This window comes from Typopeltis vanoorti, chromosome 15 (genome assembly GCF_054136105.1).
Source record: "Typopeltis vanoorti isolate ZY-2024b chromosome 15, IOZ_Tvanoo_1.0, whole genome shotgun sequence".
Lineage (NCBI taxonomy): Eukaryota > Metazoa > Arthropoda > Arachnida > Uropygi > Thelyphonidae > Typopeltis > Typopeltis vanoorti.
Window position 1 is genome coordinate 9805837 of NC_143563.1, and position 72089 is coordinate 9877925.

At 34.6% G+C, this 72089-nt stretch overlaps 2 protein-coding genes and 1 long non-coding RNA gene across 5 annotated transcripts; 2 read left to right on the plus strand and 1 right to left on the minus strand.

The window, feature by feature from the left end:
- Positions 1-781: 781 nt before the first annotated feature.
- LOC150098363 (uncharacterized) lies at positions 782-23387 on the minus strand. Of its 3 annotated transcripts, XM_090404867.1 has the most exons (4): positions 23111-23343; positions 10017-10208; positions 4775-5085; positions 782-1028 (listed from the first exon to the last, which is right to left on the minus strand). In XM_090404867.1, exons 2-4 carry the CDS (start codon positions 10055-10057, stop codon positions 1006-1008), a joined length of 375 nt encoding a protein of 124 aa, XP_090260993.1. In that variant the 5' UTR covers positions 10058-10208; positions 23111-23343; the 3' UTR covers positions 782-1005. The 3 variants fall into 3 exon arrangements, 1 of the variants encoding a protein (XP_090260993.1); XR_016549482.1 differs by lacking the exon at positions 10017-10208 and having other exon boundaries at positions 782-5085; positions 23111-23387; XR_016549481.1 differs by lacking the exon at positions 10017-10208 and having other exon boundaries at positions 782-5689; positions 23111-23241.
- Positions 5678-18967, plus strand: LOC150098364 (venom protease-like). The gene is made up of 8 exons (XM_090404866.1): positions 5678-8051; positions 8965-9062; positions 12818-12892; positions 15853-15929; positions 16034-16146; positions 16237-16493; positions 16583-16749; positions 18533-18967. The coding sequence occupies exons 2-8, from the start codon at positions 8999-9001 to the stop codon at positions 18713-18715; spliced, it is 936 nt and encodes a 311-aa protein (XP_090260992.1). The 5' UTR covers positions 5678-8051; positions 8965-8998; the 3' UTR covers positions 18716-18967.
- Positions 23388-23584: 197 nt separating the features above from the next.
- LOC150098365 (uncharacterized) lies at positions 23585-29713 on the plus strand. Its single transcript, XR_016549483.1, has 3 exons — positions 23585-23714; positions 23818-24274; positions 28489-29713. It is a non-coding gene; the product is annotated as an uncharacterized LOC150098365 (long non-coding RNA).
- Positions 29714-72089: the final 42376 nt, after the last annotated feature.

Sequence of the window (72089 nt, forward strand, 5' to 3'; positions counted from 1 at the left end):
TTCTCAGTCACTGAGGGCAATCGAACCGAGGTTTTTCCGATTAAAGAGATGCGTCTATACCGACTAAGCTACGGAGGCTCTAGCTCTGTTATTAGAAATTCATTTGTTACTTCATTTCATTGCAATTACACTGTGCTATTTTTCCTTTTAAATGTGTCTAAAAATTAAACAAGAAACGAAACTAACAGTTAAAAGCTTCAATGAAATTTATCTGAAACTGATTTGCCTGACACTCTAAAGGCCATGTATTTAAATCTTGACTGTTGTATCCATGATATTTTTCAGCCCTTCACCTTTCATTCTAATAGCAGTTCTGTGCGTTTGTGATATGTTTACCATAAGTGCTATTTTCCTGATTTTAACTGGTACTGATTTATATCTTGCGTGGGTTATACGGATTGTTTTATCTAAGTTGCAGGGTTGTAAACTGGACCTCGTTTTCTAATGGAAACCCAACTGTGTACCAAAGATCAACAAAAAAATAAATAAATAAATAAATAAAAGATAACAAAGTCTCCAAAGAAAATAGGACTAGTAATTGATTATTAGGTTGCCTAGCGTCACGGAAATTACCAAGAGCTAAAAATAGCACCTGTTGTTATTATTATTATTTGTTTGTTTTCATTTTTTAAATACAAGCAATTTCTTAAGGAAACCATCAGACAATTATTTGTTAGTCTAATGTACATTAAAGTAATATTAAGTGGCTCATGGTTCTGAGTGGAACGAAAGAAAAGTTTTAATAAAACAAAAGTTTTAATAACTGATTAATTTATAGAGATTATAACTGATTAATTCTTTATTTTTTACCAAACTTTGTTTACAAGAATTTAGATTTTGATTCAACAATTCGTGCAATACAATAAATGAAACTTCTCAAGAGAAGATATAGACATAAATTCAAATTATAATTCCATCCCTATCATATCCAGATGTTCAATTTAACGTGATTATTTTTTCAGTCTTCCGTTTATGAAAAACTTCCAACACACGCTTCTTAACTCTTTAAACTCTTCTTATTCTTCCAGCTGGAACGAAAGAAAAAATCGATTCTATTAGTGAACAAGTTTTTTTGATAACAGTTGGGTTCCTCAGGGAACGGCACAAGTGAGTATTTGAGTTAGGAAAAAAGTTGGACTGTTGATACTTTGGGAACTGATGAAGCGGGAAATTTCCAAGGAACTTTTCATCAACAAACGCCAATTAATAGAGCGTTTGATTGATGTGTGGCAGAGGAATGAATCTATAAAATTAAACTGCGTGAAAAGCATAGAAAGTGTGCCCAAAAGAATCGAAGCACGAATTGCAGCAAAAGGCGACGTTATCAAATATTGACTTCATAATTATTTCTATATACATTTTTCTTTAATTACATAAGAATAGTTTACTTTTTTAAGTATATCATTACAGGACTAATTTTAATAAAAACAATTTGATGTAAAAACATTGACAATGTGGTTTCATTTTTATCCGAAACTCACAAAATACCTTTTTCGCACTGTGGCTCTAATAATTTGATCACCCACTGTAGTAAACCTCAATCTAGTCAAATCTAAACCTTCCGGACTCGCTTCATAAACACACTCAATGCTAATCTTAACTTCAGCGAATTAACTACCAGTCCATCTTCTCTTCCTTCTAACACGGGTTTAGTCTCCTCTGGAGCAGGATCTTCTAGTCCTCTATTCCTTGCTGTTCGAAAAAAGTTCCTTATATGTTTATTGTTCTGCATCCCGAAATGTTCTTTATTAATTTCAGCCAGGTAATTCTTGGTCTTCCTGGTCTTCTTTTTTTTTTTCAGTTGGAAAAGTTGATTAAGACGTTAGGAAGTCTGTCTGCGTCCATGCGTACAGTGTGGTCAAACCATCTTAGTTGTTGTTTTCTAATTTCTTCTGTTATTATCTTTTTATACAATCATTCTTGTCTGATTGTACCGTTTGTTTTCTTTTCTATCCAACTTGTTCTATTTATTTTTCTTAAGCATTTCATTTCAAATGCCAGCAGTTTTTTCTCCTCTCTTTTCTTAATTCTCCAAGCTTCTGCTCCATAGATGACTGTTGTTATAATTACTGATTCATATAATTTGATTTTGGTTTGCTTACATATCTTGTTTTTATTTTTCCATGGTGCTCCATCCTATCGCTATTCTATGTTTGATTGCTTTGAGTTCATCTATTGTTTCTCTTAGTTTTGATCCAAGGTATATGAAGTTGTCTACTTGTTCTATTTGTTCTCCGTTTAGGGTGGCTGAGATGGTAGTTCTCTTCCTCCCTATTTTCATATCTTTTGTATATTTATTGATATGTCATATATTTTACAGGTTTCGTTTAGCTTGTTTATCAACGTATGTAATTCATTTAGGGTTCTTGCAATAAGGACGAGATCACCCGCATATTTGATATTATTTTTGTTCAAACCATTGGCATTGATTCCAGGCTCATTGGCTATTGCATTCTTTAAAACTTCGTCTAGATATATGTTGAATAGGCATGGGGATAATGGGCATCCTTGCATTACTCCTTTTTGGATCTCTATAGGTTCTGTTGTGAGTGTGTCCTTTTTAATTATTGCATTTGTCTGAGAGTAATATTTTATCAGGAATTGTATTGTGCAATTTCTCTATTGCTTTTTCTAGTAGAACTTTGAGAAGGATTTCTCTGTCAATGCTATCGAAAGCTTGTTTAAAGTCCACAAAACAACAATATAGTTCTTTATGGTCTTCCCAGCTGAGTTCTGCTAGTTGGTGCAATGTGAAAATTTGGTCTATTGTTGAATAGTTTCCTCGGAAACCAGCTTGTTCTATGCCTATCAGTTCTTCATGGGTGTTTTTAATCTATTTTGTAAAATTCTTACGAATATTTTATAAGTGTGGTAGAGTAAATTGATTGATCTGTAATTTCTGCAGTCTCTTGTCTTATTTCTTGTATATTGGGATGATCTTTCCAGTTCTCCAGTCATCTGGGATCTCTCCTGTTTGTACTTTATTGAATAGGGTTGTTAAATATTCTATTGATATGCTGCCTCCATATGACCACAGTTCAGTAGGGATAGTATCAATGCCTGGTAAGTTATTGTTTATCATCTGTTTTGTTGCGTATCTAACTTCTTCTTGTAAACGTTTTCGGTGGTCGTTATTTTCTTCTGTTGTTGGCATTGTAGTTTTGTTTCCTTGGTGAAAGTTAGTCTTAAAATGGTTTGACCCGATTTTTCTTATATCTTTAATATTCCCAGTTTCAGTCATCTTGTTGTTTATCATTGTTACTGCTTTTGCTGAGAATTCCTTTGTAATTTCTCTTATAGTGTCATGGAAGACTTTTAGGTTGTTTTGTTGGTATGCTTCTTGGCATTTCTTAGCTTTTTCTTCTAACCATTTTACTTTGGCTTTTTTGAATAGGTTATCAACTTTAGTTTTCAGTGCTCTGTATTTTTCTCTATTCTCTTCATTGTTTTCTTGATTTCCAAGTATCTTAGTCTCTCTTTTCTCTTCTGTTGTAGCTACGATTTCTTGGGATATCCACTATTTGGAACACGTTCAAAGAATGAAAATAGACGGATTACTAAAACAAGCCTTAAAGAACAAGCCATTAGGATAACGAAAACCAGGACGTCTCTTAAACGATTCAACGATGACTTCTAAGGCCGGAACAGGCCACTCTAGGCCTAAATATCCTTGATATGCATGATGATGATGATGATGATCCACTGTTTGATTATTTTGGGTTTGGTACCTAGAGTGTCTTTTGCAATTGATAATACTGCTTCTTTTCCTTCTTTCCTGTATTTTCCGCTGTTCTGGAAGATGGAGTGTTTTAATTTCAAGCACATCTGTTCAAAAAATCGACTTCTTCTTGAGCCATCTTTTAGTTTTAATAGGTTGATGTTTTCTTTTTTTCTGATATTGTTTATCCTTTTGAATTTTATCTTCACTTCGATAGTTAATATTTCTTAGTGAGTGTCGAAATAAAAGCTTCTTAATGTTCGTACATTATTTACTGATCTTTTCCATGGTTTGTTTATAATGATATAGTCTATGCAGTTCTTTATATTACCATCTAGGGATGCCCATGTATATTAATTATTAGGGCGTTAAAAGAACAATGCGTTTCCAATCATTAGATCATTTGCTTTACAGAAGTGGAGTAATTATTCTCCTCTGTCGTTTAGCTCTCCGTATCCAAATTTCCTCATCACATCTATTTTTATTCTGTTGTCCATAACTCCTCTTTTTGATACTGTTGGATAAAAATCTATCGCTCCTTCTATCAAATTAATTTGATGTTTCCATTACTCTCGTAATACCTCCACACATTCTGATTTTTAAAATATTTTTTTTCTTGAAATGTTGTTGTCTACCATTACCTTGCTTGGAGATTTTAGGGTTCGCAAACGCCCACTGGCTTTTCTTTTCCAGATCGTTTTTCGTTTGTTTTTTGTTCATTCATTTATTCAATCATGGCTTCTACCTTATACTGTTGTCTTTTGGAATAATCTCTTACCGCACTTTATGTGTTCCGTAATCAGTACCCTCAATTACTCTTCAAATGCAATGTTAATTCACGTCAAACTTCCCTCCAGTCACTCTACTACAGATTCATCAGTTTATCAAGCGAAGGATAATAGAAAAATTGTATATTTTATTGAGAAATCATCTTTCCTTCCAAAATTGAGAATTTTGGACAAGGTTAGCGTATACATGTTGAATTTGACCGAGAGTGTCATTTAGTCCCATTAAAAAACAGAAAAATGAAAAAATGATCAGTAAATGCACACTTACCAGCAGCTCTTAGGTTTTCTGACTTAGGGATAAGTTTTGCATTCCTCTTGGTCATCCGACGATCTTCTGGACAGTATATGTAAGGCACGACTCCATCCCAATCGCAAGGCTTCTCATTGAAGAAATCCGTCGCTTCCTTGCAGTCATAAACACTCACGCAGAACCCATCTTCTCCATGTGAAAGGGTCTTGCATTTATCGAACTTTTTAATTTCTTCATCTTCAGGATAACGAACTTGTCTTACGGTTGTGCCACCACATAATATAACTGTTGTGAGTAAGAGAACGAACAGCACGCAAACTGCATCGTTTCTGTTAGACACACAAAAAAGTAAGAAGTCAACAGAAACACATGCTATTTACATTTTAAAATAAATGAATAAATTCCGTGCGATGATACAGCATTCCCCTTTTTTACGGGAGTTCAGGGTACCATCTAGTCCCCCCAAATTTTATCCGGGCTCCGGAACCCGCATAGGCTGACGAATCAGACCTATGGCTGGGTCAGTATTCCTGACTGTAATCCGTGTGTGTCCTCGAACCGGTTTGCGGGATGAAAAACACCAGATAAACTGGCAGGAGAGTGTCACTTAGTTCCATTAAAAAACAGAAAAATGAAAAAATGATCAGTAAATGCACACTTACCAGCCGCTCTTAGGTTGCCTATAGCAGATACTTGAGCTTTTCACGTCGTTGACGGGAATCGAACCTAGGACACTCCTTCCCCAGACATGTGGTTGCGAAGCGCAAAGCCACTAGGCTAACCGGGCGGACATTTATATTATGATGTGTCCGGACAATTCATCGCCGACAGTTCATCGCGGGGACTATTCATCGCGGGGAAAATTCATCGCCGAGACAATTGATCGCGGGGAAAATTCTTTCCAGAGAAATTCATCGCGCGAACTATTGATCGCTGAAAAAAAGCTGAAAATGTTATTCACTAGAAAATTGAAATGATATTGTATTGATACCGATATATGAAAACTAAATGCAGTGCAAGATAAATTTCACAAAATACAATTTTATTATGTGTCTGTGTATTAGTCCGCGCAGTTAGCCCAGTGGCTGGTTGCTTCACAACCATATGCCTGGGAAAGGAGTGTTCTGGGTTCGATTTCCGTCACTGACTTGAGGAATGTAGGATCTTTCTCAGACATAGCCAAGTTAGCCGGTCTTGGGCGAGGAGTGCAGGTTTTTCTCCCCAGTTTATATGGGATTTTTCCTCCCGCAAGCAGACAAACTGGCCTTGAAAATGTCACGCTTCTACAGACATAGGATACACTGGGAGGCATTGGCCAACCACCTCATCCTCGTATAACGGTTGGGGTTATAAGGAATAAAACCCTCGACTCCGTAAAGGTAAAAGAAGGTTAGATGTATGTATTATTTATTTAGATTTTCATAATATATTTTATTCTTATACAGTGAAAGTAATATTTTATTGATTGGTGAGTTTCCTAGTTTCTGTTTCGTCTTAAAATGCTATAAATACTCTTTCTTACTCTGATACTAAATTCTGTTGATGGAATATTAATATCTACAAAATTATAATCAAAAGTTCGCGCGATGAATTTTTCTGTGATGATTTTTCCTTGCGATAAATTTTCCTCGCGATGAATTGTCCCCGCGATGAAATTTTTTCCGCGATGACTTGTCCGTGAACCATATTATGATGCAAATCTTCAACTGATACTTCAAATGATAGTGATTCATTAACCCAAGTACGGACTTGGCTTAATGAATATGTTTTCAGTAACAGTATGAACTCTGCAGATTTCTAACACACACACACACACACACACACACACACACACACACACACACACACACACACACACACACACACACACACACACACACACACACACACACACACACACACACACACACACAATGATCTCCTACTGAGACAGAGTCATCAACTTCTTCAAGTAAAAAAAGGGTCTTCAGGTAACAAAAAAAGTGTGTGTGTGTGTGAGCCGCGAATGCAGAACAGCAAAATTCCAGGAAATAGTAACAGAGCAGCTATTAATTTTTTATGTTATTTTGTTCTGGTTACTAAGTTAATTCAAGGATAAGTAACACAAAAGTGGTCCGATCTTACAGCAAGTTCCTTCTGCGATGAATTAAAATCTTTCCTAAAAGGGGAAGTTTGTCAGTGCTAAAAAAAGAAACTAAATGAGTCTCCAGTGTACCTAAAGCCGTGCATCAAGAGAGAGAGTGTTGAATTAGCAAACTTAGTACTGTTTATTATCGTTCTTTTCTTTTAAATGTTCCTCCAAGGTATCCAATTTCATATTTTGTTTTAATGCTGTGCAAATAAATATGCTTAAATATGCATTCAGGGTGGCTTTTCAGATTTACCACAAGTCGTGTTTTATTTTAATAGTAGTCGTAATAACAAGAGCTTCTCAATCGGAATATTCTATCCTAAATTTACCTATTAAAAGTTTGCTGGAAGTACAAATCAGATTTTTAAACTCAACCTTTTTATGTACGTGTTGATCGGATTGCAACTCAGAATGTACTAAGTTATAATGTACTCAGAAGCATTATAATTCCTGTGAAACTTCCACTTTCTGGCAGAGTCAAAAGGGGCCTTTAAAGCCAATTTTACATCAAATTTATTTAGTGAAGTTAAAGATTAAAGGTTTAGACATATAAAGCTCTTCATATTATTTCGGTGAAATGAGGTAGTTGAAAGAGAAGTAGCTCAATATCGGATCTTCGTCTATTATGAACATCTCCTCCAGTTATTCTTACAGTAAAATCAATCTGGTAATAAGATGCTTACTTCAAGAACTCTCGTAGCTGAGCGATTCGCGTTCGTGACTACGCAATGTATCCAGTTGTATTTCATTCTTTGGATACAGTTGATATGTCTGTGCTAGTATATTTATTTTGAAATTTAAATTAGTACAAAAGTGATTCTGTCTGTCAAAAGACGTTGTTTTCACATTATAATTTATAATAATTGAAACTTAAAATCCGAGTTATGTGTACTGTCCTACGAAAGGCTCATTCTTGACGAACTTTGACTTGGATGCGTTCTTGGTAGCGGTATTAAGTTGCCTTTAATAACTGGAAACACTCGAAGTGGTTCAGGTCGGATAAATTTCTCTCACTCGTGTGTATAGTGTTTCTGTAACGATGGCTGAATAATAATCAGAATGTGTTGCTTTAACAGACGTTGAAAGTAAAGCAAGCAATTCTTCAAACGGGTTTCAGTTGGAATTTTTTTCGTCTAACTTCGTTCCAGAATGGTTCCCTAAAAGGTACGGTGCCTTTAGCAATTTAATCATCATTATACCCGTCATTGTTATTACTTTTTTTAATTTTCACTCATTATATTTTTTATATTTCACTTTTTATATTTTATATACTTTTTTATATTTCACTCATTACGAGTGAAATATAAATTACACTTCAGTGAGAATTCACATTTGCACGCGTGATATTGTATCACGTTTAATAGTTTGAATTTTTTCTTTTTTATATTAGAATAAAGTATCTTTATTATCAAAAAAAAAAAAAATAACGATAACAAGTATAAAACCTTTTGACTCATTTAATTAAAACGATCCACATGTGTTAACATATTTAATGCTTTTATATATAAAAAAGTAATTTTTAAACAACAATTGATACACCTACTAATAACGAATAGGAAATTCTACAAACATCGCAGATAATAAATATCGTGGTTAAGGCCTAGAAATATAATTATATCGATTACTATTAGAACGGCACATCAGTAACAAAGAATCCCTGGTTTATAGGAATTGTAGTCTCGATTCGAATTCAAGTAGCTTAAAATTGTATTCGAACAATTCGTCACTGCCTTGAAAAGTAAACTTAGAAAACATTTTTTCTCCTAAGACATAAATATATTTAAGCTCTGCCGATCAAATCGATTATTAATTAAAAACAAAAGGTTTATTTATTTTTTTCTTGCTACGGTCTTGATACGGTTAACGAAGCTCATTACGCTCAGCATATTTCGAATGTTTACACGTATACAAGGATACTGAAATATTTATTTTTAGGAAATTAGCTTCTGCAGTTAGTTCAGCTTTAATTATGTCATCAGAACTGTGAGTATGAATTACCGAAATGTAAAAGATAGGTCACGCGTTTAGAAGTTTACTCAAATCACAATTTACTTAGAGTAGCGTATTCATTTTGCAGGCCAGAAAAAAAGTATTGTACGCAATTCGTAGCAATGGTACTCTTAGAAATTTTGGTAATGGTCTTTGCTGTTTCTCTTGCGACATCGTCAAATGCAAGTAAGTATTTTGATTTTTTTATTTGTGTTGTAAGACCCTGAAATAGCAACAAATGCATTTGCAATGAATAATAATACAGCATTTGAAAAAAAAACTTTTTTTTTCTGATGGAAATGCAAAGTATTATATTTGTATGTTATCGATTAGTATTTTGTGTAATAGTGACTTAAGTTGTAACAACTAAGAAATATTCTAAATAACTCAATTTTTTTTTTATCCTGGTTCGTTTTCTTTTTGTGTGTGTGTGTGTGTGTGGCTCCACCACCCACGAAAGTTTTATTCGTAAACTTACAGTACATTCGTAGCGTTGGCTGGTTAAGGAATTTGTTTTTCAATATTTTTTTATATTTTCAAAAAATTCAGACAGCCTGCTCCAGTGGCCAAACATGGAACCTTTTTGAGCCCCTTGAAGCTTCCAATAAGCGGAAAGAGGGTGGGCTTCTATTACGCTAATCATTCGGCCAACTCCCCGTCAAGCCTACTGATTATGTCAAAATATCAAAATTTTTATTTTTTATGAATACGTTTCACTTGCTATATCCTAGTATATGTAAGAAAATTGTTGAACGCCTCCATTTATTATTATTACTGGACTTCTACCAGGGAACAATTAAGCCCGTGGTGAAGGCTAACGCATAAGTTCCAAGAATAACCGAAATTCATATTTTTTTTTTCTTTACAATACATGCAGGTATTATTAAACGTGTTGAAGGTCAGTTTTATGTATTTATACTTGGATGATCAGAGAGATACATTCCTCTCTTTAGTATAATCACGTGCATAGAAGGAGAATATTAGAGTTTATATATCTGGCTCGATTATTTAAGTAAGTAACTATTCGCTCACATTTTCACATTATAGCTGCAATGATTATGAAAGCAATGGATGCAATAGGAAGCTAATAATATTATTAAAAATCAGAGAATGCTTTATATATAAGAATATCAATCCTACTTCTTGTGTGGAAATATTTTTATTAACATGATGGGAATCATCTCAGGCTTGAATAATACCGCTGTTTCAAGTAGCTAAAATGTATTTAGTCGCATTAGTATTCTGCCAAACGGAGGGTGGAGATCCATACTATTTCAATTTTCATGGTTATGCATTGTTTCTCAGGAGAACGCATTAAATCATCGCAGTATTCTGAAATATATATATATATAACTTTTTTAATATCAATGTCGGATACGAGAGACTGAAAATCAGACTAAAACTAAAACAGGATTGAAAAACAAACCTGTTTTAAGATTTGCTTTAAAACAGGTTTGCTTTAAGAAGACAGAAGAAGAAGAAGAAAGCTGCTGATATCCACCCATGAACCAAATTACCTCTCTCTCTCTCTCTCTTTGTCCCATTCTATGGTATGGTTTGTCCTGGAGAAATGAAGTGCTAACCCCGAATTGTCTTCTCTGTTGTTGTTTACATCTCCTACGTGTTCTTGTTTTCTTATTTCCAAACTTCTAGAGGTCTGACCAATATAGTTTAATCCGCATGAACAGGGGATGTTATACACACCGGCATATTTGAAGAAGGCATGACTGTCTTTCGGAGATCTTAAAAATTGGCGGATAGTCTTTAAAGGTTTAAAAGTCACTCGTATTTCATGTGGCTTGAGGATTGTAGCAATCTTTTTTAGAAACTGTCTCAGCTTAAGGAATGGCGATGGTGGGTTTATAACGTATTTCTTCAGATTGTTGTTGTTGTGGCGTCACGGAAAAGTATCTTATGGATCAATTTTTTGGGATAACCATTGTCTATGAGTTTTTTGATATGTGGGATAGTTTATCTTTGAGATCTTTATCTTCTGTAGTGATACGAGTGGTCCTATTTTTTTTCAAGCATGTGTACGACGCTTAGTTTCTGAGAAATGTGGTGTGAAGAAGTGAAGTGCAAGTATCGACCTGTGTTGGTTGGTTTGCGATAAACTGTAAGGCTGATGCGTCCATCCATTTGTTTCTTAATTAAAGTTTCCAGGAATGGTAATTGTTTATCCTTCTCAAGTTCTAAGGTAAATTTTATTTTGTGATGGAAGGAGTTGATAATCTTGGTAAGAAAATCAAAAAGATCTTTTCTCGGTGTTTTTCCATTCAATAAAAATGTCATCCATATACCTCCACCACACTGTGGGTTTAGGGTGTAATTGAGACAAAATTTCATTCTCCAGTTTCTCCATAAAAAGATCTGCACAAGGGGGTGGCGGGGAGAGGGCCGCCCATTGCGAGGCCTGTTAACTGTTCGTAAATCGCTCCATTCCATAAGAAAAAAATTAGATTTTAGGCAATGATGGAACAGAGAAGTAATATCTTGAGGGAAGAGATTTCTCAAAATGCTGATTACTTCGTCTACTGGATGTAACATCAAAGGATGTTACATCCAGGCTTGCAAGAATGTCTGTTTCGGAGATCAAGATGTTCCTCAATTTATCCACGAAATGTTGTGATTTTTTATGTAGGTATCCGAATTACGGATGTGTGCCTTAAGAAGACCTGCTAGGTGTTTCGATAATAAGTATGTTGGAGAATTATTTCCATCTACTATAGGGTGAAGTGGTATCCCATTTTTATGCACTTTGGGAGAGCCATATAATCGCAGCGTTAGTGGATGCAACGACTTTAATCTTCGTTTTAAGTGTGTCAACTGTCCTTATTATGCAACAAGTTGTTTGTTTTATTGTGATTTTTTCCCTGTGGGGTCTGAATCTAAAACACGATAGGTAGATGTGTCAGAAAATAAGTCTGTGATCTTTTCTTGTAATCTATGGTGTTTAAGACAACTGTAGAGTTTCCTTTATCTGCTTTTAGGATGATAATTTCTCTATTTTTCTTCAAACTAAACATAGCTCTTTTTACTAAAGGCGTGATGTTTTGGTTTGGAGCTCTTGAAGATGAGAGAATGATGGCGCTTTTCAGTCTGAGATCATTTGCTATGGGTTCCGGTAATGATGAAATTGCCTTTTCTATGTTACATATTATGTCTACTTTAGGAATTTGGTCTGGGGCAATAGAAAGTTGAACCCTTTCTTAAGTATACTAACTTCCGGTTTTGTTAAAACGTGATCGGAGAAATTGATGATTATTGTGCTATCTGGCAGATTAGGTCTTGGCTAGACCTCTAGATGTTTGGAAATCTGACAAAAAGAACACGTAGGGGATGTAAACAACAACAACAGAGAAGACAAATCGGGGTTAGCACTTCATTTCTCCAGGACAAACCATACCATAGAATGGGACAAAAGCTCCATGCCCTATTTAGAGGAAGATTTCCGCTCCCGAATCATAAAAGAAGCCATAACAGTTATCCATTCTAAATACAACCTCAACAGAAACCAAGGATTAATTCTGGCAGATATTTGGAAGGCCCTCATAAGATCTTTAAGCATGCCAGAGTTAAATCTCGCTGCTAATTAGAGAACGTTCCTACATAACAACAGTTGATTGCATACACGCTCCATGCGTGTGATGTACGCGTTCTTCTGTATTTGTAAAAAATACAGTTGTATTCAGTTCTTCCCTTAATGAACAGTTTTAGTGTGTCACTTGTTTTGTATCTATTTTATTCACCCTGAAGAAGCCAAACAGTTAAGTTGGCGAAACTTGTCGGTATTTGTTACTTAGTAACAAATAAATTACTTTGACTAATATATACCCAGTTGATGTCTTTTTCCATAGTTCATATGGTTAAAAATAACATAAAATCATCAGTTAGTTTCTGTTGTTTTATGTGTTATAAATTTGATCATTTTATTATTTCAGCTTGCGGAATTAGAACGAAACAACTGGAAGACCTGTTTGGAACACCTTCCAAAGAGAGATCGCCACGTAGAGATGGTAAGTATCTCTCTCTCTCTCTCTCTCTCTCTCTCTCTCTCTCTCTCTCTCTCTCTCTCTCTCTCTCTCTCTCTCTTTCGTACAAGAAGATAATTTCTACCATGTCTTATGATGCAGGCAGCACGGAAAGAGATTGCCAGGCAAAGAGCACCTTCAAAATAAGCTAAATTATTTCTGTCAGTCTTCTGTGTTTAAGTGGTTTTTTTTTTTCCTTAGTTCAGTGCCCGTTACACTTAGGTCCTTTTTCAACATTCGTGACTATTGATAGAATATTTCGTGATCATTTTAAAATTCAGTTTATCCTATGAGGAATTGTGTGTTGCACAAATTTCATAAATTCAGTTTCCACTCACTGCATTGCACTTTTTATGGCAGTTCGGTGATAAATATGTTTTCCTGGTGCCATTAAGTAGGAAAATTTATATCAGGAACATTTGTATATTTTCCTAAGAAATTATACTAATTTATTAGTATAATTTCTTAGGAAATTAGTAATAAATATATTATACTAATGATACGATATCAGAATGTGTCCCGAGAGTTCGAGGAATAAATAGACTAGCAGTCGAATGGTGTAATCGTATTAAGCAAGAGACTCGTAAGAAAAGGACGATGTGCAAGGAATACCGTTTGTATAAGGATGACGTCCGTTATGAACGTTGTAAGCAGCGGGCTAGAACAGTCAAAATGCTACGGAAAGGAAAGTCTGAGTATAAAAGGAAACTGGTTCTGCGTGCTAAAGACAACCCATAAGAATTCCATCGAAATGCTGCAAGTAAAAAAAAAAGGGTTACAGATGCAGAAGAGGTTGTTCATTTAATGGGTGCCTATTTTGTTAAAAGCTATCAACCTAGTGAACGCAACATTGAGCTCACTGTTACCTCTTCACAAGATGAAGAAACGCAGGTGTGTGAGACTTATAGTAAATATCAGCACGTATGCTAAAAGAGTGGCCATTCTTTGACAAGATGTTTACTATAAGTCTCAGAACAGGAAAGATTCCTCAGGGATGGGAAAAAATGTATGGTAATTCCATTGCGGAAGGGTGGTGCAAAGACCGACGTATCCAATTATCGACCAATTAGTATCTCAGGAGTGGTGGTGGTGGTGAAGATTTTGGAAAAGAATGGTCAGGGTTCGCATTCAGAAATGGGTTGACAGCGAATCTCTACTTTACAATGAACAATATGGGTTTACTAAGTGAAGGTCATGTTTTAGCAACTTGCTCACATTCTATAACAATGTTGCCATTGAACTAGACAAGGGGAATGGATACACCATGATATGTTTGGATTTTGTTAAGGTTTTTGACAGAATACAACATGACAAACTGCTGCTTAAATTGGAGAAAATTAGTTTCAGTTATATGATGTTAACATTGAACAGAGGATGGCTGACCAGCAGATATCAAAAAGTGGTATACTGAAGATTTGAGTCTGCAAGGTTTAAGGTAACGAGTGGTATACCACAAGGATTAGCTTGGTCTACTGTTATTCAATCTGTACGTTAAAGATATTGGGAAGGATTTGACAAGCGACATACGGCTATTTGCTGAGGATGCAAAGATAGGTAGAGTAATCAGGAATGTTGCAGATATGCAGTACTTGCAGAATGATTTGAATAGGCTGGAATTGTGGGCATGGAAAAACGGGTGTCCGTTCAATGTCATTAAATGTAAAGTCATTCACTTCGGCATGATTAGATATACAATGTCGTATTATATTGGTGGGATTAGGCTAGGGATCTTGGAGTGTTAATAGATGGGAAGTTGAAGTTCAGGTGCCACGTAGCAAAGTTTGCAAATACAACTCAAAAGATAATTGCAATGCTGAAACGAACGTCCACATGTAAAGATAAGGATTTTTTTTTGCCTCTTTACAAAGCCTTGATAAGACCTCACTTGAACTATCGTGCGCAGATCTGGTATCCTGGGTTACGTTGTGATTCTGATATATTGGAGGAGAGAGTACAAAAGAGAATGTTATCATCATATTATCATAAAAATGTTACCAGGCTTATGGAATACTGATTATGAAGACAGATCATGAATTTGTAGACTGCAGACATTAGCAAACAGGAGAAAGAGGGGAGATATGATTGAGACTTACAAACTTCTGAATCATAATGGATTTCAATTGATGGAATTTTTCAATTTATGGAGGGTGGAGAAAGGACAAGAGGACATCCTTTGTAGCTGAGAATGAATTCCTCCAAGAAGGGGTGAGGGCTAGATCTTTCTCTTAGAGGGTGGTGCGTGATTGGAATGGATTGCCTTTGGATGTTGCAAATGCAAGCAGTGTTTATTCAAAATACATACAGATACAGATAATTATGCTCACGTTATTATGTTGTTTGATTACTTCTAGTAAAAGCTTTATAAAACTACTTAAAAACAAATGCTTCATTCTTTATGTTTCCCTTTATTTACTATTCTCCTTACTACTCTCCACATCTAAGACTGAGAAAAATAAACCGGTACTTCACCTTAGACACCAAATTTAAAGCACACTTACTCATTCCAACTGAAATGTCTGAGGGATAATCCTGGATACCGGTGAATGGCAAATGTGTTAATTACGTAAGTGTCACGAATTTGTGTTTTTATGATGAACACAATAAAAAGCAAAATTGCCCGAAAAGAGAGCGAACAAACCGGAGAGCCGGGATTTGGCCAACATAGCTAAACAACAAAATGCAAAAGTATACTCCGTATACTTTGGTAGGCACAAAGCTTTCAAATGTGTTCTGTACACAGTGTTTTAGATTTTATTAACCTTTAAATTTCACCCTAGATCTGATCCCTGTTATTCGATGTTAGTAACATGAAGTTCTGCAGGTTATTCACTGTATTACTTTAGAAAATTCACATTAAATGGAAGATTCTTGGCAGCAAAAGTAACTTGAAAAACGTATCGTGAAAAATAAAAGGATTTGACAATATCTGTATTATTCTTCCGTAGGTAAAGTAAGGACATTTCCTGGAATTCGACTGGATATTGGTGGAAAGAAAGCAGATCCTCACAGTTGGCCATGGATGGTAAGTACTGGAACTCAGCGATTAATACATCCTGGATATTGTTGCTTTTTCTCTAATGTGTGTAATTTCTCAGAGCATTTCATTTCCCTCTGCATGCATTTTAGGCTGCAATTTTTGGTGTTAACTCCAGGAAGCGCATTTTTCGATGTGGCGGTACTCTTATTAGCAGCAAACATGTCTTGAGTGCTGCCCATTGTTTTACTCATCGACTTTTGCCGTAAGTATCTTTATAATGTGCTTATTTTAACAGAACTTATTTCACTACTACCCGTTTTTCTGCAGGATTTTATTCATTTTTTCTTTTCAGGGGTGATTTTAAGTTCGTTGTTTATTTGGGATCAAACTCAGTCTTAGATGGAATCGGACACCAGGTACAGAGTGTGGCGATCCACACAAATTACACCAATAAACACTTCTACCACGATATCGCTTTGGTGGAACTGTCATCGGAGGCTACTCTCAGCATTAAGGTTTTTCCGATCTGCCTTCCTACATCAGCCATGCAAGGCTCTTCTTCCGTGAACAAAAACGTTACTGTCATAGGATGGGGGCTAACCGCTTATCGTAGGTCCCGCAATATATATTTTATTTCTTCACTATATTTTGATCATTATTTATTCTTATTTCTCATATAATGTTTTGATATTTTTCAGCAAGGGGAAACGCTGCCAAGAAACTTCATGAAGGGCAAATCACCACAGTGTCAAATGACAAGTGCAATGAATCCTATTCTAAGATCCAGAGCTCATTTTTTCCACAAGGCATAACAATACACATGCTTTGTGCTGTAGAAACTTTAGAGGGAACAAATACATGTAAGGTGAGAAAAAAACACTTAACTGCTATTTGAATTTAGTAGAGCACAAGAGATCCAATAAAATGATAATATTTTAGTCATCAGTGTTTGTTTGTATTCCAGATTAAACTGTAAAGTATGTAATTAAGATATTTCAACTGTTAATAACTGCTTGTATTCTGTGTTCAATAATATTCTTGACCTAATTGACTGAATATTGTTTTATTATAAACCAGGTTTCAATTTTAAATATTTATGTAAACAACTGGACTGTGTTGTGAATTATATGGTAATTGAAATCTTTATTAATGAGAATCAGTTAATAATTATTGCAAGTATTTATCATCAGTAAAATGGATTGCGAAAAGAAGTACTGAGAGAGTTGAGTGTGTATTTATATGTATATTAACAACAGAACTCACGCAACTTTCAGACTTCGAGGGAGGCCTCATAGTATGCCATACATCCCATTTGTTCATGACACGAACAATAGATTGCATCATTCAAAATCAAACTTAAGTAGTATTAGGTGATGAAAATGCTAAGGTGTTAATTAGGTATTAATTGCACACATAGAAAAAAGTAAGCCAATAACTGCAGACAAAAAGGGGATCGGAAGTGTGCTTTAAGGAAATCTGGATAGTCCAATTGAAAAACGATCAACCAAGGATTGACATCATCTACACTGGTTCAAGTTGAATAAGTCGTGAACCACTTAAACCAACTGCACTGAATATACTGGTCTGAAAATGTAGATAGAGCAGGTGTAATGTACAGGCAAGCTGGTTTCAGAATACCTCATACCTTTTCACAAAATGCTCTACGATGTAATTAGGATAGAGAAACGTGTGAATGGGAACCGAAAGTTTAGTGTACCCGTTATAGAACATTTTCATAATGCTAGTTTAGATTTTCAAGAGAATTTCTTAACGTCGATGAAAATGCGCCAAAATATTTCAAGGCAAAAAAATTCTTATGCATGCAAGACCTCAACTGAAAAATCCCAGCTTGACATGCAGGTTATACTAATGTCCATAACAACTTTAAAAAATCTGCATCAAATCCGAAACAGAATTTACGGTGAAGTAAATTCAAAGCGCTGGTCTCCTCTTCAAATGATTTTCTGGGTCTGTCAAGAAGACTGTTGGGTGCAACATCTGCTTTTCTGCGTTTCCACATCTTTCAAGTTCTGATAGTCCAATGATAAGATCACCAAAATAATAAGGCAGACTTCTTGGCATCAGTAATTAATACTGGCTCTGGTTTATACGACTTGAGGATGCTTCCTCTGCTCTTTCTCCAAAAACGGCATCGAAGAAATACTCATATTCTTGATACTAGGTAAGTGGTCCCTTGGTTTAGATGTTATTCATTCAGCTGTACTGAAACGTGCTTCATAATTAACACCAACCAGCTAAAATACTTAACCTACGGAACAGTATGGAAGCAAAGTTATTATCTACGCTGTTAATAAAAATGGAGATACATGTCAGCAATTAAACTATGGTACCATTAGCCTCCGTACTCTCTAAAATAACCGAAAAGGTCATTAACGGTCAATTATGCAATACTTGGAGACAGGCCCAGTTGTTACCACCAATATGGATTTTACGATTTAACACAAACCATGGTTTGTGTTAAATCGTAATTTAGCACAAACCATCCTAATGATTGCTAATTTTTAAACACGTTTCAATGCAAGAGAAAAACACTGTGACCAGATTTCATTGACACTTATTTTTAAATATGCATTGTATTTCTGATTTAAGGCGACACAACTAAACGGTACGATTTGTTTTAATTTCAGGGTGATTCTGGAGGACCTTTAGTGATGATAGAGAACAACACTTGGTATGTGATTGGGATACTTTCGTCAAGCCATAAATGTGGAGATCCAGTTTTTCCAGCCTTATACACTCGGATAACGTCCTATCTAGATTGGATTAGCAGCTCTATGAAGCTTGATAAAAATGACACGTTTCGTGCCTGAATAGTGGTACGTTTTGCTTTGGCACTTGCATCATATCATCTGGGATCACTGCTGATGCCACCATTTCTCCATTTTTGTAGGATTCAAGCCCCCCCCCCTTAATTTCATAGAAGTGTGGTTCAGTATAATCTCATTATTTTGTTTTGTGTTATGATAAATAGAATTCCTCTATTTATCATAATAGAGGAATTCTATTTATAATCTGAGTGAAACTATCAAAGATCCTAATGAAATAAACGATTTAAAGGCTCATATTAACGTCATTCTTTAGAATATTCTCATTGTTATTAAGTTATAATTACTGAAGCTTTTAGTATTTCATTTCTTTGTTGATAATAAAGATTCATTTAAAATATATTTAGAAAAAAATATTTATAATTAAAGGTAAGAAACCTTTCTGAATATAATGTATCTGACAATCTAGATACATTTCCACTAAAATATCCATGTATACATGGATATTGAATATAATACTGTTGCTGCTGCTCCACCTCCTCCTCCTCCTACTACTAATAATAATCCTTACCAATAACTCCTCCGGATATGTAGTGAATGTAATGAGCCCCCGAGTGATCATCTCCTCTCCCATGCAAAAACGCTTACACAGTCACTCCCACACAAAAGTAGTTTGGCATCATAACAGTGCCAATTGGGACAGTCTCCGAGACTACTATGCATTATTCCCATGGTTATATTATTGTTTCCGGTCTTCCGGTCCAAACATATTCACCGAATGCATCAACAAAGTAATCCTCACCAGTATGGGGAACGTATGTTTTCATGCTGGTGAGGATTACTTTGTTATGTGCCAAGGCTGTACAAATGAAAAATCTGGCATACCACAAATGACTCAAATCAAGAACCCCATCCTCCTTCCATGCCTATACTGAAGCCCGAAACAGATGCAAGAAAATTATAAATGCTTCTAAAACAGAATTTGAAAGGGCAAAAAAGCAGGAAACTTGTAGCCTGTCCAAATGGCACCACTCCTTTTGGTCTCTCGCCAAGACAATTGATCGTAACTTTTGCCCTAAACTATTCCCACCCCTATCATACCAGATGTCTAAATTGCAACATCAGCCACAGAAAAAAAAGCTAACCTCCTGGCTTCACACTTTGCTTTTAATGCACACACAACTGACAATGGCAAATGCCCTCTAGTGTTTCCAACTGCCCAACATACAATGCCTCCAGTATCTTCTTGTCAAAAAAGGGATCATAAACTTGTTGTCTTTGTTGTAAGCAAAAAAGTCTCCTAGCCCTAATGGAATTCCTCCAATTATCCTGAAGGTCTGTGCACCAGAACCGACTCCTATCCTATGCCGTCTGTACATAACTCTTACTCCACTGGTGTATATCCCAAAGCCTGGAAACTGGCCTATATTCAAACCAATCCTAAAAAAGGTGACAACTCATCTAATTACCACCTTATCTCACTCACTTCAGTGCTATACAAAGTGATGGAGAAAACCATCAACTCTCAGCTCCTATTTCACCTTGAAGGTACCCAATTATTAAGCGACCACCAGTACGGATTCTCGATGCTGATCAACAGGAGATCTACTCTCATACATCACCCATCGCTAGAGAAATGCCATAGAGAAATTTGTTGAATCCAAAGTAGTTGCACTTGATAACTCTATAAGCATATCAGGTAAGCATATCAGATATAAAATTGTTTTTAGTTCGTTATACAATCCAATTCATTTGATCTTCAATCATAAAAATATTCTTCCGATTAAAAAATAATCAGTAAGTTATAAAGAAACAATGCAAGGAAGAATTCTTTTGCAAATCCCCCCCTTGCATCTTTTGTCAAGTGGAAGTTTTCATTAACTCCATTCATAGTACGAAATAACATTTTAAATTACGATGGTAAATGACCACGAGGCGGCGAGCTAAAGACCGCTGTCAACATTCCGTGATAACAATTGAATTCATCGTCGAGGTCAAAATGTGAAGAAGATGAAACAGAAGAATAAAGATCCCTGAATATATAGAATAAGACCCGATGTGTATAAAATTTTGAAACATTTAAATACAGATACTAGAGAAAGTGTAAAATTAACACTGAATTGAAATTAGAGGAATTTTTAAATTTCTATAATGGAAAGATAAATATTTAAAAAAACGTAACTGGAAAACATTCAATGAAAATGAAACGCAAATAACTAAAGAAGAATTAGAAATCAGCTTGAAAGCAAAAAGAAACGACAATTCAGATGGAGAAGATAAGTTAGGTTCAGAATTATATAAATATGCAGGAATGAGGTTCAAAGAAAGACTTATTATTTTTAAATAAAATCTATTTAACAAGTAAACCCCAATAGAATGGAAAAAAGCAATAGTGTTCCCTATTTTTAAAAAGCGTAATACAGATTACCGTAAAAGCTATAGAGGTATTCTACATTCCTGTTATAAAATATATAGCAGAAGTTTAAGTACAAACTAATAAAATATCTCGAAGGCTTTATTTTAGAAGTACAAAATCAATTTAGAAAAGGGCGATAATGCATGGATCCAGCCTTTTGCCTAAAACCCAGAAAAGTAGAGAATATAATTTAAAAACAAATATTATTTATTGACATTGAAAAAGAATTTGATAAAGTTAAAAGTCCACGCGGTTAGCCTTGCGGCTGCTTGCTTCGCAACCACATGCTTAGGGAAGGAGTGTCCATGGTACGATTCTCGTCGTTGACGTGAGGAGCTTAGGATCTTTCTCGGACATAGCCAAGTTAGCTGGTCTTGGGTGAGGACTGCAGGGTTTTTCTCCTAAGTTTATCTGGAGTTTTTTCTCCCGCAAGCAGGCAAACCGCCTTGAGAATATAACGCTTCTAGAGACATGGGATGCACTGGGAGGCATTGGGCCAACCACCTTATCCTCGTATAACGGTTGCGGTTATAAGGAACAGAAACCGTCGAAACCATAAAGGTAAAAGATGGAAAGATCTATGTAATATTTATTTAGATTTTAATTAGATTTTCATAATATTTGCCTACCTGGTTGGCCGAGTGGTCAGCGTATCCACTCTCCAGCCAAAAGGCTGTGGGTGCGAGTCCTGCTGGGAGCATGGATGTTTGTGATTGTCTGTGAAAATACTAGTGTTGAAAATGAACGGTAGATGTCGTTTGTGTAGATGATGATGGTAGTTGCGGTTCATTGTAGTTGGTGGTTTGAGTGTTAGCCACAGAGTGGTAGAGTAGGTGCCCTCCCTCGATGAGTCTTTGAACTCCCAGGAGGTTTCGCATAATAATAATAATAATAATAATAATAATAATAATAATAATAATAATAATAATAATAATAATAATAAGTATTTTATTTTAACATATTAAAAGAAAGACAAATACCAAATAATATTCTAAAAGCCATCATAAGTGTATATGAATATAATCAAATACAAATAAGATTAAATTATGAACTATCATATCTGAGACACATAAACAAATGAGTCCGACAGGGATGTCCCACTTCAGCAACTGTATTTATTTAAATGAAATTATAATAAAATAGAATAAATTTTCTTCTACTTTGAACGTAAACACTCTCCTTTTTAGTGATGAACAAATATTAATTACTATTTCTGAAGAAAACATACAGAATGATATTTTAAATTTAAATGAAATAGCAAAAGATTATGGAATGATAATATCAACAAAGAAATAAAAAACGATGGCCTTTAAAGGACAAGATCCAATAAGAACTAAAATATTAATAGATAACAAGATTTTAGAACTGGTGAATTCGTTTAACTATCAAAAATGTGTGATTACACATGAAAATGAAAAAGATATAAACCTAAAACTTGCGAAATATTTAAAAGTAACAAGTGTAATTAACTCCATGTTTAAATTTAACCTGGTTCAAAAACAAATCACACTGAAAATATACAATACATTAGCCCTAACAGTACTATTGTATGGAAGTGAAAGCTGTACAACAAAAAGATTAACAAGATTAATAACAGTTAAAATGAGGTTTATGAGAAAAACTGCAAAGTATACTCTATTTGATTACAAAAGAAACGAAGAAATTATGAAAGAACTAAACCAACAGTCAGTAATAGAATAAATAAAGAATTATAAACGTAAATGGATGGAACACATTAAAAGAATGAAAAAAGAAATATTACCAAAACCAGCCTTAAATTACAAACCATAAAAAGAAAACCAGGACGTCCTGCAATGAGGCTCCACGATGACTTCTAAGGAACAGTAAACTGTAAGCCTAAATCCACGAAAATTATGATATTCATAATCATCTTATTTTACTTGTTTATTATTTTTTTTATTCACTCGGTTATCATTCTGAAAATGCTAATTGCATATTAATGTAATTGTGTAAAGACTCCATCGTGAAATATAACACATAAATATAAAAGCACCAATACTCACTATGTTTCCTTCTTTCAAAGCAGTACGTTGATTATACTATTTTTAAAGTTATGCTTCGGACAAATATCCACCAGTCTGTGAATATACGTAAGCTATAAGAGATGTATTTATATCTCCAAAGGTGGTTCGCGTTTGTGTTTTATGCTGTATTGGAATTACTCTGCATTCAAGTGATCATGTTTATATCATTACATCACTAAAGGAGTCCCAGAATCATGCTGGAATAAAAAATAAAAAAGTATTCGATCACGCGGGCTTCCTCAAGAGCAGTTGCATAAACTACTGGAGAACGTTGTGCTTATAGTTTGTATCAAGGAAGGACAATTGGTAAGTGTTTATTATTATTTTTTTTGTTTATGTTCTATATTATGTTTTGCAAAGAATTCGAACAGACTGTGATATATTTCAAAATAAATACAAATAAAAGTTAAATGTTCTAATGTTAATAAATAAAAGGTAAAGGTTAAATAAAAGGTAATATCTTTTTAGTAAGACTCGTTTATTTGGCTTCGTAGACTTTTAATGTTTATGACTGTACTTTCACAAAAAGAAAGAACATTATGGAGTTTATTCCAGTCACCTGAAAAGTGGTGGATGCAGAATTGTAGGCTGAGTTATGGATTTATGGGTTTGGTATTGATTCAATTAAAATTTTAAAAAAATACATTTCATGTATAAATGCTTATTTTGTTTTTGCTTATTTATAGATCCAATCAGAAAAGCTTTCTCTGTGGTGGATCCCTGATTAACAGAAGATTTGTCCTTACTGCTGTCCACTGCTTTCTCCCAGTTCTTAAACAAATCGATCCCATGTCAGTATAAGAATTTCTTCCTGTTGAGTGCTTAGCCAATCACAGAGAGGTCTGGTTTTCCAACAGACATTTTAATTTCTTTTTCTTGTTGCGGGAATGCTTCCATTTTCGTTGTTTATTTGGGATCAAGTGAGGCCAATGACGGAACCGCATACGATACATGGAGTGAGTGTGGTGTTTCACGAGAAATACGGTGGCAAACTCCTCTATGATATCGCCCTGATGGAACTATCAGAAAAGGCCACTCTGAGCAGCAAGGTTTTCCCCATCTGTCTCCCTTCGATCTCCATGAGTGGACCCTCGTACTTCGGTAGAAAAGTCATGGTCATTGGATGGAATAGAGCCAAATTTGGTGAGTTACGGAGAGAACAGTCCACTTTTTATGAATGAGACACTTCTCCCTTCATTTCTTCATTAATTAGATTTTTCCACTAGAGAGAGAGAAAAAATAGTTAACGAGTTAACAGCAAAATAGTAAACGAGGCAGAAATCACCACCCTGTCAGATTCGCAGTGCGATCAGTCATATTCAAGACTACTCAGGCGAGTTTCTTCAAACAACATTAATGACGTGTCGGACCTTTTGTGTGCAGAAGCAAATCTTTGGAAAACGGAGGAATGTAAGGTGAGAAATCTGAAATTTCTGATGGATATCCCCTTCAGTGACAACCAAGAGTAGCGGAATGCAGAATTAAATAAGGAAATAAAGTTATCTAAACTATAATTACTTTTTATTATTTATTTATTTATTTCACTTTTTGTTTTTAAATATTTTATTTAAATTTTTTTTTTACTTTTCCTGGCAGATGATTTATGCAATTCAAAATTACAATTTTTATTTTATTTTTTAAACATTTTTTAATAATTTAATGAATAGGGTTAATTAGATATTACTAAATTTTTAAATAAGTAAATTGAAATGAAAACAATTAAAGATCTGTTGACGACGTGTGCTGCTTTTATCTCATTTGTGATTGAGTATTTTTTATTTCAGGATGATTCTGTGACTCTTTAGTGATAAAAGAGAACCTCGTTGGATATCTTCTGGGTATTGTTTCGAATGGCTATCGAAACAATACTCAGAAACAATACTGAAGTCTCTTTCTATCTGGATTGGATCGGAAACTACGCAAATCCAAGTTGACTCTGCACTCGTGTTTGGATTTTCTACAGACTGCTTCTGAAATAAAAACACAGTTAACTCTTTTCATCTAAGCTCGTTTTCAAAGATATTTCTTTGTATCTGCATTGTCAGAAACAAAGAAACTTTTACCAAATAAAAAGATTCTAAAGGTTCAATAACGAGCCAAGAGGCTATTTTACCGGCGACATAAGTTAAGTTTAAGGGAGATGGTAAATCCCGTATTATTCTACAGCCGCGTACGAAACTCGTATCGAAATCCATCGAAGTCGTAGAGTTTCATGCCGAAAAACTATCGGCGAGCCCAAGTGTAAGTAATCACTTGGGCAGTACAACACCAGGGCAACTCGGAGCAAAGGTGGAGCAAGTTCCGTCACTATCCTTAATATTCTCTCATAATGTAAAACGCAGCTCCTAATAGATGTATTATTGTTTTACATTATGAGAAGAGGTCACTACCCAGACCAGTTTCAGCCCTTATTGAGGTCTCATCAGTGAGTAGGTAGACCTAGAATATTAAGGATAGTGCTGGAGCTTGCTACACCTTTGCTCCGAGTTGCCCTGGTGTTGAACTACCAAAGTGATGACTTACACTTGGGCTCGCCGATAGTTTTTCGGCATGAAACTCTACGACTTCGATGGATTTCGATACGAGTTTCGTACGCGGCTGTAGAATAATAAAGGATTTACCATCTCCCTTTAACTTATTCTAAAGGTTCGTTTTCCCTTCATATTTTAAGCAATTAAGCACTAGAAATCTGAACCCAAAAGAGGATGAATATCAGGAGGAATTATTAGGAACCTTACGTAGGAATATGTTTCAGTGAGGACAAAGAATAAGTTGGAAGAAGACTGGAACGTTCTAGAAAAAAAATAGCACATCGGAATAAATAAATTATTTACTCTGTCAGTGGTCAAACAACAAGGACATCCTACACTATGATGTCTAACAGAAAACCAAGGATTATTCAGCAGAGCACATACAATAAGGATTAAGACTAGCAGAAGAGAGTTGGTGATATCCACAGCTTTCAGTACTCAAGAGAAACAAAGGTATATTACTGCCGTTCATTTGAAAAATCCGAAATGTGTATTCTTTTCCCAGTGAGAATTGTTATTAATGACGTCACCGCTAGAAGCAACTGATTTAATAGGAGGAGGTGTTTTACGTAAAACATTGCTGTTAATTTATTCTATAAGCTTTGTGGTTACGAACAAGCTAAACATTAAAAATCACACACACACACACACACACACACACACACACACACACACACACACACACACACACACACACACACACACACACACACACACACACACACACACACACACACACACACACACACACACACACACAGAGAGAGAGAGAGAGGTTAAAATACATGATAAAGGTGTGATATTGTTTGCTTACTTAAAATTGTATTTCTCTGTTATTCACTTCGTCTCACTCAAGAGAGAGTAATTTCGTTTCTTTTTTAAATAAAGTAATTATTAGATAATCACACTTGAAATATTTAAGCGATAATTCTACATATGGTTAAGACCAATTTTCACTTTTTTTTTCACACATTTATCTATGTAGTTTAAAAACGAAACTGTCATTCATTAAATGTATGTCATAACACTTCACTCCAGACCGATATCATGCTTATGTACTACACCCTCTGTCCAAAACGAAACCGAACTTTTCGAAAATAGAAGAAACTAGTGGCGCCATCTGTTGTATCTTTTTGTTGTCGAAAGCCGCAACGTTCATTAGTGTTGTGTCAACTGTTTATGACATTAGTTTCATTACAAGCCGAGTTATAGTGCCAAGAGGGACAGTGTGTTTTGACGAACGGTCGGATAATGAGTTTCAAACAGACAGCTGCGATTCGCTTTTGTGTTAAACTTGGCAAAAGTTTTACCGAAACGCATCAGATGCTTCAAAAAGCATACGGTGATGAATGCTTATCCCGGTACTCAAGTTTACGATTGATTTCAAAGTGGTCGTGAGACGCTTGAGCACGACGAAAAGCCGAACCGTTCAAAAACTGGACTGAGAGAAGTTGACATCCAAAAAGTGCGTGATTTCAAAGGAAACCCGAAATCGTCCGTGAGATTGACTGAAGATGAATTGGGGATTCCAAAATCAACTGTGCACAACATTTTGACCGAGCTTTGAGTTTGGGCTTTCGTAAATTGAATTCGCGAACTGTCACCCACAAGTTGACCGACGACCAAAAATGTAACGAATTGAACACTGCAAGAATCTTATTAAAACCATCGCAAGGACTCAAATTTCCTTGAAACGATCGTTAGTGGTGACGAAACGTGGTGTTTTGAGTATGAGCCCGAAACAAAGCCAGAGTGCTGAATGGAGACCACCAGAAGAAGGGCATTCGAAAAAAAAAGTCGCTTGGAGACGTCAAAAGTAATGACAATACTGATTTATTTCTACGATTCGAAGGGCATTATCCACAAAGAATTCGTTCCGCCTGGCCAAACGGTCAATGGTGAGAATTATCTCAAAGTTTTGAAAAGGTTGATAGCGAAAATTCGTCGCGTACGGCATGAATATCGTGAGGACTGACCTCACGATATTCATGCCGTCAAAACATACTGTCACTCTTGTCACTATAACTCGGTTTGTATTAAAAACTAATGTCATAAACAGTTCAAACTATTCTAATGAAGGTTGCCGCTTTCGACAACGAAAAGATACAACAGGTGGCGCCACTAGTTTCTTCTATTTTCGAAACGTTCGGGTTCTTTTTTGACAGAGGGTGCATAACATTTATTCAATATTTTGTAATAAAATCGAGATAACATCATCAAATAATAATACTACAATATGTAACAGTTATAAAAAGGGTATCGAAAGTCAAATAAAACAAGCAACAAACGAAGCAACAAATAATATATCTGCCAATGTATCACCGTCAACAATTCCAACGAACTTGACTATAAAATAAATATAAAATAAATAATATCACAAATCCAGACTTCTATTTAAAAAGGTTCAATTTTTAAATTTTATGTTCATTTAAATACATAGAATTAACTATTTTATCCAAATTACAACTTCCTTGTTGACCATTAATCCCACGGAGTCATGCGCACCTACAGGATGAATGAATGAAACAAAAGGACACATCCTTTATAACGGGGGGGGGGGGGGATCAACACTACGACACTCACGTTCAGTAAAAAAAAAAAAAAGGTCAATTACTATTGGTTATAATATTAAAATAAATAAATAAATAAATAATAACGGGAACAGTCGAGCAACTTAATAATTCCTCGCAGATTTTCTACTAGAAATTTGCTTTTACTGCAAGTATTGTTGGTTTTTATTTTATTACTAAATAAAGAAAGTTATTAAAAGAATTATTTCTATAAAAAGAAACTCCAATTGTTTTTTTTTAATTACCCTATGTTTAGATGAGGTAGCATATTCTTCAAGACCAGGCCGCTCAGTTTCATGAAACTTGAAGTAAGTTTTATGTTCTTCGCAACCAGCAGAAGCAAATCTTCCGAACTGCCCAAAGTCTGATAGAAAAGCAAGAAATCTGGCACACTTCTTTGACTTAAGCGATGAAAAGCAGCGACTTGCATTCTGAGAAAGAAAGGAGGTCATGACCAGCATCTACCCACCGCCGTATTGAAAAAGGACTCGACGAATTGATGAGTTAAGAACGTTGACTTTTAATACGTTGTAGTTTCTGATTCATGAGCTTGAACCAGCTGAACGTATGACATTGGACTTTCTTCAACCACGATCTGACTTTGTCAACTTTTAAAATTTTGCACGCAAAAGTGATCATTGTACGCAAAAATTTTGTACGCAAAAGTGTTGTTTGCTAAAGATGTTTCATATTTTGTTCGGGATTCGATTTTAAAAAGTCTGATTCCTCCTAGACTTGGCAAGTAAGAAGAGCCATTGGTTTGCTTTACAATTATTTAAAGTAAACCAATAAAAAGTGAATCGCTTTAATATTTTATTTATTATTCTGTTGAAATACAGTATTGAGTTCGTAGTCGGAACCTAATCTAGATTTATAATGAGACCGCACTTTGGGTACAGTTCTATAGTAAAATATTATTTGTTATATTATCCGAGACTTACTTTGGAACAACACAAAAGCATAAAACTCAGTGCTGTATGTACGTGACTTCGTAATATAAAGATATTAAAATACCTTAAGAATGCTGAAGTTCCTGTATTTTAATATTCTTTTAGCTTACAGAAATAGTTTTCCACTTTGAGTTATTACTAACATGATTTTGGCCAATTAACAGACGTCTGTTTTAGCAGATGTTACCTAATATGAACTGATAGTTTACTAAAATATTCGTTGGTATTTTAGACATAATGTACTTACATTTCTTTTCATGCTTATTTCCTTTCTTGGGATATGAAAATTCCTCTGTAAGATGTTGAACAAGTTTAATTAATGTACTGATTGAACAAGCCTAATTAATAAATTTAGTTTAACTTGCTCCACCTTTGCAACGAGTTTCCCGGTGTTGTACCACCTTACCTCAGTCCTGGAGATACTTTCAGGCGCAAACTTTGCTGACACTTGGATAAAGGATTAAACTAAATTTATTATAGTCTAACTAAGTGAAAAATAAACTTTCAACAAGTTTAATTAATGTACTGATTCTGTTTATGTTGCATCATAAACACTGCATCATATGTTGCATCACATTTGCAGTTGTCGTTTGTATAAAACACGGAACATTAGAATCCCTTTTGAAATAAACAGAACTCACAATTAAATAAATCTAAGTTTTATTGAAGTGGAAGAGGTATAAGAATGATGTCCAAAATCTCATTTTGGATTTGTTCACATATTTTGAAGTATATATTTACAAAAAAAATTAAAATAAATAATAAATAAAAATAAATAAATTAATTAATAACAAGATTGATTTTACCAGTTCAGTTCAAACGTTACAGTTATAATTATTCGCAACTTATCGTTACGTTGAATAATGTTCCATGAAATTCATCTAAAAAAATAATAATAAAAAAAAAAAAAAAAAAAAAATATATATATATATATATATATATATATATATGTGTGTGTGTGTGTGTGTGTGTGTGTGTGTGTGTGTGTGTGAATAGTTTCTTACCTTGGGGATAATATATATTAAGGATACCAAGTAATTTTATAAACTTGATTTTTTTTTACTCCTTCTCTCAAGTAAGCAAAACAGTTAAGTTCGCCTGAACGTAGTTCAAGTCTAAAGGTAGACTTTAACAGCTCAAGTCTAAAGATAGACTGGAAAAAAAAAAAATTTATAAAATTACTTGGTATCCTTAATACATATTATTCCCAAGGTAAAAAACTTTTCCCATTTTTATCTCATCCAGAATTTCTTATTTAAAGTAAAAGCACCTTGTAGCAACTTGTATAGGTAAAGTTGATAAGGCTCTATATGCATCTTTACCTTGAATGATTATCCATGGAACTCATCGAAAAAATAATAATATATATCACATTTCCCTCATCCAATACTTCTCTTGAACGTATCGATGTAGCTAAAACCACACGCCATTACTCTTGCTGTTAAAGAGCGTAACAACCTGTTGTTTCACTCTTGAACTATTGAAGTGCGAATGGAGATATCCATTTCTAGTTATTAATATTAATATCTAGCATCAATAAATAATACATTTTATAAATAAACATAAAAATAAGAAAATTTAAAACAAATAGGGAAAGTCTTCTTTTTGGTGATATTAAATAGATAGAAATAAGGGATATTAAAGTTCCATCCTTATTTCATAGTCGAAGGGAAAAAATATAAGCTTTTTTGAATTTCCGAAAATTGAACCGAGTACTCATGAGAATAGAGTCATCTGCATAGGAGCTGCCTTAGCTCGCACTACTTAAAAGCTGCCTGTGTTTCCTTATTGTTGCCTTTTATTAGTGTTTTTGATAAAGGTCTCACTGGACTGACAGCTATTTCGAACTAGTTGGTTCTCATCAGAGAACAGGTAGACATTTTGAAGGACAAGAACTCTCTATCAATGCCAAAGTAATCATGGTCAGAAATTTGTATTTTTGATGGATCAACGGTTGGTAAGTAATTAAAATAAAATAAAATAAAATAATTAAATAAAAAATATATATATCTTTCGACCTATTTAATATTGCAGAAATGAAGCCTTTTACTCTCTTCCTATTTTTATAATTTACGCAATGATTTTTGCTTATTGCCACCCACAGATCCTTGTTTTGTTAATAATATGGTCTATCTGATGTTTAAAAAATGAATTATAATTTACCAGAATAAAGTTGTTCTCTGATTTTACACAAAAAAGCCGAGATTTTTATAATTTCTTGTCAAGTATACTTTACTATTCTTACAGTCATCAGAAACACAAATTATTGTTTAAATTGTTTTTATTTTATTATCAGTATTGCTATAGTTATAGGTATTATTAAAATTAAGCAAGTACTATAGCAGCTGAAATTATTCCCAGGAACACGGTATAATTCTTTTAACTTCTGAGGTGCAGACAGATGAGGTGCTTTTGTGCAATGTTGCATTGGCTTGTGTTGTAAAGCTGAGCAGATCTTCTCTCAGCTTTACAGCCAATCACTGAGCGTTTTTGCAGCGGGATTTCGTCAAAGTCTTTAGATAGTAGAAGATTTTTTTAGGGTTTTCCCCATCGGGAATATGACCAGCAACATCCTATAAAGAAGAGCAGTGAAAATTATTGCATCGTGTATGTGATTTCAGAAAACATGTAAATCAAGATGGCGTCTTCCTAAGTGATGAATAACAAGCAAGTTTTAAAAACTACGAATATTATCTCATTCATAAATGACTGGAAAACAAAATCAACTATTTATTCTTATTCAAAATCCCCCCCCCCCACCCACACACACACATAAGGCGATAACATATTTACCATAGTTTGTAATAATACGATTTCTTAAATATTTTTTCCTATCATATTATATACCCAATATATTCCTTAATCCAGTAGGAATGGGGATATCCGTTTCGTACTGGATTTCAGTGATTCAAATAGAGGGATTAACCTTTCTAATGCGATCCACAATAAAATACACATTTTACTTTTCGACAAGGCGCACACTGTATCTTCATTCCGTAGAGCAGATATCTACCAAATATTTTCAAATGTCTACGTAGAGTAGATATTTGAAAATATTCCTCACTGAAATCTTTCACTCACTCCTTGATTGAAACTTTGCTTTCGACTATGTAAGAGAAGCACCCGTACAATTTTTTATATTGTCTATCCAGTTTATTCTAGGTCTGTCTCTTTTTTGAGTTCCTGAAACAAGTACTGCTTGAACTTGCATTGGAAGGCCATTTGATCTGCTGACATGAGCAAGCCACTAAGTTCTTTCCTTCAGATCTTAGTCATGATGTTTTCTCATGCAATTAAAATTTGATATGTGAACAGTGTGCGGTATCTTTAAGATATCTTTAAGATGTAAAGGGTGTCCCAAAATTCATGCAAGATTTAAATTTAGCGCCATTTGTGCGGTAAAGAGTTGCCAACGAGAAAACAAAAAGACAGCGTGACAGCTGACAGTTCGGAGTTATTAAAAATGGAGTGCTACACGAAAGAACAACGCATTTTCATTGTTGAGCAATATTTTAAAAATAACGAACGTTTGGCAGCTACAGTTCGCAATTTCGTACAAAATATGGTCCGAATAGTGATTTAACTTCATCAACTGTGAAAAGGTAAATTAAAAAATTCAAGGAAACTGGATCAATTAGTGATCTTATACACTCTGGCCGTCCTTCAACAAGTCGTTCAACAGAAAACATCGAAGCAGTTCGTCAGAATGTTGCTGAGAGTCCAGGAACATCAATTCGGCACCGTGGTCTTGAATTAAGCATTTCGAGAAGCTCTCTACAGCGTATTCTCACGAAAGATTTGCATCTTTATGCTTACAAAGTTCAACTGACTCAAGAACTGAAGCCTACTGACCAAATACAGCGAAGAGAGTTCGTTGAATGGATTATGGAACAACAACAAGTGGATGCTTATTTTTCGAACAAAATCATCTTCAGCGATGAGGCTCGTTTTCATCTTGATGGCTTCGTAAATCGACAAAATTGTCACATTTGGGGTTCAGAAAATCCACGAGTGATTGTTGAGAAACAAATGCATTCACAACGTGTCACTGTTGGTGCGGAGTTTGCGCTGGAGGCATCATCGGTCCATTCTTCTTCGAAAATGTGGCTGGTAAGGCAATAACAGTTAATGGTGCTCGCTATCGCGACATGATAATCCAGATTTTTTGTATCTAAATTGCAAGATATGGATGTGGACGACATGTGTGGTTTCAACAAGACGGTGCCACATGCCATACAGCCCGAGAAAGAATTCAATTACTGCATGAGTCATTTCGTGTAATTTCCCGTTTTGGTGATCAGAATTGGCCGCCCAGATCATTGACTTAACGCCGTTGGACTTTTTTATTTGGGGTTTTTTGAAGTCTGAGGTTTATGCTAACAAGTCCACGACCACCCACGCCTTGAAGGAGGAAATTGAGCTCTGTATCAACGAAATTCAGCCACATTTATGCAAAACGGTCATGGAAAATTTCGACAAAAGAGTGCGTATGTGCCAGCAAAGCCGTGGAGGCCATTTACCCGATATGCTATTCCATACATAACCCTATACTGTATACTTTATGAATCAATAAGTAATTACAATTTTTAATTAAAAACCTGTGTTTTCTATCAAAATTACTTCTTGCGTGAATTTTGGGACACCCTGTATTAGCCATATTGAAATTAATACCAATTGAATATGGCTAATGCATTTCATATGATTAGTAAAGTATTTTCGACATTCATAAGACAATAAAAGGAATATTTGGAAATTTAATTAGCAAATAAATTCAGTTCGTTTATGAATTTCTCTGTATTAACTGCGAAAAATTGAGTTTGAAGATTTTACGATATAACAACAAGACGGAATCCCCACAGTTTCAGATTAAGTGTGCACCGAGTCTCATAAGTACATGTGGGATGTTAAATATGTTTCTTAAAGAGAATAATTGAGACCTTAATCTGCAGGAGAAATTGAGGAGAAGCAAAATGGCTTTACGCATAGTAAGGAGGTTATCAAATCAAACCAACTGAAAGACTGCAGTAAATAAATTATTAGGACAATCATAAATTATTAAAATGTAAATATTATTGAAAGTTTAAACATTTTAAAATCTTATTTTTAAACGTATTTTTCCTCATTTAATCATTGTTTTCTTTTTACAATTTGAAAATTCCTATCAAAATAATTTTTATTTTCTTTCTCTCTCTCTCCAGACTCGGGTGGTAGCCATATGGAGTAAAGTGAAGGTAGCGTTCGCCTCTTCATGTCACATGAGTTTGCTTTATTTAGCATTTCCTTATTTAGTGCACTAATACCTAATAAAGTTCCATACAGATATTCGTATTTTATTTTTAAATCTTCGCATTTAATTTTGATTGGATTCTCTAATTAAAATGTAATTGTAATGAGGTAAAGATTTTAACCAATTATCGTTTAAGCATAATTAGGCCACATCCTTTGAATTTTTCAAACAACTCCAGTAATGTTAAACTTCCGGTTATATTATTATTATTATTATTATTATTATTATTATTATTAATCAGCACTTCGTGAGCTCTGTCCAAAAGCTACAACAAACAACCTTTCCTCACACAAACGAACATTCTCCAGTAGGTCCACGAGCAACCCAGTCGATGTGGTTCCCAACAGTAACAAAAGAAGAACTATCACTGGCAATTCAACAAATTAACCCTAACAAAGGACCGGGGATAGACGGAATCAGACCAAAAGGCATCAAGAGACACTCAACCGACCTACTTCCAGTTATACAAAAACTGTTAAATAAAATCTTCGAAACGGGACACATACCTGAAACACTGAAGACTGCATTAATCACACCCATACACAAACAGGGAAAAAGAAACATTACAAGTAATTACAGACCCATCGCCACGCTGTCTGTAATCAACCAAATCATGGAGCGCATCGTGCATCAGAAACTCTCCACATACGTTGAAAAATTTCAAATCATACCCAAAACACAATATGGCTTTCAAAAACATAAAGGAACGGCAACACTCCTGGAAGATTTCACAGATCTAATAAACGCTGCATTGGATAAAAACAGAATAACATTAGTGGTATTCATTGACCTAACAAAAGTATTTGACACACTAACACACAAAACCTTGTTAACGAAACTAACCCATATAGGAATTGGAGGTCGTCTACTCCAGTGGTTTAAAGCATACATGAAAAACAGAAAGCACACCACACGTATAGGATCAGCATACAGCAAAGAGGTGCATGTAACCTGTGGAGTACCACAAGGAGCTGTTCTATCTCCCATTCTATTTAACATATACACACACGACATAAGCCAACTCCCCCTAAAAAAGTAAAATCATCCAGTACGCAGACGACACGGCCATAATATCCATTCACAACAATGCAAATATCGCTTACACAAATATGCAACACGACATCAATCAAATCACTAACTGGTTAACTGAAAACGGCATATATATAAACCCAGGGAAAACAAAGCTAATGATATTCAAAAACCCCCAAACCCTGCCCATAGAAACTAAATATCTCACTATCCAACATTCTTCCTCCTATACACAAAGCGTAGAACCTAAAATCACAACTATCACACAGGTGAAAACAACACGCTATCTTGGACTTCACTTCTATGCTGATCAAAGTTGGAATAGCCATACAAACTACCTACATACCAAGCTTAGGATAATAGCAAGCAAACTATACAGATTAAAAGACATTGCCCCAACCCACATAAAAATACTAATCTATAAAGCATTATGTGAAAACATTTTAAGATATGCAATCACATCATACGCATTCTGCGCAGACTACAGACTTAACAGGCTACAATGGTTGTAAGATAAAATGGTAAAACTGATATTCTGGGAACAACCCACTCTTATGCAGGAAGCACGGACAAAACACAAAATATTTAAGGTAAAACATTTATGCCACTACACAGTCATGTTAAAACACTACTACACCCAACATATAGAGTAACAACATATCAAATAACAAGACCAGAGTCAACAAACTACATAACATATAAGTACAACAATCACAACAGCAAAGCCACCTGAAACTTCTACGTACCTGACACGATAAACAAACTGCCGTTCGACAACAGAAACATAGGAACATAAAGAGAGCTAAAACAGGCGCTGTATAAATATTATAGCGAGAATGAAAATTAGAGCAATTCCTGTTTCTCTCCCCCCCCCACATGCGCACACACAGAAACCTATGACAAACCCCCCCTCCAAAAAATCATCACTACAAGAACACACCATGTCTAAATCCAACCCTATTTGCACAAAAAAGAAGAAGAAAAAAAGTTAAACTGTAATAGCAGTTGAAGTCTTCCAAGCACGTACCATCAGACAGTAAAATCAATACCTGGTTTGTGACCATTACAGGAACATAACCATGAAACCACCACCCTCTATCATCTACTATCTTCCTCAGATAAGCTCTGCTAAGCTTCGAGGAAGAAAAGTATTAACTTGCAAGTATCTGTTATTCACAATTGTAATGCGTTATAAATATTATATACAGGGTGTTCGGGATAAATTTGACATATTTATAATTAATTATATTTTTCCGTAAGTTACATGTATTAACACACACTTCTCTTCATTTAAAAGTTTGGACCCTTCTTCATTCATATACAAGATGTCAGAAAGGATGGATAGCTGGAACCCACCTGAATCATGGAAGAGAATAACTCATATCATGATGATTCGTGCCCGCCATCAAAATAAGGATATTACGACTGCTGCCCAATGCTCCCTGAATACAGTAAAAACAATCAGGCATGAACTAGAGACTTGCAATGGTGACTACGAGGATGTAGCAAGAAGAAAGATCCCTAGCAGACGATCTGATTGCGTTCGTACAGCAGAATTCCTCGCAAATCTGCAGGAACAGGTGTTGAAGAACCCTGGCATTGGAATTCGGGCTTTGTTCGTGGAGTTGCTAACTGTAGTCAAGCCCTGGATAACAAGGGTAGCCAATGGTAGGCCGTATGTATAGCAGCAGGATTCGGCCCCTTGCCACACCTCTGGGAAAAGTCAAAAATGGTTGTCTGAAAATTTCTACGACTTCACCAGTCCAAATGTTTGGCCTCCAAACTCTCCAGACCTTAACCCCATGGATTATTTTGTATGGGGCGCAGTTGAAAAAGACACCAATCGCACTTCCAGTAATACAAAAGCCCAGTTAATGGATAAAATTAAAACAGTTTTTGCGGCCCTTCCCAGGGAGACTGTAGCATCAGCTTGTTCGAGGTTCCGAAGCAGAATTGAAGCTGTGATCGATGCTAATGGTGGTTATTTTGAGTAAATCTTGTTGATAGTATTGTAATTAACTCTGCCTGTAATGTTTTTTTGTCAATTCATTAAATTTAATAGATACAAAGAAGATTTTCTTTTTCCTTACGAAACTGTCAAATTTATCCCGAACACCCTGTATATATAATTATTACAGCATCTATGTATGCAATTTATCTGAGACATAAAAAAAATAATAATAAAATAATAATAATAATAATAAATTATTATTATTATTATTATTATGCAAGAATTATTTTAAATATATATTATAAATATATAACCATCCAACATCCACTCTCCAACATGAAAAATCACACAGAATAGTAAAACCACTACAATCACTCAGATTGAAACAATACGATACCTTGGAATTTACTTCGATGCATATACGAACTGGAATAGCCACATAAACTATCTAAAAAACAAACTTCGAACAATAACTATCAAACTCTACAGGTTAAAAGACATTTCCCGCACGCCCAAAAACACTAATATGCAAAACACTTTGCCAAAATATACTAAGAAACGCTAAAACAACATATGCTTTCTGTGCACCACACAAACTAAATAGATTAATGTCGCTACAGTACAAAATGACAAAACTGATCTTTTGGGAACAAAGAGAAAATCACGACCTTATAAACATTGCAATGTCAAAACACAAAATGCTGACAGCAAAACATTTATGTCACTATGCAGCTTTGCTAAAACATTATTTCGATGCCAACTACAGGACAGTCAGAAATATACACCGTATAACAAGACCTCAGACAAATAATTATATCACATATAAATACAATAATCACTACGGAAAGGCCGCGCGAAACTTCTACATCCCAGACATGGTAAACAAATTACCTTTTGAATACAGAAACCTTACAAACTACAATAGCCGTTAAAGAACCCTATGGACATTATATGAACAAGAAACACACCTTACTAACTAATGCAACGCAATGTATTAGTTCAGGCTTCCAGATCAGTGATGCATCAAAACATTCCAAGTTATCGTGCGTGTGTGTCTGTGTGTGCGTGCACGAATTTCTGAATCAACGGCTGCAGTGGAAATCAAACCTGTTAAACATCAGCCTACAGCCTACAACACAGCAAACAAACCAATAAATAATAACCAACTGGTGCCATCCTCAGATAAGTTTAACAAACAAGCTTCGACGATGAAAGCTGAGAAATTACATTTCTTCCAAGATCAATTTTAAAAAAAAAAAAAGGGGGGGGGGAGAATTCATATATCACATTCAAGTGCTGTAGTTACAGCGCTTAAATATATTAAAATCAAATTATAAATATATATAACTCATTGTTAAATGAATAAATGCTCTATTATTATTATTATTATTATTATTATTATTATTATTATTATTATTATTATTATTATTAATACATTATACAAGAAAAAGAAAAGCAAGAAAGAATCTGTACGAATTTCATTATTACAAAAAAAAAAAAAAAATTAAACCTGTTGTAAATATGTAATCATAATTTTAATAATAAAAATGGTTCGAATTTTTTTCAAAAAATACGTAATAAATGTATATGTAATCAAATACATGTTATGTAATGTATGAATCATATGGAATCAAATGCACGAAATGTATGTATCATATGTAATCGAATGTATGTAATGTATGTATCATATGTAATGTATGTAATAATATGTATCATACATGTAATGTATGTATCCTATATATGTAATATATGAATCATGTGGAATCAAATGTATGTACGTACGCAATGTATATATCACATGTAATTTAAATAGATAATCATAAATTTTAATTAAAAAATATAAAAAAAATTATTCCTAATCCCCAGGATGTTGTGATACGCATCATCTGTGTTCCGCTTTATCCTACAAAGTTATTGCTCCTTAAAGTCATTCGTACTGTACACTACACTCTCACCATCCTCTCTGGCAATCTAACCCAGCATCTGCCACCAAAAGCAGCAAAAAAAAAAAAAAAAACATAAATAAATAAAAATAAGAACAATAAGAACAGCAAAAAAAAAACACCATAAATAAATAAGAATAAGAATAAGAACAACTTGTTATCTTACTCACCACTTCCTTGTACAAATTCAAAGGGATAGACCCGTTCTCTGTTCTATCCCCTTCCCCTTATTTTACCAAATGAAAAATCTCCATTCATCAGTAAATGTTTCTTCAGCTTACTTTTCCTATCCTTTGCACCTTGTTGAAATCGCTGTGAAGCCAGTCATTCGATCTGTAATTAATAACGTTCCTTACCTTAACGTCCTCTGGAAAACTGCAGTGTATTGATTTCCCTGATCCAGATTACAGTTGTTAATGTATAATAAAAAGCAACACGAAAACCTCCGTAAAGAGAACTACTACAAATTCTCTTGTAGGTATGGACAGATTGTAACGCTTGGATTTGTATCCCAGCGAGGGACAATATCCAATTCGGCTGCTGAGTTGATCTGAGTAAAGATTATACGCATTTGTCAGTTCGTAAAGATATTTACATCATATGTAAATATATTCAAACTTCCCAGACTACATTCATTAATATTAGACCTTGCATCTCACTTAGCATTATGTTACAGCCAGTTTATTACAAGCGAGCAATAGTTATAATATTATGCCATTGACTAATAAAGGTGTATATTAAGAACTTACAACTTTTGAAAAAATTCATCTTCTCTCGCCTCCTCCGTCACCACCTCCTTCACAATATTAAACAGAAACGGACTTAATGCTGACCCTTGATGCAAGCCAACTGTTACTTGAAAACTTTCTGTCTGTCGCAGACAGGTCCGAATTCTTGTCTTCACATTGCTGTACATTTCCCGCACCAACCTGACATATTTCTCCCGTACCTTCTTCTCCCTCAGACACCTCCAGACTTCTTGCCTTGGCACTCTCTTGTCTTGTCATTCAATTCCGTTTATGTTTCTATTATTTAATCTATTTTTAGTTTACAACTTGAGCAAGTGAACGTTTCTTTTCACACTATTATTATTATTGTTCCGGGCAACTCCAAGGAGTCGACAGACACATCGAGGGAGGCCCTAACATCATGTCAAGAACAACTATTCGACATTCACACAGTATCTATCATACCTTGCCTTGAACTCATTCACGGTCGTAGCACCCACAACAGACTCTGGAAGCTTATTCCACTCATTCACTACTCTCCAAGTAAAAACCTAGCTCTAACACCCTTGTCAACCACGCTCTTGCCCAGCTTCCATTCATGCCCCTAGTCCTCACACCACCAGTCATGTTTTCAAAAATATCTTCTGGATCAATCTTATAGAAACCCTTCAGTAATTTGAATGTCTCAATCCTATCACCCCTCCTTCGCCTATCGACCAATTTATGCAACCCACAAATCTTCAACCTATTCTCATAAGGTTCATTCCACAGACCTGCTATCATCTTGGTCACTCGTCTCTGGATCCTCTCCACTTCCTCCACATCACGAAGAAACCCTGTTGCCCATAACTGGGACAGCAGCCCAGATGGGGTCTTATCAAGGCTCGATACAGAGGAACAACAACTTGTTTGTCTCTGCATTTTAAAGTATTTTTCAGAAGCCAAGTGATTTGGTGAGCTGTTTTAGTCACTGCAATGTGTCCCCTAAAATTCAATTCCCTATCCACCAACACCCCCAAATCCCTGGCCTCATCAATCTCCTGGAGTACGGTTCCACCAATGCGATATACTGCTGCAATTCTTTTCACCCCAAGGTGCATAACCTTACACTTTGGCACATTAAATTGACATCCATTTTTCCTATCCCAGTCCTCCAAACTATCCAAATCATCCTGTAAAATTTTGACATCCTGTGCACTCATAAGTACTCTACCCAACTTTGCATCATCAGCAAACAAGTGAACACTTCCTCTCAAATCCTTTTCTATATCATTGATGAACAAATTGAAAATCAGTGGTCTAAGAACAGAGCCCTGTGGCACTCCACTAGTCACAAGACGTCTTTTAGACTCCACTCCTGAATAAACCACTCTCTGGTATCTCTCCTTCAACCACCCTCCTATCCATCTCACCAACTCTATATCTATCCCGATCTGCTCCAGTTTACTGATTAGGGTTCTATGTGGTATCCTATCAAATGCCTTGGCAAGGTCCAGTAGTATTACTGTAAACCCATTACCCCTATCCAGTTCAGCCGTCACTGTGTTATAAAACGTGAGCAAGTTACTGTGGCGTGATCTACCCTTCACAAAACCATGTTGTCCCCCATACAATATCCCATTTTCATATATCCAATCCTGTATTCTTTTCTTTACTAATTTCTCTAAGACCTTGACAATGATTCTTGATATGCTAATCGGTCGGTAATTTACAGCAGTCTTGGAACCACCTTTATGCGAGTGGAACTATTTCCACCCCCTCGGGACTAACCCAGACCCGAGACTCAAATTAAACAAAATGGTCAAGGGTACTGACAATTCTTTAGCTGCTTCTCGTACAACACGAGCTGGTATACCATCCAATCCCACAGATGTATTGACATTGGGGTTATGCAATAGACAACTCCCCTCCACTTCATTCACCACAATTCCCGTATAATCTACTGGTGCATTCGTTTCTGCAATTCACCACCTGGATGATATATTCTTGCAAAGTGCTCACTCAGTAACTCAACTATCTCAACTGATTCAGTTACCTCCCTACCATCGGCATTCTTTAAAATCAATCTGCCATGTACATTTTTCCTTTTACTTGCTACATATCTAAAAAACTGTTTAGGATTCTCTTTAGCCTGCATGCTCAGTGTTCTTTCGTAATCCTTTTTTGCTTTTCTTACCACACTCGTTACCCTTCCGGCCTGCGCTTTATACCGTTCGTGTGCCTGCCGGTCACCTTTCTCCTTAAATTCCCTCCATAGTTGTTTCTTTTTTTGTAGCTCAAGCTTAATGGTGTTATTCACCCATTTAACCCCTAGTTGATTTATTATTCTTTAGATCAAGATCGGAAACTGTCAAGATATTGCAGTCCTCCGCCAACTTGTGTCTGTTCTATTCTTGTCTCCGCTTTAGGAACCTTATAAATACTATTATATAACAATTCTATTTGGAAATAAGGAATGGAAATAAGGAATCAGGTGTGTAAAATGTATTACTTATTTATCCATTTTTATTTTTCATTTTTTTAAAAAAAAATATATCCATCACCAGTGACAACCACAAGAGGTCGCCACTGTTGTTTTATTTATTGATTTTTTTTTAGTTTCGTTACTTCTGTCTGCAAAACATCTGAGATTTTTGTAATTCGATTATTTTATTAAATACGATGATATTTTACTAACAACCAGGGTGACCACATCTAGTACTTTTTATAAATTTTTAGTGTTCTAGTACGTTCACCAACAAATCTAGTACTTCCTTCCTTCCGAATAATAATAATTGAAACACTTTTCAAACGCTATTCAAACACTTCTCGCGCGTTAGATGATCATTACAACAATGAAAACAAATGGGAAAATTAAATGTTAATGTGAGTCACCACCTTTTATTGACGTACAGCGTAATTTGGATCTACAGCGTAAACATTTTGCTTCACGTTTAAAACTTAGCATAGAACATTGTTAACTGTTATGACATGATGGGTGACATTCCCGTGGATTTTTATCCCTTCATCGCTTAGAAGTTGATGATGTAGAGGAAAATTTATCGAGGGCTGTGTGAGAGCGCGTGTACCGACGAGCAGAGTTGCCTTTGGGAGCTTGTGTTTCCATCTGTCGTTTTCGATGTAATTGGATGACTCTTGAACGAGTTGGTTTGGATGAAGGGCTGCCTGCACAAAGTATTTGGAAGCCATGTCAGGGAGTAATGTAGAGATATTTGGTATGGCTGCATCTCGATGGAAGAGGACATTTCTGACAAACCCCGGGGCATCAAAGATCATTCGGAGACATTTGTTTTATAGAACTCGCAGTTTTTTGATGTTACTGGGGGAGTGTGACTCCAAGAAAGTGATCCATAGGTTAAAGTAGGTGTGATGATTCTTTTATAGATGCGCAGCTTGTTCTCGGTGCTAACTTGGCTTCTCCGATTGATGGTAGGATAGAGCTGGGCAATTGCTAAATTGGTTTTATTGCAGGCATATAAAATGTGGGGGGATTAAAGCTGAGGCGACTGTCTAGTTGTAATTCCTGGGTATTTGACTTTGCTTTGTCATAGGATAGCAACATTGAACATTTAAATTACCCCGTGATGCGATGTTTCTCTTGTAAAAAAGTATAGCGGAACTTTTGTCAGCAATGAAGTCTGTTCTCCTTTTTCTGAACCATTTTCAAGGTTTATTGCTGCGTTTTGCATCGCTGCGTCGCTATGTGCGGACTGAGTGATCTAGTCATAATTGCCATGTCGTCCGTATAGAAAGCCATTGTGGTTGATACTGTGCTTGGGACATCAGCAATATTGATGTTGAAAAGTAGCGAGGATAGCAGGAAGCCGTGTGGAATACCTGCTGTGATTCTTCTCATAGAGGATCGGAGCACATACAATTTAATTTGGAATTTCCGGTTTTTCAGGGAGGAATCAATGAGCGTGGTGAGATATAATGGAAAATTAGCAGTTATTTGTAAATGGGGACTTTGTGCCAACCTTATCAAAGGCTTTTTCCACATCAAGAAAGATTGCTCCTGTACGGTACTTCCAGTTAAACCCAGCTGTAATGCATTCTATTAATCTGTGGTCCGGTTTAATTGTTATTTGACCTGTACGAAATCAGTACAATGAGTTTTGAAGTCCAGTGTTTTTATTAATTTTATTAAAAAAAAACTTGTTCAGTTCTTCATCAAAAATATTATTATTTAGATTTTCCCTTTAAAAAATGGAAAAGTGGCAAGAAAAACTTTCTAAATTTAAATTTGATTCTAAATCTCAGGAGAAAAAGTGCAGTGAATCAGTTAGGAAAGTACATAAACAAGCCATTGAAAGTGAAGATCTAAATGTCGCCCCTTCCCACTCACAATAAACCACTTCTGACAGAGTAATTCAGATAAAAGAGAAAGGGATGCTAGTTATGATTCAAATTCATATTAAGGTTTACAAGGTTCTTCTAAAAAGATCAAAAAATCGTATATAAGCAAAAATTCAAAGAAGACTGGTTTGAGGATCCCATTCTTAAATCATGGATCACTTCAGGTAAAAATAAATGACAAACTGCTTATTGTAAATTTTGTTATAAAAGCATTCATGGTACAAAAGTCTAATGATTTGTCATGCAAACACTCCAAAACACAAGCAGAATGTAGACCCTGAAAGAAGCACAGCAGGTATAATGTCATTGTTTAAATCCAGTTCCAAATACCAGTCCGGAAAAAAAAAAATGAAAGAGACAGAATTAAGATTAGGTGCATATGTTGCAGAACACAATCTGCCTTTGAGGCTTTTGGATACTCTTCCAACTCTATTGAAAACAATTGCCCCTGATAGTGAAATTGCTAAGAAAATAAAATACAGTGTGAACGCACTAAATGTAACTGTCTTATAAAAAATGTTTTGGATGTGGATTCACTCAATGAAACCTCAAAAAAAAAAACTTCAAAATACTTATTTTTCTTTAATTATTGATGAGTCAACTGACATTACAGCAAATAAATCTCTAGCAGTTGTGGTTCGTTACTATGATGATTCCACAAAATCAGCAGAGGATTCGTTTTTAAATATCATTCATGTTAGTGACGAAACAAGTTCAGCTTTGTTTGAACCTCTAATAGAATTATTAAAGAAGCTGAATGTTCCTCTTGAAAACTTATTAGGCTTTGCTGCTGATGATGTTTCAGTTATGATGGCACAATATTCTGGGATTCAGGCTCGCCTGAAATCATTAAATGAACATTTATATGTCGCCAGATTCATACGTCACAGATTTAATTAGAAGAAATATGTGCAGATTAAACGAGAGAAAACAAAAGAAACAGAAAAGATTAATAGAATTTAAACAAATTCAAACCACATAATTTCCCGAGATTGGGTAAAACTCGTGGGCTCTCAATGCATGATGTTGTGCAAAGAATAGAAGAACAATGGAATGCTTTGGTTTCATATTTTATCTTGCGCACAGTAGAAGATGGAATTGAGTAAACCAAATCAGTTTTAACTGCGCTACAAAATGACTTAATTAAGGCATATTTTCTCTTCTTAGCATTCTTCCTACCAACAGTAGTAAATCTAAATTTAGATTACCAAGGCACTGAATATCGTCTTCATCTTCTAATTTCATCAGTAGGAGATAAAATGAAAGTGATCATGAAATCTCAATAGGTTACAAATACACCAATTGAAAAGATAAATCCAGTTGACACTGGTCACTTTTTAGACATAGAAAATGTATATCTAGTGGCGAGAGTGGAAGCCCTTCTAATGAGTACAGATAAGAGTGAAGTTCCAGAAAGAGACATAAAAGACTTCAAGGTGAAATGTTTATTCTTCTATGTGGAGTTCTGTAGCCAGGTTTTCAAACGAATAAATTTCAAAGATCCTGTATTGAAAAGTTTAAGGATGATTAATCCTGAAATATGCAAAACTGACTGTTTTTATAGTATAATGCCACTTAGGGCAAATTGGTGTAAAGTTTCCCAATGTTATTGAAGAAAACAATTATGAAGACCTCGAAAGAGAATGGCAACTATTGAAGACTGGAGAAGCATTGGAAAAAAGTCAATAATTCATCAGCAGCAACTGAAAGAATATTTTCAGGAGTGACAATAAATAAAAATAAAATAAGAAATCAACTACAAACTCCCTTGATGAATGGACTCCTTTTGACAAAAGTAAAATTGAAACATTCATCAGTTACATATTTTACTGTTTCTGAAGAATTAATTAATTTAGCAAAATCTGTTAAAAATAATGAATAAAATACTAACAGTGTTTTTCTTGTGAGTTGTAATCCCTCTATATATATGTAAATAGCATATTAATTAAATGAAAATTTAATGTTACATTATTGACATAAAATGTTACATAAAAATCTAGTACTTTTTTTTTCAGATTTAGTATGTTTTTCCTGCAAAAGTTGGTACAAATTGTTTTTCGCTAGGTGGTCACTCTGACTGGAAGTCATCCTTCCTAATATTGACAAATTCATATTCATGAAAAACGCTGAACTTCGTTGCAATAGTTCAGAAAAAAGAACGTTTTAGATGAATGCCATGGCTTGTTATTAATAGCATTTATGTCATACTGTTAGATCATTTGTTTACTTCCCTCAAAACAAAAAAAAAATGCCAATGTTTGCATATATTTATTATTTATTGTAATACAGACAAAAATCGATACTTCAATGCGTCTTTTTGAAATTTATAATATTTAAGTATTTATTTATTTATTTTCGTATATGAAAATTCGTTTATTTTGTATATTTTCGTATTGACAACTAGTTTCTTGCTGTCAATTAAATGCTGAACAATTAACGATTTTAGGTTCACATTTTAAGCATAAAGTTCACATTTCCCAAACTTTGTGACGTCACAATTAAACAGCCAATATACAAACGATGAAACCTCGAATTCTTCGCTTTTGAGTGAAGGTCTCCTGGCTTTAGTCAGTGCTATTTAACTCGCATTAAAAAATTATAATTGCAAGCGTGTAAGTACATCACGAATTCTACTGTATTACTATATTATGTTAGCGTATTGGTAAAATGTATTAAATACAAAATATCTCTTTTCTTTTCTTTTTTTTTTACATGTTAAAGAGAGAGAGAGAGAGTGGTACCCATGAAAGAATTAATCATTAATTGGTTATGAAAATATTGAGGAGTTAAATAAATATTTAACTCGTACCTTCGCTTTTACAAATTATTATTGGGTAGCCATCCACACTAATGTAGATGGATGTCATAGCTGTATCACCTTGCGTCTGAGAGGAGGCAAGCAGGTCGGCAAAAACAACTGTTTTGCTTCTGTGTAAATAGCTCTAATCAGTTATTAAGATCTTCCAAGAAAGAGTGTTTTTCCGCTACTCTTCCCGTGAACTGCGCTGGTTTTTGACGACACGAATTTGTTTCTGTAGATGAGGGATGTGTACCTATTTTGTTACGAAATCGCTCCCTAATGTGGTTGATGGGAGGGAGCGTAGCTCTGGGTCTGCACTTGCTAACTGAATTTCTTTTTCCTCGTGCGCATGCTTTTCTGATTATTGTGGTCTTTAACATGTTCGGTGTATCTTCAGTTTCAAATCTTTTCTTTCTTAATTTTATCATGAATGCTTCGAGATTAGCTGTACGTAGTTTAATATCTTTGGATAAGTAGCTTCACCACTACAGCTGTCGTTCTTTTAGGAGATGCGATTTCTTACTGAAATATGGTTCTGCCCTCTATTTATAATTTATAAATAAAAATTAATAATTCATACGTCATATATATTATTTACATTTTAATTCATATTTATTTTATAAAATGAATACAAATATTTCAGTTGTTTTTTATTATTTATTATTATGATTTGTTCACTGCAATCCGGCGGTTTTAAGAAATTTGATTTTTCATGAATCCTGATCTCGTCTTTCTTTCAAAAAATCTCCAGGATTTATTAAGTGGATCTGTGAGAGCACGTTTAAGAACACTGCGTGCTCTTATTTTTGTATGTTTATGTTAATACATTCTAAATGGCGTCAAGATATGAATTTTACTTAAAATTTTTAAATTTTAATATTAATGACACTGAGCTATCTTTATTATTTATTATTGATTTTATTTGTTATTTATCAGTTCTGCATACTGAATTCTGACGTTGACTTTTCGTTTATTTTCTTTTTTTATTTATTTATATGTTCATATGGTTTTTATTTGAGCCACTAATTTCATTCTTTCAACATCGGAAGTATTATTTATATAACCTAGAAAAATAAGCAGTATCGAGTTTAAAATTTCAGTCACGGACCCCACACCTTTGCCCCCATCAAATAAATAAATAAATAAATAAAAATCGACATCGTCCCTGGCGACGTGAGCATTCAAAAACAGTAACACCGAATTGACATTTCATCATTAATCTGGGAAATATCTTTTTTTTTTTTTGTCACTATATTTCTTGAAAAAAAAAATACAGGTTGATACTTTAAGCTAATTTAGATTAGCTTAAAGTTAATTTCAAACTACATGTTTTACTACTCGAATTAAAACTTTAATTCTAATTAATCATAAACTTTCTATATTTAAAGATGGAAGAGAAAAAGAATCATCAAGTTAAAAAACATATGAAGACAAACACGGAGAAAGAAGATACTAAAACGGAAAGATGAGTCCAATTGTGACAGAGATTTTGAATGTTAATATCGAAATATTTCTTTTCAATCCTCAATCATTCTTCCTTCCTAAAGGATCTGGAGACTGAGGCGCCCCCTCACACATCGCATCATCGTACAGGCTATTTTTTTTTTTTAGATTTTTATTTATTTTTAGATATTTCATTTTTAGATTTAAATGTTCTCCTGTTATTCAAATTAAGTCGATATTGAGTCTAACATTATTTCAAAGCCGAATAGAGAAACTACAAGAGTTTCGTGCCGAATAGAGAAACTATAAAAGTTTCGGCGGATCCAAACGTAAGCAATCCTTTCATGACAGGGGCAACTCGTGATAAAGGTGGAGTAAGCTCTGATCACTTTCCTTAGTATTTCCCATAATATAAAGCACATCTCCCTACGGACAAGTATGCTGCTATATATTATGGGTGGGGTCACTATCCAGACCGGTTTCGACCTTTGTTGAGGTCTCATCAGTGGATAAGTACACCCAGATGTAAATACCCAGGTTCAAGTGATGCAGAAGTTATACTTGACCATAAGAGTTGCAAAAGGTGTCACATCACAAAACGCATTTTTGTGATACATAAATTATTATTATTTATAAATATCTGAATTAATTAGATTAATTAGCAAAATTAATCCAAAATTAATCTTTTAAGAGGCACCACAACAGAACTCGTCGCTATTATTTGATCCAATTTTGCATCGCTTCTAAAAATCTGAATATCTTCCTTCAGGGTGTGCGATGGATCGTTCCAATGTAAAATAAACAATTTCATATCTAGAACAGGATCTTCCAATAACACGTTCTCACTTTTCTTCAATACACAGCATTACATAGGGCATCTCTCTCTCTCTCTCTCTCTCTCTCTCTCTCTCTCTTCCAGCAGCTAACCACATTCGAATTTCCTTAATTTTACTACCAGTTTTCATGGGTTTTCTTCTCAAAAATCCAGAACCCGTACTCCACATTCATTCCCTCCATTCATTTCGCTAGTCATCCTGCAGCCAACTGTAACTAGCCTGCTGTTCACAATAAATGTGGCTTGTTTGGCCAAATGCAATGAACTTTTTTTTCGCACTTCAAAAAACGCAAACAATCTTATGTACGATATTATAAAAAAGTGTAACCAGAAGCAAAAAACGAAAATCAGATAGAATAATTGACAACATATTTATGATGCTTCATGCTCGGTAACTAGATTGTGAGTGAATTCACATATGGCATGATATCTGTTTATGTTAAAGAAGCCAAAATACCCTTCAATCAAGCAAAGAGAATTACATCCCGAAAAGCACCTTATGTACCTTTGGATCTTCCAGATATTGCATTCCATTAAATTATTAGATAAAAAATCGACTCGATGATGATAACTGATTCATATATCAAACATATTGTAATAAATAATCAGATGAGTACGATAAAATCAGTATTTCGAAATAAATATTAACAATTAATATTCCACGTTAGTTGAGCGTGAAAGGGTTCTTTAATGATTGGTATCTTTTGGCATGACTGAAGAGGACTGTTTGTATAAGTCCACGACGAATAGTAGTCCGAAACTTCTTATCCTCACTGTGGCCTTAATCCAGGTTGATACATTGTTATTTGTCAACATATTTGGATTAGAAACACCTGTATTTATTCGAAACGTATTTAGGATATGCGGAACCATTAGAAAGACAAAAGTTATCTTTTCGCCGAAAAGCCAGTCCCATCCCAATGGAATTCGAACCCAGGATTGTCCAACAGAAAAGCATCATGGAAACCAAATGAGTTATGGTGGCGCTCAGAAATGCGTCAGTTTTCGGTTTGATAGATCCTGGGTTCGAATATCATTTATTAAGCAAGGAATATTTACGTAATAGAAGTGAAAGTAGGTTCTTTCCATGAAACCGGTTAAACAAACACGAGTTTTTTAACAGATGTAATACCATTTCTAAGACAGCAGAAGGGTATTTGTCCAGTCCAAAACATAGCATTAACTACTATATCCTAGTAACATCTGAGCATCTAGAGAGAGAAAGAGAGGGGGGGGTCAAATTGTTTGACCTTAAAGGCATTATAGATGACAAGAGATGAGATTTTGAACCATAACTATTGACATTTTAATATTGAAATCAAAATGTTGACATGACGGATTCGTTCAATGGATTGTTCAGTTTGTTATCTTTACGCATTTCTCAATCTTCTAAAATTCTAAAAATATAGTAGTGAAAACCGTCAAGAACTAAAGAAGTAATCTCCGATAATTAGTTACAAACACCAATTCTACATTTGATTCGATAGCATTTTTTTTCTTTTAGTATTAGGCTATTATAGCCTAATATTTTCCTAAATATGCAAATTATACTTAAGTATGCCTATTGTGGAACCTTCATCTAGTTTTTTTGGTTTGTATAATAATAATGAAAAACACAAAGAAATATTGGGTGTAGATATGGTTTCAACCACATTAAGATCTCTGATTAATATTTTAACCTGTGAACAGAGAATGGAGAAAAGAAACAACAGACGGTAAGGTTCGTATAAAATAGTATTTTGAGAAATTAATCATTTAAAAACATGAATACTAAATATGCATTTAAGGTACTTTTACTCGGTACCATCATCCCTTTACTCACTAAAAACAGCTTTAAAAAGAATTGAGACAGGTGTAGAAGAGAGAGAGAGCAGCCTCTTGCGAGCAAAGGTTGGTCGATTAGTAGAGCCTCTGCTACTAATGGCTCACGCAAAAAGTTAAGCAAGTTTGAGGGCGGTTAGTAGTTGAAGGGATTCAATCCTTCGATGCTGTTGGAACACTCTCCCTCGATGAGTCTTTGGACTCCTTAGAGGTGTCACCTAATTTTTTTTAATAGTTTAATACTTTATTTTGTCTCTGACAAATTGCATACACATGATATAGAATTTAAGCAATGATACTGCATTTTTTTTCATGTGTTTCAAGAACAATTTCTAATTATTATCATTATAATTTGCATAATGTGCAACGCTATAACAGGATAATTCGTGTATTATTAGTTACAATTATAATACCACCATAATTTACGTGTACTGTTGTCGAAGTTAACATTGCAATGTGAATTGTAACATTGCATGTTGAAATTTAAAGTGTTTTTTTTTTTCAAAGTTTGACAAAATATCATCATATATACATAATATGATCATTCATATGAATAATATATAAAATAAATAAATAAATCAGCTAACGCCTTTTATTCCCGTGGGTACTACAGTCGATTTAAATATGTTTAATATCAATAATTTTTAATTTTTTTGTTAACTGTAATAACATTTTGTATATTTACATATATACAAATAAAGCGTACTATTGCAATTTCTGTTCAGTACAAAATGTAGAGTACAATGATTTTTTTTAAAATATAAATGTACATTTTTTTATTATCAATATCATTGCTTATTTTTATACAGCCAATATACATATACACAATTAATAATTTTATTTTATTTTATTATTTTTTATTACATTGCATACTTTTGATGCAGTTATTACATATATTACATACATTTGTTTACATAAGATACTTACATTACATACATTGGTTTTCATGTGATACGTACATTAGATGCATTTGGTTACATTTGATACATCTTGGATGAGAACTAATTTCTCTGCTTTCATCCTCGAAGCTTATATGTAAGCTTATCAGATGATGACACCAGTCGGTTATTATTTATTTATTTATTTATTTTTTTTGCTGTGTTGGGAAGTTACGAAATCTATGATTGAGAAATTCGCGCGCGCACACTCACACACACAATAATATTAATAATAATAATTGTATCTTGTTTCTTTGAGAGACATTTCTGATTTCTTCCTCGAAGCTTTGCAGAACTTATCTGATGAAGATAAGCTCTGAAAAGCTCTGAATAATAATAATTTTTTAACACTTTATTATGTCTTGCATACATATAGTAATTACATTATAAAATTATAGAAATTAAGAAAAATATAAAACTTACATTTTTTTTAGATAAATTACATACATTATATGAACGCAATTATGCATAACAAATACTTTCTCGTACATAAAGTTTTTTTAAATAATAATAACAATAACTGTTTATAACGTATATTATTATAATATTCGCAATGATGATGATTACAGATGTTTTTAATTATTAATTAAAATTTTTAAAAAAAAATTTTTTTAACATTTTATTATTTCTCATTTGTAATAATAACAATTAATAATAGTAATTATTACAATTATTATTTCTCATTAATTTTTATTTATATGTATTTTTTATTTTTAAGGTTTGAGAAAGGGTGATTATTCATACTAATTTCTGCATCTGCTTATAAGGATTACTTGTAGATGAGTGAGGCAAGTTAATCCCACCTACTTCGAAGCTTGGGTTAGCTTTTATGAGGAGAGTGGGATTTAGCCTTCACTATTTGTGTTGTTGCTACTGTTTATGTATGGGATGTAGGCATTGGATGCTAGTGATTTGAGATGTGTATATTAGTGTTAATAGTTTTTCTTAACTTTGTTGGTATATTTTCCAGAGTTAGTTTTTTAATTTTCTGTAGTTATCTACGTGTTTTAACTTTCTTGGTAGGTTGTTGAGTTGCGTGGGTATCTGATGTGATCTCACAAAAGAACCGTATGAGTTGTTGAAGGATGAGGGGATGTAGAGAGTTGTTGTAGGTCGTGTTATACGATATGTGTCTCTGTTGTTTCGATAGATGATGTTGAAGCAATTCCTTGTTAATGTCATGTAGTGTTTCAGGTTTTTAATGCTCAGAATTCTGTGTATCGGCATGTGCTTGTCGGATATTGGTTGTTGCGTGTAAGGTGTCCAGATCACTCTTGACACGATTTTCCTGTGTAGTGTTTCTAATTTTGTTAGGTGGCTGTTTGATGTATTTGCATAGACTGTTATTCTGTATCTGAGTAGGGATTCGCAGATACCCTGATATAGGAGTTTTTTTATGTTGGGTGGAATAATATCTTTAACTTGGAAGAGTTTTGCTGCGATGATCCGGAGTTTAGTGTGTAGGTATTCTATATGTTTTGTCCATTTAAGGTGGGAATCTATATAGAGACCGAGGTATTTTGCGTGGGTTACAGGTTTGATTTCGGAACATTGGCAGGTGTTTTTGCTGTTGATGCAGCAGTATGTGACAATGTATCGATAGTGATGTAGGGCGTATGATTGTATTATCAACATCTGTGTTTTGGTGCTGTTGATTAGAATTGCGTTTTGGTGGAAGTATGTTGTGATTTCGTTTAGGTCTTGTTGTGCTTTGCAGAGAGCTGTGTTATTGTCTGTGTGGATTGCTAGTAGTGCAGTGTCATCTGCGTATTGAAATATTTGACTTCTTATGGGTATGTTATGAACATCGTTAATGTATATGTTGAATAGAGTGGGTGATAATATGGCACCTTGAGGTACACCGTGTTTTACTTGTATACTCCGACTGTGGCATGTACCTATTTTTGTTACTTGTGTTCTGTTTGAGAGGTAGTTCTTGAACCATGTATGCAGTGTTCCTCTTATACCTATTGAGTATAGTTTGGTGAGTAGTATGTCATGATCAAGTGTGTCAAATGCTTTGGTTAGGTCCAGCAGTATGAGGACGGCGTACTTGTTTTTGTCGAGAGCTTTGTTTATTGTGTCGGCGATGTCTTCTAATAAAGTAATGGTGCTTTTTGTTTTCTGAAATCCGTATTGGTTTTGTGAGATGATGTTGTACTTCTGTAAATAGTTCTGTAGTCTGGTGTGTGTGTTATTTTTTCCAGAATTTTTGAGATGACTGTTAGTGTAGCTATTGGTCTGTATTTCTGAGTATCGTTTCTTTTGCCGTGTTTGTATATTGGCGTAATTACTGCAGTTTTTAGTTGTTGTGGAATAATGCCTGTGTCGAATATTATGTTCACGAGTTTCAAAAGTAATAGAGTTATTTGATCAAAGTGTGTTATAAGGTCTGTGAGTCTTATTTTGTCTATTCCTGGAGTGGTCTTTGGTTTTAGTTGTAGGATTGCTTCTTTCAGTTCTTGTTTTGTTATGGGTGGAAAATACATCGTTTGTTGTTGACTTTGTGTCCGTTGTTTTTTGTTGATCGTTAGTAGTTTGTCTTTTTTGAGTTATGTGATGTTATTTGTGAATTCATGGTCTGCAAGTTCATGCAAATGAATGGGTCTGCAAGTTCCTCTTGGTTTGTGTCCTGACCGAAGCTTTTTGCAAAAAAATCTTGTGCTGAAGTTTTCTTTTTTCTGGTTATTAATTCGTTAAGCGTTGCCCATGTTTGCTTAATGTTGTTGTTATATTCCATGAATTTTTGGAAGTAGTATCGTATTTTTGCCCTACGAATTTTTGTTGTTAGTTTATTTCTTGTGTTTTTGTATAAGGTTTGTAAATGTGTGTTACTGGGTGACTTTTTAAGTTTTTTCCATAGATTTTCTTTTTCAGTAATAGTATTTAGTATGTCGTCATTTATCCATGGGTTGCTGTCTGTTTGTCGCCTCGTTGGTGTAGGTTTTGTTGCTTTTTTGTATATTTCTGTGAACATTAGTTGAAAATTCTCGTATAATGTTACAGGATCGTTTATTTTAAGTAGGAAATTCCAGGCTGTGTTTTTTACTTGGTTATCGACAATGCTCTTTAGTATGATCGAGTTTTGTCGACTTTTGTGGTGGGGGGGGGTAGGAAACGTAATAAAACGAAGTTGAGACAAAGTAGTGATCGGCAATTTTTACGTTAATTACTGATGATGTATATGTATGGATGGGAGCCCGTATGTTGATATGATCAATGCATGATTGTGTTAGTGAGTTATTGAGTATTTCTTCTCTTGTTGGTGTGTTAATGGTAGGGTTTATGTTGTACTGACTTAGTATATCAAGATATGTGTTAGTGGTTGAAGAAGCGTGATCTAGAGTATTTATGTTAATGTCTCCTATTAGGATGAGCCTGTGCGTTGTACGCGGTTCGATGCAGCTTAGCCATATTTGTAACTCGTGAAGAAAACTGAGTGGATTATTATCTGGGGGTCTGTATATTGTGTTTATTGTGTATTTGATAGTATTGTGGCTATTTGTGAGTTCTAAAATTAGTGTTTCTGCATGTTCGAAGTGAGTTTGTTTTTCTGTCACATTGCATTTTTCTTTGATAAATGCCACAATTCCACCTCCTCTTTTGTTTGGTCTACATAAGTTGTAGGTTTGATAATTATTTATGTTGTATGCGTAAATTTCTGTGTCATTTATTGCAACTTCGGTCAGTATTAGCGCATTGTTTATCATAGTATAATTGAGCTGTGTTATCAATGTAAGCCAGTGTTTTTTTTATACTTCTTATGTTTGTGTGTATGATAGTGAAGTTGGTGTTGGTGGAAATGTTGTCTGACCATTTCTTCAAAGAGTCAAAGACCTTGAAGTTTATGTTATCTGACTGGATATGTTCGCCTATGTTTGAGATCCCCATTATATAGTTTTTAAATGAGTTCTAATCTTATTCTTTAGGATGTAAAGAGTTAGTGTTTTATATTGGTAGGCTGTGTAAGTCGGATTCACTTGTAATTATGTATCGAGTGTTTTCACTCTTTCTCAAAAATATCTGGGAATTCTTTGTCCACAGGAAGTTGTAGTTTTTCTCTGTTTTTGTCTTCCTTGCTTGTTATAGAAGATTTTTGAAGTATGGAGTCCAGTGTTCCGTTATATAGATTGGTGTTGGGAGTTTCTTATCAGTTAGGATCGCTGTTGTGGGCCTTGTTTTCTTGCTTGCTGTAAGAATGGAGTCTCTCAGATTTCTGTTGGTGAAACGAGCGATGATTGATGGCGGTCTCTCTTTATTTTTTTTGTGGGCCTCGGTTGATATAGGTGATATCTGTGGTTGCGATTTGAATTCCAATTTTGCTGCCGATCAGTTGCATTATGTTGCTTAAGTTTTGTGTATTTTCTTTCGTTATTCCCTCAATTTGAAGTTCTTTTTTTCTTTCTTTTTGTAGCATGTGTTCCATTTGACTCTTGAGTGTGTTTACTTCTTTCCGCAATTCTTGATTTTCGCGTTGGAGTGTTTCTTGCGTTTCTATCGCTACCGTTAATTTCCTCTTTATTTCTCGCACGGTTCTTAACATTTGTTCAGAGGTCTCGTTATTAAATTGTATGTAATGTTCATACTCATCGAATTTTTTTTTAATTTTATCCATGTGTGCATTTAATAAGTCTTTCACCATGAGTTTAAATGAATCAAAGTTATCTATAATTTTAGTATCCGGAAGCCGCTTACCTTGATGTGCGTCGTTACTTTTCTTTGGTGTCTGGTCTTTGTTCTTCGTTTTCTCACGGCACTGTTGACATCGCCATTTGGTCCGTTTCACAGCTCCTTTTGCTTTCCACGTGCTTTCTGAGATCCCTGAACAGTGAAAGTGTTGTTTTTTGTTACATCCGGAACAATGCGGCCCATCCCCTTCATCGTTTAATGGCTTATTGCATTTGTTACAGCTCATTTTGTTATACTTCACTGTTCTCCGTCACCTTTAGCCTTTCTTCCCGTTAGCGACTATAGTGCGACTTTTCAAATGGCGACGTCCTTTGTTCTTCGTTGGCTGGTGACTGCAGTACACTCTATGAACTTCCAACACTGAGAATTTGAACCTTACTTATCCGATTTTGGTAATTTGAACGTCCCTGTCTTCAGCGTGACTAGTAGAATTAAATAGTAGCACTTTCAAGTTAGAAACATGAGTTAATTAACACTTTAACCTATGTTTAAATAATAATAATAATAATAATAATAATAATCCGAGATGAGGCTTAGGCCTCCTAGTGGTAGTAGCAGTAGTAATAATAATGTCTAAATTTCATGCCAGACTATTGGATGTAACACAGTTGTATTTCTCACTATGTTATTCGGAAAGTAAATGTTTGGTAAAGTTACATTAAGAACGATTATTTGAAGTCAAGATTACCGTGAACTATTTATCTGCAGGATTAGATCTTTTCCATTACGCCATGCCTGACTGTTCTTTTGTGATCTCTTTAGAAATACTTCATGTGGGCATTAGTTAAAATTTCAAGGTATTCTCACGGATGATCTATTCGAATAGTAATCACGATTACTAATTTACGGAATGCACAGCATAATAATATATATATATATAAGAATAACTAAGTAATTTTATAAACTTGGTTATTTTAACTCCTAATCCCAAGTATGCAAATGCATACAATTAAGTTTGCGCCTGAAACAAAGTTCAAGTCTAAAGATGGTACAACACCAGGGCAACTCATTGTAAAGGTAGGTAAAGCTCTGATCACTATTCTTAGCATTTTCCCATAATGTAAAGCACATCTAACTTAAAGATGTATACTGCAATACATCATGGGTTGGGTCACTACCCAGACCGATTTCAACCTTTTTTGAAGTCTCCTCAGTGAGTAAATAGACCCTAAATACCAAGGTTTTAGTAATACGGAGCCTTATCACCTTTACCTATAGAAGTTGCAACAAGGTGTTTTTATTTTTAATAAAAATTTCTGGAGGAGATATAGATGGAATAAATTTTTTACCTTGGTGATATTGTATATTAGGATAACCAAGTTATTTTATAAACTTAGTTATTTTAACTCCTAATCCCAAGTATGGGATTAGGAGTTAAAATTATATTTATATTATAATATATTACATCTATATTATTCCATCTATATCTCCTCCAGAGATTTTTATTAAAAATGAAAACACCTTGTTGCAACTTCTATAAGTAAAGTTGATAAGGCTCCGTATTACTATATTACTATACTATAACCTTGGTATTTAGGGTCTGGCTACTCACTGAGGAGACCTCAAAAAAAGGTTGAAACCGGTCTGGGTAGTGACCCCACCCATAATGCATTGCAGTATACATCTTCTAGTGATATGTGCTTTACATTATGAGAAAATACTAAGAATAGTAATCAGATCTTTACCCACCTTTACAATGAGTCGCCCTAGTGTTGTACTATCTTTAGACCTGAACTATGTTTCAGGCGCAAACTTAATTGTTTGCATACTTGAAATTAGGAATTAAAATAACCAAGTTTATAAAATAACTTGGTTATCCTAATATACAATATCCCCAAGTTAAAAGAATTTATTACATATATATATATATATATATATATATATATATATATATATATATATATATATATATATATATATATATATATATATATATATATATATATATACACCGAATACTAAAATAGGATGAGAGAGATTTTTTTCATCACTGTGCTTAGAATTTTAAGAATAATCAAATAGTTAATTGCTGTCTGGTTAAAATTTAACAAAAAGATTTAAAAAATAATAAACATAAATGAACTAAAATTACTTTTATTATATTCTCCTTCAAAGAAATTACATGAAATTAAAAGATATTACTTATTTTACTTTCTTTAAAAAAACAAAACAAAAAAACACCGTTTTTTTATACTATAAAAAGAATTCCTAAACATGGTTAGATAAGAGAAATTACTAAACATCAATATATTGCATTTTATTTCTTGAAACATTCTTCTTTCTTCTTTGAGTGCCATCTCCTATCGGAGGTCGGCGACCACCTTGGCAAATTTTGAGCGATTCTCAGCTATTCTGAGCAGTCTCTCAGAGTTCATGCCAGTCCACTGTCTGATATCTGCCAGCCAAGATTTTCTTCGTCTTCCTTGTCCTCTTCTTCCATTTATCTTCCCTTTTATAATCAATTGAAGGATCTTATATTTTTCATTACGAAGTAGGTGACCAAGATATGCAGTTTTCCTTCTTTTTATGGTATCTAAAAGTTCACGTGATTTCCCCATTTGTTCCAGTACTTCCTGATTGGACGTTTTTGCTGTCCATGGAATTTTTAACATTCGTCTGTATAACCACATCTCATAGACTTCAAGTCTTTTTATTGATGTTGTCTTCAAGGTCCAAGTTTCTGCACCGTACAGCAGTACAGACCATACTTAGCATTTAACCATGCGTACTCTAAGCTCTAAGTTTAAACTGCGGTTACACAGTGTTGATTTCATCAAGAGAAAATTTTTTCTTGCCATTTCAATTCTAACTTTTATTTCCATTTCTGGATTGCAATCTTCATTTAACCAGCACCCGAGATATTTAAACTTTGCCACTCTTTCTATTTGTTTCCTATTTAAAGAAAGTGCTAAATTAAGAATTGGTTTCTTACTTATGACCATGAATTTAGTTTTGGTGATATTTATTTTTAATCCCATTTTTTCACTCTCTGCATTTATTAGTTCCAAAAGATTTTGAAGATCCTGAATATTGTCAGCCAGAAGAGCTGTATCATCGGCATATCGGATGTTACTGATGATTTCACCATTTACACTAATCCCTTCCTTTCTTCCTTCCAAGACTTTTTGAAATATGGTTTCTGAGTAGATGTTAAAAAGAAGAGGTGAAAGCACACATCCTTGCCTTACTCCTCGTTTGATGTTAATGGAGTCTATAATAATGTCATCAACTTGAACAGATGCCTTTTGGTTCCAATATAAGTTTTCAATGATCCTGATGTCTTTACCATCTAATCCAATTATTTTTAATAGTACAATCATTTTAGCATGTTGGACTTTGTCAAATGCTTTCTCGAAGTCGATGAAGCAAATGAATATTACCTTGTTTTGGTCAATACATTTTTGAAATAAGATCTGAGAACAGAAAAGGGCCTCTCTTGTTCCCAAGCCATTTCTAAAGCCGAATTGGGTATCACTGATGGTGTCTTCACATTTTCTGTATATTCTTGTTTGAATTATTTTCAGAAACATTTTGAGAACGTGACTCATTAGGCTGATCATTCTATAGTCATTACAAGTTTTCGCATTTACTTTTTTAGGTAGCATGATGAAGGTCGACTGTAACCAGTCTTGAGGGATTATGCCTGTATCGTAGATCTTATTAAATACCTTTACTAATACGTTAATGCTGTCACCTTCTAATAACTTTACTATTTCTGCTGGTATTCTATCTGGTCCTAGGGCTTTACCATTTTTAGCTGAGTTTAATGCACATTCTACCTCTGATTTTAGAATGCATGGACCTTCCATATGTTCATAAGTATTTTCTGGGTTTTCTGTCTGCCATCAGTAAAGAGTTCTTCTATATATTTCACCCATTCTTGTATTTTGTCATCCTTTTTGGATATAATTTCTCCCTTTTTGTTTCGAAGGATACAGAATTGTTTTTTTACATATACCTGAGGTCTCTTTCATCTTTTTGTGTAGATTAAAATTGTCATGTTTTTCCTGTAGAATTTCTATTTCTTTACATTTTTCATTCATCCAGATTTCCTTGAAACATTATCAATATAAAAAGAGAAAATTCTTGAAATATTTAAATTTGTGCGCTTCTTTTTTCAGGTTAATGTTTACTTTGGATAATGTGAGTTACGTGTCACTGTCGTACATTGGTGAAATCCACTACCAGTACCTATAGCAGACGAGGGTTATTACTTCCCTTCAAGGGAAACTACAGGAGTATTCTTTGCTATTATTCTATCCGATTTGCACCGATAGGTCAAATTGCAAAGTGTGACTGTGAATCTGGAAAGTACCGAAAAGTACTGATTTATTCCAACGTTCAGTGATACAAAAATGGACACCTTGTTTGAATACAGTATTCTTCGTTTCATACTTCCGTTTATTGTTCTTTTAAGAAATAAGAATTTTCATTTTATATTTAAAACATCGAGATAATAAATGTACGTAATTTCATTCAACAGGGTAGGTGAGCTAAACATCAATGCCACCCATGACTACAGTGACCAGACAGATGCAAATTCCAAAGAGAAAGATGAAGATAAAAACGTGGAAGACGCTGAAACCAACTTTAACAAGGCAAGCAAAGTAATAATCGACGAAACTTGTCGTTACACTGACCAGACAGACGCAAATTCCAAAGAGAAAGATAAAGATGAAAATAAGGAAGCCGCTGACACCCACTTTAAGAGGGCACATGAAGTAATCTTACATGCCACTCATCAACTTTAAGAGGGCAGGTAATATAATCTTACATGCCGCTCATCACTACAGTGACCAGACAGACGCAAATTCCAAAGAAAAAGATGAAGATGAAAAAGAGGAAGACGATGAAACCAACTTAGAAAAGTAAGTTATTTGATTTGTCTAGCTTTCTTTTATATTGCATTTTCCGATACCTTTAAGAAATTGAATTGAATTACTTTCCATGAAAAGAATTTTTAGGGTTTTGTTCTCAGTACCGTTCTATTGCTTTAAGAAATGATCGCTTGTTCTTTCATTCATGTCTTAAAAAGTAGCTCAGCCTTATTTATATAACAGGTTCCTCTGAATCATATCACTATCCTGTTACTATCTGTCTAGCTTTTCAAACTTTACTCCAGAAACTCACTGTACTCCACATTCAACAAGTCTAATTCACTTTTATTCATCTGCCAATCTTCCCGATAGCAAACACGTCCTGATCAATATCATTTACGATGGAGAAAGCAAATCCTTATGCCAACAACGCTCTTTAGATTGTTAACTATTTCTGGTCATCCCCCTAGTCGTCAAATTTCCTCGCCTCTGGGAAGAAGGCTGCTGTATATAGCCAATTGTATTTCACTTTGTCTAACCGTAGGTGCAAAAGTTACACAAACAGCCATTAATGTGAAATCCCATTCATCTGCCTACCTTCACCGAATTCAACTATCCCGATCCCTGTAACGAAAAACCCCATCTGAATGCTTTGATGTTGTTCTTTCCATTTTTGCACCTTCTGAAAATCTGAATACCTACCTTCCACATGTTTACTAAACATCCTCTTGTATCGAGAACCAACCTGATGACATCGCTATCAGCAATGACAGAGCCAATGAGAATTTTCTTAAATCTAGCGTCTTTTCATCCCTATGCACATCTTTATGTGAATCATAGAAAAATGTTCCTCGCGTCGTAGACCGGATTCGAACCTGGATCTTTCCCTGTTGATAAGCTGTTGAACTATTGATGTAATTCTATGATAAATTGTAGTCGACATTTCTTAATATCATTTCTGCGTTCGTCAAGGCATCGATAGATTATTAACAGTAATACATTTGAATTATAAATGCCTAAACTGAAATCTAGTCAGGATATGAAGAACCATTATAAAGACTCGTAAACGAAGACATAAATCGAAGACAAATCGTGTTCTCCAGAAAGCAAGTCCCCCCCCCCACTTCTCTCCCTTCCTTACAAACTGACAACTGATGCATTTCTAAGTGATTCCACACCTTACCATAGAGCACTATGGTTTTAACAGAAGTCGAATTGTATGTAAGGAATGATGTTTATTTGGTCTGCTGGACCTTACAGTCTGGAAAGGATGATTTTTTCAGTTATTTTTCATAGACTGGATAACAAGTATGGGAAGCCCGGTTGCGAATAGGTATATGTCCGCAGTTTTCCAGTTTGAAGGGAAATACTGTAATCATATTATTGCATTTATGATGCTAACAAGATCCTCAGCTTTGCGAGGTAGCAGTTTGATGATTTTGTTTGTGACGCCATCCGGTAATTTTTGTTTTTGAGATGTTTGATGATGTTAAATAGGATTGGTTAGTAGAAGGAGAATTAGAAGAAGGAGAAGTAGGGCTGATCGGTTCTAAATTGGTGTTTTAAGATGCATCTAACATGCTGATGAACCCTGTAACTTAGATTGATATTTATATTATCACATGCTGGACTCCACTCTTTTTTCCAGATTGCTAAACACAGTTTTGGTTTTTTCACAATTGTGTATGTGCTCGTGGCCCGTTTGCATAGAGAGGGTGGAATTTTATGTGTGTTTCCGAGATTTAAAAATAATCTTCAGGACTAAGAGATGTTAACTTATTTACGATTGTTGATTTCTGAGAGCTCATCTGGTTGAAGCAACGCTGTTTTTGTTGTGAGATTTGACACATTACCAACCTCGGCTTAATATGAAATGGTATCCGATATTTCTTTGTTACGGATTTGCAATTAGAGCAATTCATTTTCTTCAGTTCTTTTTCTTCTCGGACCGAGATGGCGACGGTTTCCTTCTCAGAAATTCCGGTTCTTTCATTCCTCAAAGCAGGCAGATCGGCCAATTACAATATACGCAATTAACACACACAATACACTGGCCTTAGAGCGTGGATTGCTTCGGCAGTGAATATAAATAAACCGATTTTGTTCTTCTAAACATATAGATTATTGAAATATGTTGAAACCTTTTAGAATGCATCTGTAGAGTAATAAAAAAAAAGTTTGAGATTTATATCCAAAAGCATGAAGTTCGTCCAAAGCAAGAAACATCAAAAAGCCAAACGTAGAATACTGCGTGCCTTGAGCTTAACAGTGTTCATATTTCCACGCAGATATAAAGATAGCGACATACAACAGCCACAATCAAATCCTACAGGGATTTGATTCGAAAAGAAACATTTCGAAATAAATGTTATCATTTAATATTTTATATTAGTCCGGTGCCAAATATAATTCTATATCAAGCAGTAGATAGCAATTTATTGGATCTTATAAAAAAATAATGTATTTAATTTCATTGAACAAGACCGCTGTACCCAGAACTAATGAAAAAACTGAAGAGGAAGGTGACGGCGAAGAACACGTTTTTGGTGACATGCCAGAAGACCTTCGTGTACCCAAAACTAATGGTGCAACAGAAGATGTAGAATCTCTACACACAACATTGGCTTCTGAAATGCAAGTTTCTGTTCTTGTTTCTTACATTATTTTAAATGCAATATCTTCAACCTTTAAAGGGTTGATATCAAAGTTTCAATTGGATAGCGACGCCTATAAAAATCCAACTGGAACTTTGATTATGTGTAAAATACACGCAGTGAAGAATCGACCTAAATATACATGAAAAAAATCTTTGCATCTGAAGGGCACAGTCCCTATTGATTTGAAGCTCTTGACGTTAGCCTTATGATTTGTCGTAGCAGCCTCAGACGATCACAAATGACAAAATAAATTATCAAAATTTGATAATAGCGAAGAAGTGAACGTAGAGTTATCTTAGATGCGGAATAAAGCGGAACTGAGATTTTCATTTTTTCTTTTTTCTTAGCAGGATCTTAATAACAGGTTGTCCTTGGATTTTTTAACTATGATTTCGTGATAATGTGGTTAGCGCTGTGCCTATAAACGCGCTTTGTATGTAAATTGCGTGTGTTCTCCTGCTCAGCTTGCCTGCATGCAGGATGAAAAACCAGAGTTTTGATTCGAATCCTGGTATTTCCGGCAGTCGAAATACCAGGATTCCAGAAGGGCGCCGTCGAAATTGCATGAGCGACGGAGGCTTCCAAAGGCGACTTATAATGCTACACTGTTACATTACATCGTGATTGAGAAAATAATCTGATAATACTCCCTCAATACAGCTTATTATTAATTTATTGCAACTAATTTGTTGCTTTTCCAATAATCGCGTACTCTGTTATCTAAAATATAAGACTCCAGTTGTTATGCATAAGAATATTTTATGCTCTTTTGCCTGATTAACACAACAGTTCGTTTCTTGCAGAGCTAGCAGAAATGAATTTTCGTATGTTTTTCAAAACGTTTTGCTTGGAGTATAGAAATGGTCCAGAATGTGTGACCATTTAAATGGAGGCCGTAGAGGTTAATTTTGCATAAATTCAGTGGTAAAATTAAAAAAGTATTTGTGTGTGTGTGTGTGTGTGTGTGTGTGTGTGTGTGTGTGTGTGTGTGTGTGTGTGTGTGTGTGTGTGTGTGTGTGTGTGTGTGTGTGTGTGTGTGTGTGTGTGTTCCCTTCGTAATATATATTTCTCTTAACACGATTTTTGATTTCTCTCAATAGGTATGAAGAACCATTTAGAACTGCAAAAAGCAACATCAAAATACCAACGAAGGTAAGGATTTTTTTTTTCCTAATAAGACCCTCCTTTTTTTTTTCATCCATGCTCGGGCCCGGCATAGGGCTGGGATGTATTCAGGTAGTGTAATCCATCTGTATTCACGGGGCCTGTTTTCTGTTCTGTAGGACGAAAAACCCGAGTTCCCGGGTGAAAATCCCGCTGTTCAAAACTCCCCTGTTTATCCTGACTGAGAAACGGAGGCTCAAGATAATGAATAGCTGCAATGAATTCAAATTATTTTACGGGAAGATGCAGTGTTTGCGGTCAGGGACGACTTCAGTGATTTTAAGCTTTGCAAATAAACTAAGATAAATAGATAAAAAAGCTTCTATGTAGCCTTTATTTCACACAGTCATTGGACTGAACAGCCGCATTCTGATTTATTGGTGTGAATTCCAACTAATCGAAGTCCCTCAAAGTGCGTCCTTTTGATTGGTTGGTTGGTTGGTTGCTACATGATATTGTTGCTATCAGTATAAATCTATATAAAGTTCACTTGCTCTGGTCCTATCGTCGTGTGTCAACTCGTAGCAAATAAATCAGACCTGCTATGCAGATAAACGCAAAAAAGTTCATGAGCTCTTCATAAGGCGAGATTTTTATGCGGAATTGAAAAGATTCGAAATGAAGTAATCTTAGCACTCAAAGGTCAAATTCTGCTGGACTGTTTAGGCGAACTTCATTATTCTTTTAACTGTTGGATAGAATAAATGTTTCCGGAAAGTTAACAGGCTGGATGGTATTCTGTAGAAGTTGGGTTTCTGGTGTTAGCCGTGAAGAACTCCACCGGGTTTCATTCAGCAGAATTTTCCAGGTGGTGCAGTTTAAAACGTTTACAGAATTTCCTTACTCTTAATGGCGAAAATGCCCAAATCAGCTTTTCTTACTTGTAAGTTTTTTTCTTTTTATTTATAAGAATGGTCTGAGCAGGTGAACTTTAATTGTAGATATCTAATGTTTTATCAAAATACATTAATCCGCATCCGTTTGTTTCGTTAATAGATAAAATTTAAGTATTGGGAGATGCTGACTTCCGAAAAATCCGAGGACTTCTCTTTGAAACAGTTTCCACACGAAGTCAAAGGCTTCAGAAAGGTATTTGATTATTTATTTCTTCAGTTCACCATATTCTTCTGAGATTACTAAACGAAAAAATTTAATAACAATGTTGGTGTAACAAAATGCTTAAACTTGGTAGTAGGCTTAATTAATTATTTAATTATTTTAGCTAAACAGTAATAAATAAGTAATAATTAGCGAATCGCTGAGATTGGAATAATGTTCACAGAATGGAAGTTTGCAAGGGTTATTCCAATTCACGAGGGTGATTCGTCGCAAAAGTCGAAAATTATACAGCAAGGAATCTTTGTCAGAATAACGGAAAAATCATTCGTAATAATATCCCGGATATTCTTTTTAGGAATCACTTCTTGAGGGAGGTACAAGCACAGGTTCGATAAGGGGGAGAATTGGAAACATGAGAAACAGACAAGGTGATGGCTGAGCAGTAATTTATTTGGATTTTTGCGACGCCTCTGTTGGCGTTTCACAAGAGATTACCGACTGACATGTACCCAATGAGTGCTGATGATCACGTGGTGAGATAGACAGAAAATTCCTTCACCAGCACAATAGATGTAAGAAGACAGGAGTCTTCAAAGAGGCAAGTTATCTCAGGAACGGGTATTTCAGGGTTCCGTGTTAGGACCCCCAATTTTTAATATATTCGTAAAGAACTTAGGTACTACTAAAAAGAATGCAATTTCTTTCTTTGTTGGTGATGTATAGTTGAAGACAGTCAATTCTTAAGATGAACTAATTTATTTACAATAAGATGTTAAAAATTGGAAGAACGAACAGACACAGTGACTTAAATTTAATGTAAGCAAATGCAAGTAAATCAACTGAATCAGCAGGCATTAGAAAATGTTAATAAACCCAAGAATTTGAGAAATCTACCTGATCGGAGTTCAAGGATTATATTAAAAAGAAAACGGCTCAATGGATTACAAGATGAACTTGTAAGGGAAAATGAAGTAGTGATATCAGTGATGCAAGTTTTGGTCATCCCGAGTATTAGATTATGGTGCACAGTTTTACTCACTAAGGTTCTTGATTGATGTCAACAGAACTGGGGTATTCAGACAAATTAGAATAAATACGTAGAGGAATTGCATCATGATAGTGAGGAAAATGGACTGGTTAGCTATAGTCTGATGAATTTATATAACGAGTTGGAGCAGAGATTTAATATATATTTATAAGTTACTAATTGGCTAAACTGGGATCTACTAAAAGACATAATGAAGAGATAACGAAGAAGAAAAGATAGAGCAAATATAGTAATTTCAGTTCTTTGAGTAACACGATATTCTGGGCAGAATAATAGATTATTTAAATTTATGTATGATGACTAATTTGACACAGTTGAACAGGTCGATATTATTTTGCGTTTGTGTATAAATATGTGAAGAACATAAAATAAAATAAGATAGCAATGGCGAGAGATTGACTGAATGAGAAGAAAAAAACGTTCGAATGACTGAGTGAATTAACGCACGCCATCTTTAGGCATGAGTTTGAACTTCATTGTGTACGTTTCGGTTTGGCCACAGCAGTTTTTTTTTTTTTTTTAATTTCAGTCTATACAAAAATGCTCCGGTTTTCCCCTCATACACACACACAAAATAAAATAAAATAAAATAAAATAAAATAAATAGCTTTGAACACATATGGCGGCGATTATGTATTGATGGAAATAGGAATTTGGGTAATTCATGAAGTTCATGCCATTGATTGATTTATGTCTCCTGGAGGAAGGCTGATAATAATAATAATAATAATAATAATAATAATAATAATAATAATAATAATAATAATAATAATAATAATAATAATAAAACTGGTGACAGCATAAAATAGAGACTGTACTGGAAAACGAATCAGCAAAAATTCTCTGGGACTTTAGAATACAAACAGATCGGCATTTAGTACTCAATAGAGCTGACATCACAATTATCAAACCTCGACAAGTTTGGATTATTGATTTCACAGCACCCAGTGGTAACAACATGAACAACGAAGAACTGGGAAAAATTACTAAATATTGAGATCCGCAATCGAAGTTGGAAGGCTGTGGCTTAAACATATATTATTTATTATTAATTTCTGTAATCAGCTGTTCTGGTTATTTAAAATACAAACTGTTAGCTGCTTATTTTGTCATATTTTTAAAATCTCTCTAAAATGGCTTTTATACTGCTAGTGTTTATCAATTACACCCAGGTTCGATTCCGATTGGTGCAATGACTTTCAACTATTTCTTTTAGAATCCAGAAAAGCACTACACTATGTTTATATTGTAATAAAATAGAAGCAAAGCTATAAAGCTATTTGGATCCAAGGCGTTCTAAAATAAAAATATACTTTAGATATCTCCTATAACTTAGAGAATACATTCATCTCTCTCTCTCTGGTTCATTCTATTAATAGTTTGCTTCACCTAAATCAGTCTGTACGTTTGTTTTCCACAATGAATGTCTCCAAACAAATGTTCGTTCGAGTCTGTTCTTTATCAGGCCTTTGTTTCAAAATATCAAACTTCTTCTTAACTTCCCATGCAGTGTTGCCTTATTTAGCATCAGGAAACCCTGCATGTGAAAAATTGTCGCATTTATCCTCACTCTTTCACTCGATTCTAAATATTCTTACCTCAGCCAGTTTTATTCCAAGATGCTCAAATCATAAACACATTACCAGAGAAAACGTTTCATTTACTACTTCATGAACACGTATCAAAGAAGAACTCTTCATTGAAGCCACTTTACAGTTTCCTGTTCCTCTAATTCCATCACTTGTTCCGATAAATCCAAATCACTGCCGTCCTTGAGACAGAAGGCGAAACTTTTCGCTCATCCTTTCTTGGAATGTTGAAATAAAAAAACATCTCCTTTTATTTGCTCTTCACTTGTTGACAATCTCACCAATCGAGTCAAAGGATTCGCCTTGTTACGATTGTCTTTTCGGAATCCACTATTAATATATATTCCGACTGTCAAGTTTACTTAAAAACCTCTAAAAATTTCTCTGATTTGCATTATTAAACTTCCATTCTGTCTCTACTTGATTTCTTCGTTCCCCGGCTACGAACTCTCTGTCAGCTGACAATCTCCTCGGCGAGCATGCGCACTCCATGTAAATGGCAAGCGAGAAGTCACTTTATTGACTGACAGGTTGACTTCGATAGCGTAAACAGAATGTCTGCAGAAACCGAAACAAATATCTCAATACTTAACAATTTTATATTACAATAAAGAAGATTAAAAATCATTACAAACTATCATAATCTTGTAAGTACATCGTTTTCAAATGGTTTCCATTTCATTTGAACAATAAGATTATCAGCAAAGGCACATCGCAAGTCCGATATACGTGTTACGAAACCGAAGTTAATAATATACAAACATAGAGAAATAATTGTAAACAGATTCACATTTATAAATTATAATTATTTTTCATACATCAAATATAAAAGGATTTTATAGGATAGATATAGGGAAATGTTTCAGCCTTTGGGTAGAGGAACAACGGGTCATCCCTGGAAGTTGGTTGAATAAAGGTGTGGTGAGTAGTGGTGTGAGGACTCGATTTTTTTTGCTTGGTTTTTGGATGAGTGGAATGGGTTGTCAGAGCCAGTTGTGAGTGCTTTGTCTGTTAATGGACTCAAGGTGATTGGGGATAGATTGGGTCTCCCACGATGAGTCTACGAACTCCACGGAGGTGCCCGTATAATAAAAAAAAAAATAATAATAATAAAATAATAATAATAATAAAATAATAATAATAATAAGTATACAATGCATTAGCCCTACCAGTCGTATTGTATGAAATCTGAACAACAAAACAAAGATTAATAACAGCTGAAATGAAGTTTATGAGAAAAAAACTGCAAACTATACTCTATTCGAGCACGGAAGAAATGAAGACATCATGAAAGAGTTAAACCAGGAATCAGTAATAAAAAAAAAATTTAAATATAAACAGAAATGGATGGAAGACGTTGAAAGAATGAAGACAGAAAGATTACCAAAACAAGTTTTAAATGACAAACCTTCAGGAAAAAGAAAATCAGGAAGAGATTCTCTGAAGAGATTCAAGTACCATCACTTCTAAGGCCGCTGTACACGGAAATCCTTGAAAAGAGTGATCATCAGTTTCTATAGGCACCTTCTATACCAGCTAACACCACGGAGTCTCCGAAGCTCAGCCGGTATAGACGAGGCCCTTTGATCAGAAAAACCAAGGTGGGGTGGGCGCTATCATACAAAGGTGCAGCGTTTCCCCTCCCGAAACTCGGGTTTTGGGGTTTTTCATTCCTGATAACAAGCAAACTGGCCCGTGACCACACACATCGGCACACAGGTTCAAATCCGGGATATCTCAAAAACTGAACCTCTCAAATTCCTGTTTAACTCACTTATACACAAAATAGGTCATTCTCTTGTAAACAAATGAAAAATCTTTAATTTACAAAAATCACTTCCATATACAGCATCAAATCAACTTAAAAAACTACTACGCAAGCGCCAGCATTTTTTTTTGTTTTTTGAAATTTCAACAAGATAAATACTATAAATATATAACTTCTTTACCATCACATAAACCAATAGTATTGTCCTACATAAAAAAAGAAAGAAAGAAAGAATCTTCTGTATCCTTAGTCTCTTGAGACCAGCTAACTCGCCTTCAGCTGAAATTCTCTGATAATGGATGGTCCCTTGCGTGTGCCCCGAACCGAGGTTTTTGCAACCACAGCGCAAAATCATTACCAAAGTCGTTTCGAGAAACAATCTCTGACTCGAAAACAGTTCCGTCCGTCACACTAAAGGCTTATGCGTGATTCTGACTAAAACGAATAATAAACGTAGTCAGTGTCTGAAGAATCCTATTGTTTAAAATACGCATGCGTCAATCTTTATCTATTAATATTATATACTCTTTTTTTTTTAAAGAAAAAATTTGTTCTTGAGATTAATTTATATAACTTGGACAAACAACTAGTTATTAGTTATTCGTACTTTACTTGTTCATTGAGTTTCATTTTTGAGTTATTTAATGGAAAGAAAGGATATAGTTTTCAGATAGCGGGAAGAGGAATGGTAAAGTTTAAACCATGTTTTAAGTGTTCGGTTGAATTTGAGTTTTTTTTTTCAGTTTTTAGTGACATTAAAAACACTAACAACTTTGTATTCTTTCTAGAGCCTCCAAGCTCTTGTAAATGCTTTCAAAGGATGCTTTTGTGGCCCACAGCTTGTAAGTTTCTTTTTGGATTTTTTTTTCCCCCTTAAATTGTTTGTAGCAGTCATGGAAGCACTCTCCATAGGCGACTGTCTTCCGCTATTTTAAATTTCTGTTCTATGTTTATTCTAATATAATTGCTTATCTTTTTTTCTTTA

What these genes read in the sequence shown, in the direction of transcription:
- LOC150098364 (XM_090404866.1), top strand. Translation starts at nt 8,999, where the DNA reads ATGGTACTCTTAGAAATTTTGGTAATGGTCTTTGCTGTTTCTCTTGCG. An exon ending in TGCGACATCGTCAAATGCAA is followed by an intron (nt 9,063 to 12,817) that starts GTAAGTATTTTG and finishes TTATTATTTCAG; the next exon opens with CTTGCGGAATTAGAACGAAA. An exon ending in CTCACAGTTGGCCATGGATG is followed by an intron (nt 15,930 to 16,033) that starts GTAAGTACTGGA and finishes CATGCATTTTAG; the next exon opens with GCTGCAATTTTTGGTGTTAA.
- LOC150098363 (XM_090404867.1), bottom strand. Translation starts at nt 10,057, where the DNA reads ATGATTCCCATCATGTTAATAAAAATATTTCCACACAAGAA. An exon ending in AAAATATTTCCACACAAGAA is followed by an intron (nt 5,086 to 10,016) that starts GTAGGATTGATA and finishes TGTGTCTAACAG; the next exon opens with AAACGATGCAGTTTGCGTGC. An exon ending in AGAAAACCTAAGAGCTGCTG is followed by an intron (nt 1,029 to 4,774) that starts GTAAGTGTGCAT and finishes CTTTCGTTCCAG; the next exon opens with CTGGAAGAATAAGAAGAGTT.